Source organism: Hevea brasiliensis, chromosome 8 (assembly GCF_030052815.1).
Source record: "Hevea brasiliensis isolate MT/VB/25A 57/8 chromosome 8, ASM3005281v1, whole genome shotgun sequence".
NCBI classification, from domain to species: domain Eukaryota; kingdom Viridiplantae; phylum Streptophyta; class Magnoliopsida; order Malpighiales; family Euphorbiaceae; genus Hevea; species Hevea brasiliensis.
In genome coordinates, this window is record NC_079500.1 from 62,136,533 (window position 1) to 62,208,621 (window position 72,089).

Consider the following 72,089-nt stretch of genomic DNA (forward strand, 5'->3'; position numbering starts at 1 on the left):
TGGTTATATTGTACACAAAGTTACTATAATGTAAACTAATGAATGGTTATGGTTAGTACCAAATGCAAAATTAGGTTTGGGAAGTGAAGTATGGTTAGTTGAATGTGTGATTGGTTGATGCCTCAAAAATGAGTTAAGGGCAGTATGCAAATAAGCCTATAACCCTAAGTGTGTCACTCCAATTTGTATGAGGCTAATTGGAGGTGAAACTAGGCACAAAATATGCCAACTTTCATGAAGAAAGCCTACCTAAATTCTGTCCAAAAAATGACATGAGAATTGACCAAATCCGGATTAATGACTTTGCAAACCTGAAAATTGACCATTTGAACAGTTGTCAGTATTTTGGCCATAACTCACTCAAAACAGGTCCAAATGACCTGAAATTTATACCACAGAAAGCTTAAACATAGAGATACAACTCTTATGAAGACGCTAAAGCCAAGAAATGACCATAAACAAGTCAAAATGCTTGCATAAGTTCAGGTATAAAAACTGCCAGAATTGGAAATGACCTAAAAATGACCTAAGTTTGCCATTTTAGTGCAATCTGTCTAGCAATAGTAAAATGACCATAACTTGGTCTAGTAAACTCCAAATGACCTAAAATTTGTGGCAAAAGCTCACTAAGACATAGACCTACAAGTTTGTAATTTGGACCAAAACCCGAAAACTGAGAGAACTAGGTCATCCGGCTAGGTCAAAACAGCATACCAAAATCCGATAAATTGCAATAAAATGCAATACACTTGAAAATAAATTTGGTAACATATACCAACACTAAAGGACTATAAAATGTGACATATTGGTAACATTAAAATTTATTTCCCTAGAGTGCATCAAAGGTCAAAGGTCAACATTATAGGTTGACTAATGAAAGCAATAGTATTAAATAAATCAATTATTGAACGTTATTATTAGAGACAATTTAAATGAGTACTGAAACACTTTAAATTGTGTATTTCAGTTATCAAAGACTTAGGGAAGGGGAAGGAAACACTGAGTTAAGGCCAAGAGGCTACTAATCAGAGGTTTGAAACTGGGAAGTAGATTAGTGACAGAATATGAAAGGGAATTTTCCCGCCTGAGCCACTATGCAAGAAGTCTCCTTTCTACCAGCATGGAAAGATGTAAGAGGTTTGAAACCAGCTTGAAGCCCAGTCTCAGATTACATGTGGTCAGATTCAAATATACTAACTTCTCTGAGCTTATTTCCCAAGCACTAGAATTAGAAAGAATTGAGTCAGAAGCGGCCCCAGAAAAAAAGAAATCAGGGAAGATAGAAAAAGAGAAAGAGGGAAAGTCAGTAGATCAGAGTTCTAGTGGTCCTCCTGGAAAGAGAAAGAACTTCGGGGGACAAAGCAGGGGTGGTAAAAAGTTTGGTAGGAAAAGATTTTCAGGACAGAGACCACCTCCATTTGGTCAGCAGACTACCAGAAGTTCCTACCCTCCCCGATAATGTGAAACTTGTGGAAGAAATCATGGTGGGGTATGCTATATGGCCACAGGAGCCTGTTACAACTGCGGAGGCATAGGACACTTTGCTAAAGACTGCACCAGTGCCCGTAGAATTGGGCCACCTCCTACTACTACATAAGCGTCAGTTCATAATCCTACCACCAGAGGTTCATAACCACCTAGCAGAGGTAGAGGCAGGGGTAGAGGTAGTCCAGCAGGCAGCCAAGGCACAGTGAATCAGTTAGAGCAAGGCAGTGCTTCAGTAAGAGTTTACGCAATGAGACAGAGAGAAGAGGCTGAGACATCTGATATTATGGCTGATACCTTCTCAACTTTTAATCAAGATGTGTTTGTATTATTTGATCCGGGTTCTACCCACTCATATGTGAGTGCTAGCATCATTGATTGCATTGTTGTTCCCTGTACAAAAATGAACATTTAAGTGCTAATAACAAGTTCGCTAGGACAAGAGGTTAGGGTCAATAGAATGTATAGGGATTGTCCTGTCACACCCTACCCCTCTGTAAGGCATAACATGATCCCGTAGTATACCTAATGAATTACCAACGTCGTCTACTGGTAACCCATTAAATAGACTGCAAGGGATTTTAAAACTTTTCTTACTTCTTTTTATAGTGGTGAGCACTATTTACAGGTGGTAAAAACTTTTTTGAACTGAAGTGAAACAGCTAACACATTTGAATTATTAGTAATTTCTGTAAAAATTTTGACAGAGTGCCATCTGTATTTTGAATAAAAAAGTTTTTCAAGAACCTATAAAAAGCACTTCAAATATATTTCTCAATCTCAACTCCAATATTTGATCAACTCAATATGTTTCTCAACTCAAATCCACATTAATTTTTCAGTATTTTCAAAGCTGAGATAAAAGAAATATAGTACAAATTTTACAAGCCAAAATAACTCACAATTTATTTTACAACTTCAAGGTACAATCTTAATTTACAACTGCTCAAAACCAAGAACACTATATACATACAGTGATCATACATTATAATACAAAATGCAAAATATGGTATACTCAATATACCCGATGATCTCTCACTGAAGCACTAGCAACCTAATTTGCTACCCTATCAGTTTGTCTACCTGCGACAGCAATGAAAAGCTATCGCTGAGTAAAATTTACTAAGTGGTGCACAATAACAATTTGAAATGCGATACATAAATCTTTTACTCACAATTCACAAATCAAATAGTTCACAATTCCATTTTATAATTTACAAAGTTCATATAACACAAATTTGATCAAATAACTGAATAATACAGTTTTACCAATCAATAATACCATTTGATCAAATAACTGAATAATACCGCTTTGCAAATCAATAACACAATTTAAATGCTGCACAATTACATTTCACAAATTATTAAAGCTCATTATAGAAAAATTTTGGGTCAAATAATTTAATAAACACAGTGTTGCCAATTCATACACAACTTAAGCCATGACACAAAATTTCTTATCAATGCCGTGTTGTACACCACGACAAAGCAATCTACAACCCCACTAATCGAAATCAATGAGGGAGGTGGCTAGCTAGTTAATGAGTACTCATCCGATCTACAACCTCAACTGGTAAACTAGAGAGGGAGGAAAATAATCACACTCGCCCCAAACTGATTAGTCAAAGAGGGAGGAATATAATCACACTCACCCCATAAATGGAGGAGGAACATAGTAACAGTGTCATGCCAAGTGTGAATCAAAATAATTCGAAATCACAATATTTAAATATTTCATACAAACCACAAATCATATTTATCTCAAAATTTCCATTTGCAAAGTAGGCAACACAATAATTTCCAAATAAGATTCTCAAAGCCAAAATAATAAAAAAATATTCATAACTCATTTCTCAAAATAAATTTTCTAGTAAAAGCAGTGAATATAAAAAGTATTATGCACAGACACAATTTAAAACTATAATGTTCAAATAAATTTTTAAGTAGAAAATAAGAAATCAAAATTATTGTGCACAAACACAATTTAAAACAATAACATTCAAATAATCATAATTTATTTCAATTGAAAAATTCAAAAGAAATAACTATTGTGCACAAACCTCTGATAACTATCTCTTGCCTTTGACTCAGTGTTTCCTTCCCTTTCCCTGAGTCTTTGCTAACTGAAACACACAATTTGAAGTGTTTCAGTACTTATTTAAACCGTATCTAACAATAAGGCTTAATACTCAATTTATTGAATTCTATCATTTCCTTAGTCAACCTAAGATGTTGACCCTCGATGCAGTCTAGGTGAATTAGGTTTCAATGTTTCCAATATGTCACATTTGTAGCCTTTTAGGGTTGGTACATGTTACCCAATTCATTTCCATGTATATTGCATTTTATTGCAATTTGTCGGATTCCGGTATACTAATTTTACCTAATCGGATGACCTTGTTCCCTCGGTTTTCGGGTTTCGGTAAAACTACAAACTTGTAGATCTATGTCTTATTGCACGCGGGGCAAAATTTCATGTCATTCTGAGTTTTGCTAGACCAAGTTATGGCCATTTTACTATTGCTGGTCAAAGTGCGTCAAAATTGGTCACTTTAGGTCATTTTAGGTCATTTAAGGTTCGGCTAGTTTTTGGACCCGAATTTGTGCAAGCTATTTGACTTGCTTATGGTTATTTCTGGGCCTTGGTGTCGTCATAAGACTTGTAGATATGTGTCTCAACTATTCATGGTAAAAATTTCAGGTCAATTGGACATGTTTTGAGTGAGTTATGGCCAAAATACTAACTGCTGCCTAAATAGTCAATTTTAAGGCGTTAATTGCACTAATCCGGATTTGGTCATTTTTCAAGTTATCTTACAAGCAGAATTTTGGTAAGCTTCCTTCATGAAAGTTGGCACATTTTGTGCCTAGTTTCTCCTCCAATTGGTTTCATACCAATTGGAGTCACACACTTAAAGTTCTAGGCCAAAATGCACACTGCCCTATTGCACATTGTCCATCACTCATCAAGGATACATTTAACACCTACCAAATTACACATTCATGCCATTTCTGTTTTGTACCATAACCTAAACACATTTCACAACATATTTTTGGTCACTTTGGTAGCTTATAACCACACTCAATATGCACCTTATAGTACAAAAATTTTCAAGTTCAAATTACAAATAATTCAATCACCTAACCTAGCTCATTTACATGTCCAACCTCACACCATCATACATATACACAAGCTGCCATAGCAAGTACTACAATTCAACATTAATATTCCATAAACCAATCCATGAAATAACATTTTAATGGTTCACCATTCAAGCTGGCTATTCATACATCACTCTCCATTAATTTCCAAGCTTCCAAATTCAAGTACACATTCACATATACTTAGTATACATCACCCAAAATTAATTCCTACACACATAAACACTTGATTAACCCTTTAATCTACCATTTACAAGTAAGAATAAACTGCCCTTAAGGAGTTTCCATGGCTGCCAAAAATACACATCTCCCTTTAAACATCAAACCTCAAAAATCTCCCCACAATTGAAGTACCCATAACATCCACACAATCTTTAATGAAGCAAGCATCAAAAACACCTACTTACCACTTTGGAAACTCTTCAAAACCTCACCAAAACTTGATCTTCTTGCTGCCTATCTACTGCCCATGGTGTGAGGATTAACTTTAATGAAGACAACTTGTGAAGATCATGGCTTGAAGGTGGTGCTTTTGCCCTTGCATGGTGGACGCCATGGATGTTTCCATGGAAGAAAGATTTCGGCTAGAATTTTGAGAGGTGAGGAAGAAGATGATCTGCTGTCCAAATGAAGAGGTAGTGGTCCACTAACGTGAGTGAGTGGAGCACTAAGTGAGGTTTAACATTTGTTTAATCTTAATTTCCAAATTCTCACATTTAACTCCCTATTTTTGCTATTTACATTAGGTACCACCACTTTAATTTTTCATGACATTTTCCAAGTGTAATATCAATTCGTTTTAATGGAAATTTAGGTCAAAAGACAACTCAGGGTGTCAAATGACCACAATGCTCCTGTTCGGGTTACATTCCTGATTTTTCGGTAACATCGGGTTTTGTCTGTTTTTCGATTTCTCACTTTTCTTTGTACTAATTAATTAATTTTTCTTTGATATTTCTAATGGTATTTATACTTCAATAGACATTTATTTAAGTCCTAAAAGTATTTTTAAGGGTTCCCTGTGGTCCAGTGCTAGTCAACGGTCCACGACATGACTTCTCGGTGCGGTCACCCATCGCTAGAGTTCTCGGCTCATTTAACTTGGTTTCATTTCATTGCTATTATTTTTCTTTTGTTTTTCTTGTATTTTCTTTTCTTGTATTTCATTATTTTATGTCTCCTCACTCATATCTAAGTGTAGTTCTAGGCATCCTAGCTGTCCGGATAACACTGGTCACAGAAACAGCAGAACGCACTACTGAACATAGGGGTGTTACAATTCTCCCCCCCTTAAAATAAATCTCGTCCGTGAAATTTTACCCAATAGCCATCTTACAATAGTCATACGTTTATTTTCTCCTTTCTATATGATCATATAATCTTCTTTCCTTTGAATTTGTATAAGACTTTTAATAATCTAATATAACATTTAATTTGTTTGTATAACACTAATCTTCTCTTACTATTATGCTGCCTAATATTTTGATTCATGTTCCTTCTTGAATGACCCTTGAGGTCATGTTAGAATGATTTATCTAGTCATTGGTCCTCTGACTATTCTAGTCAATAGTCTTTCTCATATTCGTAACATTTCTTTGTTATATCTGAACCAACTGTTCAAATTTTTACTTCCATAACTCCTTTATCTATAACCTTTCGATACTCTAACTTTTGAGTTTTAGATCCCTAAGTAGGATTTTCAAACTTATTTCTAACAATTAAATTCAATCTGGCATAACTATACCAAAACAGATGTCGTTGGCAACTATTCTCATTTAGGTGTACTATCGAGTAGTACGTAGCTCTACACAATAATCTCAAGTTAGTACTGTAATTTGCAGCTTACAGTATAAACATCAAGAACATTGCATAGTTACTATGATACATCCCAATAGATTAAATTTTCTGATATTTTATCCTTTTCGAATTTACTGATATTCGATTCTTATTCTGATTACGATATCCATTAACAATTACTAACAGTAACATCCTTGCCCTCATCTAAAGCAATTCTATTATTATAACTTACTTTTACGTCCTCTTGCCTTACATTAAGTAGGCTCGCCAATTAGCTTTATAATTTATGATGTGTTAGAAAATACTTTTCGCCGATAAACTCTTTCAAAACCTATTTCACTTATTATCACAATCCTTATCTTAAAGGACTAATCACTAATGCATCAAAATTTATTCCTTTGTAAAGGAATAACAACAAAACATATAGTTCTAACACTAACATAAAAGTATGCAGACGCCAGGTCAAATAATACATAAACGAAGAGTGCCATCCTTCTTTTTAACAAACAATACTGGCGCTCCCCATGGTGACATACTAGGGTAGATGAAGCCATTTTCAAGTAGTTCTTGCAACTATACCTTCAACTCCTTCAACTCTGCCGGTGCCATTCTGTATGGTGTTATGGAGATTGGATCCACACCAGGCATAACATTAATTTCAAATTGCACCTCTCTTTCCGGAGGTAATCCTAGCAATTCATCAGGAAACACATCTGGAAAGTCATATACTATAGGGATGTCCCTCAATGCTGGACTCCCCACTTGGGTGTCTACCACATGTGCCAAGTATGCTTCACACTCCTTTCTGATCATTTTTCTGGCTAGTGCAGCCGAAATGATGTTTAATGGCAATAGTTGCCTCTCGCCGTATATTACCACTTCACTGTACTGAGGGAGACCAAAAGTCACTGTCTTCAGTTTACAGTCAATCATGGCGTGATGCCTGGCTAACCAATCCATGCCCAAGATGATATCATAATCTCTGAAGGGCATTTCAATGAGATCAGACAAAAAAGTATGTCATTGGATCACCAAAGGATAATCCCTATACATTCTATTAACCCTGACCTCTTGTCCTAACGGACTTGTTACTAATACTTCAAAGTCCATTTTTGTACATGGAACAGTAATGCAATCAATTATGCTAGCACTCACATAAGAATGGGTAGAACCCGAATCAAATAACATAAACACATCTTGATTAAAAGTTGAGAAGGTACCAGCCACAACATCAGATGTCTCGACTTCTTCTCTTTGTCTCTTTGTGTAGACTCTGACTGGAGCACTGTCTTGCTCTGATTGTTTCACTGTGCCTTGGCTGCCTACTGGGTTACCTCTACCACTGCCTCTACCTCTGCTGGGTGGTTGTGAACCTCTGTTGACAGGGTTCTGAACTAACCCTTCAGCAGTAGTAGAAGGTGTTCTAACTCTACGGGCACTAGTGCAGTCCTTAGCAAAGTGTCCTATGCCTCTACAGTTATAACAGGCTCCTATGGCCTTGTAGCATACCCCACCATGATTTCTACCACAAGTTTCACATTGGCAGGGAGGGTAGGAACTTCTAGTCGTTCGACGACTGGACCTTGGTGGTCTTTGCCTTGATGATCCACCTCTGTTATATCCCTGAGCTCAGGGCTCCTCAAATTCTTTTCTCTTCTTCAAATTACTGCTTGAGCTCTGACCCATAGGTTTCTCCCTCTTTTTTATTTCATGTTGCCCTTGTGGGGGTTGGGTCTGTACTTAGGCTTGGGCTGACAGATTATCAGCCATTTTATGAAAGAAAGTGGCCATTTGCTGGGTCATTTGTGTAGTAATTTGTACTGGTAAAACTGGTACAGTCGGGCCTTCGACACTTTGTGGAGCTGGGGCTTCAACTTGTACCTCAGCCTCTATCGATTGATTGACTGAACGATCACCCTCTTCCATAGTCAATTCGAGGATCTTAGACCTCCTGAACAATTAACACGAGGACATTTCCTCCCGTTAGTGCATATTTATAATGTAATGTACTGTATGTATCAAACAACTACATTGAGCAGTTGTACTATGAAGAAAGAATATTCAAATTATAGGTGAAAACAGAATTTAAAACTAGCTCTGATACCACTAAAACATGTCATACCCTACCCCTCTATAAGGCATAACATGATCCCGTAGTATACTTAATGAATAATCAACTTCGTCTACTGGTAACCCATTCAATACACTACAAGCGATTTTAAAACTTTTCTTACTTCTTTTTACAGTGGTGAGCACTATTTACAGGTGTTAAAAACTTGTTTGAACTTAAGTGAAACAGCTAGTACATTTGAATTATTAGTAATTTCTGTAAAAATTTGGGCAGAGTGCCATCTGTATTTTGAATAAAATAGTTCTTCAAAAACCTGTAAAAAGCACTTCAAATATATTTCTCAATCTTAACTCCAATATTTGATCAACTCAATATGTTTCTCAACTCAAATCCACAGTAATTTTTCAGTATTTTCAAAGCTGAGATAAAAGAAATATAGTATAAATTTTACAAGCCAAAATAACTCACAACTTATTTTACAACTTCAAGGTACAATTTTAATTTATAACTGCTCAAAACCAAGAACACTATATACATACAGTGATCATACATTATAATACAAAATACAAAATATGGTATACTCAATATACTCGATGATCTCTCACTGAAGCACTAGCAGCCTAGTCTGCTGCCCTGTTAGTCTGTCTACCTGCGACAGCAATGAAAAACTATCGCTAAGTAAAATTTAATCAGTGATGCACAATAACAATTTGAAATGCGATGCATAAATCTTTTACGGACAATTCACAAATCAAATAGTTCACAATTCCATTTTACAATTTACAAAGTTCATATAACACAAATTTGATCAAATAACTGAATAATACAGTTTTGCCAATCAATAATATCATTTGATCAAATAACTGAATAATACCGTTTTGCAAATCAATAACACAATTTAAATTGTAACGATTGGGATCTAACCACTAGAGGAATTATCTGCTTTGGTCATAAGCCTCACGGTTTTGTCCCATAGGTGGAATGGAGAACTTCCCAGGAGGTCACCCATCCTAGGATTTCTCTCAAGCGAGCACGCTTAACCCTGGAGTTCTTCCAACTCTCCAGGCCATTCCACCAAAAGGTGCCTCTAGTGATTATTTCCCCCATCTTATATATCATTACTATTTGAGCCCAAGACCATCTCCGTGCTTTGCCAATGTGGGATTTGCCTAAGGGACCTTTCTCCCCCCCTTTCGGGACTCAGTGTCCTCACTGAGGTTTGCCCCACCATCGCCCAAGAGGACACGCGAGCGGCTCTGATACAAATTATAATGATCGGGATCTAACCACTAGAGGAATTGTCCACTTTGGTCATAAGCCTCACGGTTTTGTCCCATAGGTGAAATAGAGAACATCCCAGGAGGTCACCCATCTCCTAGGATTTCTCTCAAGCGAGCACGCTTAACCCTGGAGTTCTTCCAACTCTCCAGGCCATTCCACCAAAAGGCGCCTCTAGTGATTATTTTCCCCATCTTATATATCATTACTATTTGAGTCCAAGACCATCTCCGTGCTTTGCCAATGTGGGATTTGCCTAAGAGAACTTTTAAAAGATGGGAATTCTAACTTTAGCCTCTGGCTATTGAGATTCTATTTGTTTCGAATGGCATGATCTAACTGTGGGTTTTATGAAATGTGATTTGATACTGCAAAATGAAAGTGTTGGGATTAAAATCTCATGACGCATGAATTGTATTTAATTTTCATGTTCAGTCAAATTTTTGAATAAATGTGATTTAAGTTTTGCATAAAGATTATTTTAGTATGTTGTGCACCACTGAGTCCTAGTACTCAGCGATGGCTTTTATTGCTATCGCAGATATAGAGACTAGAGGAGCAGCAGACTGAGTTGCTGAGGATTGAGGATTTATCAGCTTGGGAGTTATTAAGTACAATTTATACCCTAATTATAAATATTTCTTTTGATGTATGTATTGCATATAAATGTATGGACATGTAAATGGGTCTTGAGCAGCTTGTACAAAATTTGTATGAAGTTTGTAATAAAGTTTAGTTTGCATTTGTAAGGATGTATATAAATTGTTTTGTCTCTAATGAAATATGAGTGGAACTATTTATTTAATTTGAATGAAATATATTGCTAGTATTTTGAGGATTATTGAATTGTGAACTTGAGAAATTGATTGAGCTGATTGTGAAATTGAAGTAGTTGTTGAGAAAAATTTTTAGAAGTGTTTTTTACAGGTATTTGAAGAACTGGTTTCTCAAAACACAGACAGAAATCTGTAAAAAATTTTATAAAATTTGCGGAAAAATAAAATGGACAAAAAATATTAACTAGATTTACTTTTAATCATATGTTTTAAATACCTATTAGAAAATGCTCACCACTTGTCAAAAGTAAGAAAATTGTTTTAAAATCCCTTGTTGGGAACTTAATGAGTTATCGGTAGGTGAAGTTCGGTAGTTCATTAAGTATTCTACGGGAACATGTTATGCCTTACAGAGGGGTAAGGTGTGACATGTTTTAGTTCGGGGACATCCGATAAAATTGGAACGATACAGAGAAGATTAGCATGGCCTCTGTGCAAGGATGACACGCACAAATCGAGAAATGGTCCAAATTTTTATTGTGACGATTAGGATCTAACCACTAGAGGAATTATCCGCTTTGGTCATAAGCCTCACGGTTTTGTCCCATAGGTGGAATGGAGAACTTCCCAGGAGGTCACCCATCCTAGGATTTCTCTCAAGCGAGCACACTTAACCCTGGAGTTCTTCCAACTCTCCAGGCCATTCCACTAAAAGGCGCCTCTAGTGATTATTTCCCCCATCTTATATATCATTACTATTTGAGCCCAAGACCATCTCCGTGCTTTGCCGATGTGGGATTTGCCTAAGGGACCTTTTTCCCCCCCTTTCGGGACTCAGCGTCCTCGCTGAGGTTTGCCCTACCATCACCCAAGAGGACACGCGAGCGGCTCTGATACCAATTGTAACGATTGAGATCTAACCACTAGAGGAATTGTCCGCTTTGGTCATAAGCCTCACGGTTTTGTCCCATAGGTGGAATGGAGAACTTCCTAGGAGATGGTCTTGGGCTCAAATAGTAATGATATATAAGATGGGGGAAATAATCACTAGAGGCGCCTTTTGGTGGAATGGCCTGGAGAGTTGGAAGAACTTTAGGGTTAAGCGTGCTCGCTTAAGAGAAATCCTAGGATGGGTGATCTCCTGGGAAGTTCTCCATTCCACCTATGGGACAAAACCGTGAGGCTTATGACCAAAGCGAATAATTCCTCTAGTGGTTGGAGTCTGATCGTTACATAAATGCCGCACAATTACATTTCACAAATTATCAAAGCTCATTATAGAAAAATTTTGGATCAAATAATTTAATAAACACAGTGTTGCCAATTCATACACAACTTAAGCCATGACATAAAATTTTCGATCAATGCCGTGTTGTACACTACGACAAAGCAATCTACAACCCCACTAATCGAAATCAAGGAGGGAGGTAGCTAGCTAGCTAATGAGTACTCATCCGATCTACAACCTCTACTGGTAAACCAGAGAGGGAGGAAAATAATCACACTCACCCCAGACAGATAAGTCAAAGAGGGAGGAATATAATCACACTCACCCCGTAAATGGAAGAGGAACATAGTAACAGTGTCATGCCAAGTGTGAATCAAAACAATTCCAAATCACAATATTTAAATATTTCATACAAACCACAAATCATATTTATCTCAAAATTTCCATTTGCAAAGTAGGTGACACAATAATTTCCAAATAAGATTCTCAAAGCCAAAACAATAAAAAATTATTCATAACTCATTTCTCCAAATAAATTTTCTAGTAAAAGCAGTAAATATAAAAAGTATTGTGCACAGACACAATTTAAAACTATATGTTCAAATAAATTTTTAAGTAGAAAATAAGAAATCAAAATTATTATGCACAAACACAATTTAAAACAATAACATACAAATAATCATAATTTATTTCAATTGAAAATTTCAAAAGAAATAACTATTGTACACAAACACAATTTAAAACAATAACATACAAATAATCATAATTTATTTCAATTGAAAAATTCAAAAGAAATAACTATTATGCACAAACCTCTGATAACTGTCTCTTGCCTCTGACTCAGTATTTCCTTCCCTTTCCCTGAGTCTTTGCTAACTGAAACACACAATTTTAAGTGTTTCAGTACTAATTTAAACCGTCTCTAACAATAAGGCTTAATACTCAATTTATTGAATTCTATCATTTGCTTAGTCAACCTAAGATGTCGACCCTCGATGTAGTCTAGGTAAATTAGGTTTCAATGTTGCCAATATGTCACATTTGTAGCCTTTTAGGGTTGGTACATGTTACCCAATTCATTTCTATGTATATTGCGTTTTACTGCAATTTGTCAGAATTTGGTATACTAATTTGACCTAACCGGATGACCTATTTCCCTCGGTTTTCGAGTTTCGGTAAAACTACAAACTTGTAGATCTATGTCTTATTGCACGCGGGGTAAAATTTCAGGTCATTCTGAGTTTACTAGACCAAGTTATGGTGATTTTACTATTGCCGGTCAAAGTGCGTCAAAATTGGTCACTTTATGTCATTTTAGGTTCGGCAAGTTTTTGGACCCGAAATTGTGCAAGCTATTTGACTTGCTTATGGTATTTTCTGGGCTTTGGTGTCTTCATAAGACTTGTAGATATATGTCTTAACTATTCATGGTAAAAAGTTCAGGTCAATTGGACCTGTTTTGAGTGAGTTATGGCCAAAACACTAACTGCTGCCCAAATGGTCAATTTTCAGGCCTTAATTGCACTAATTCAGATTTGGTCATTTTTCATGTTACCTTACAAGTAGAATTTTGGTAAGCTTCCTTCATGAAAGTTGGCACATTGTGTGCCTAGTTTCACCTCCAATTGGTTTTATACCAATTGGAGCTACACACTTAAAGTTCTAGGCCAAAATGCACACTGCCCTATTGCACATTGTCCATCACTCATCAAGGATACATTTAACACCTACCAAATTACACATTCATCCCATTTCTGTTTTGTACCATAACCTAAACACATTTCACAACATATTTGTGGTCACATTGGCAGCTTATAACCACACTCAATATGCACCTTATAGTACAAAATTTTTCAAGTTCAAATTACAAATAATTCAATCACCTAACCTAACTCATTTACATGTCCAATCTCACACCATCATACATATGCACAAGCTACCATAGCAAGTACTACAATTCAACATTAATATTCCATAAACCAAACCATGAAATAACATTTTTATGGTTCACCATTCAAGCTGCCAATTCATACATCACTCTCCATTAATTTCCAAGCTTCCAAATTCAAGTACACATTCACATATACTTAGTATACATCGCCCAAATTAATTCCTACACACATAAACACTTAATCAACCATTTAATCTACCATTTACAAGCAAGAATAAACTGCCCTTAAGGAGTTTCCATAGCTTCCAAAAATACACATCTCCCTTTAAACATCAAACCTCAAAAATCTCTCCACAATTAAAGTACCCATAACATCCACACAATCTTTAATGAAGCAAGCATCAAAAACACCTACTTACCACTTTGGAAACTCTTCAAAACCTCACCAAAACTTGATCTTCTTGCTGCCTATCTACTGCCCATGGTGTGAGAATTAACTTTAATGAAGACAACTTGTGAAGATCATGGCTTGAAGGTGGTGCTTTTGCCCTTGCATGGTGGATGCCATGGGTGTTTCCATGGAAGAAAGATTTCGGCTGGAATTTTGAGAGGTGAGGAAGAAGATGATCTGCTGTCCAAATGAAGAGGTAGTGGTCCACTTAGGTGGGTGAGTGGAGCACTAAGTGAGGTTTAACATTTGTTTAATCTTAATTTCCAAATTCCCACATTTAACTCCCTATTTTTGCTATTTACATTAAGTACCACCAATTTAATTTTTCATGACATTTTCCAAGTGTAATATCATTTGTTTTTAATGGAAATTCAGGTCAAAAGACAACTCGGAGTGTCAAATGACCACAATTCCCCTGTTCGGGTTACATTCCTGATTTTTCGGTAACACCGGGTTTTGTCCATTTTTCGATTTCTCACTTCTTTTTGTACTAATTGATTAATTTTTCTTTGATATTTCCATTGGTATTTATACTTCAATAAACATTTATTTAAGTCCTAAAAATATTTTTCAGGGTTCCCCGCGGTCTAGGGCTAGTCAACGGTCCACGCCACGACTTCCCGGTGTGGTCACCCATCGCTAGGGTTCTCTGCTCGTTTAACTTGGTTACATTTCATTGCTATTATTTTTCCTTTATTTTTCTTATATTTTCTTTTCTAGTATTTCATTATTTTATGTCTCCTCACTCATATCTAAGTGTAGTTCTAGGCATCCTAGCTGTTCGGACAACACTGGTCATAGGAACAGTAAAACGCACTATCGAGCATAGGGGTGTTACATGTCCTTTGGTGATCCAAGGAGATACTTTTCTGTCTGATTTCATTGAAATGCCCTTCAGAGATTATGATATCATCTTGGGCATGGATTGGTTAGCCAGGCATCACGCTATGATTGACTGTAGACTAAAGACAGTCACTTTTGGTCTCCTTCAGTACAGTGATGTGGTAATACATGGGGAAAGGCAGCTATTGCCATCAAACATCAATTCGGCTGCACTAGCCAGAAAAATGATCAGAAAGAGGTGTGAAGCATACTTGGCACATGTGGTAGACACCCTAGTGGGGAGCCCAGCATTGAATTGCTGATGAATTGCCAAGATTACCTCCGGAAAGAGAGGTGCAGTTTGAGATTATTGTTATGCCTAGTGTGGATCCAATCTCCATAACACCATACAGAATGGCACCAGTAGAATTGAAGGAGTTGAAGGTACAGTTGTAAGAACTATTTGAAAAGGGCTTCATCCGCTCTAGTGTGTCACCTTGGAAAGTGCCAGTATTGTTTGTTAAGAAGAAAGATGGCACTCTCCGCTTATGTATTGACTACCGGTAGTTGAATAAGGTGACAATAAAGAACAGATATCCATTGCCTCGCATTAATGATCTATTTGATCAATTGAAGGGTGCAGCTGTATTCTCCAAAATTAATTTGCGATCTAGTTATTATCAGTTGAAAGTGCAAGAGCAGAGTATTCCAAAAACTGCTTTCAGAACTAGATATGGCCACTATGAGTTTCTGTTAATGCCATTCGAGTTAACTAATGATTCAGCTGCTTTTATGGATCTGATGAATACCATCTTCAGACCATATCTCGATCAGTTTGTGATGGTGTTTATTGATGATATTTTGATATATTCGAGGAATGCAGAGGAGCATGATAGACATCTGCGGATTGTGCTACAGACTTTGAGGAAGAAAGAACTATACGCCAAATTATCAAAATATGAATTTTGGCTGAAAGAAATCTCTTTTTTGGGACATATTGTGTCAGCTGAAGGGATTAAGGTAGATTCTACCAAGGTAGAAGCTATCCTTATTTGGAAGCCACCCAAGAATATCACAGAAATTTGTAGTTTTCTTGGTTTAGCTGGATACTACCACCGATTTGTGAAAGGGTTTTCTATGTTCGCTTCTCCACTGACCAAGCTGCTCCGAAAAGATGTAAAATTTTAGTGGACAGGTAAATGCCAGTAGAGTTTTGATGAGTTGAAGAGGTGTTTGATTGAAGCTCCAGTCCTTACTTTACCTACCCCGGGTAAAGAATACACAGTTTATAGTGATGCTTCTCACAATGGGTTAGGCTGTGTACTGATGCAAGATTGAAATGCCATTGCTTATGCATCATGCCAGCTGAAACTACATGAGAGGAACTATCCGACAGATGACTTAGAGCTAGTAGCTATTGTTTTTTCTCTGAAGATCTGGAGACACTACTTGTGTGGGAAGAAATGCTACATTTACACAGTTCACAAGAGCTTAAAGTATTTGGGCACCCAGAAAGATTTGAATTTGAGGCAGAGGAGATAGTTAGAACTGATTAAAGACTATGATTGCTTAATAGACTATCAGCCAGGGAAAGCAAATGTGGTGGCTGACACCTTAAGTCATAAGACTATGGTAAGTCTCAGAGTTTCTCCTTTGTCCATGATACATGAGTTGAAAGCACAGCATGCCAGTTTAGAGATTGATGATGAGGGATAGACAGTAGTTGCATGGCATGTATAGCCAGTGTTGATTGATCAAATCAGAATGGCTGCTCAGAATGATGAAAAATATTAGAAGCTGCTGAAAAAAGTCCAGCAGGGCAAGAAACCTGAATTTTCTGTGAGAGATGATGGTTTACTACTACATCAGGGCAGAATGTGCGTTCTTAATGATGTGGAATTGAGATAGATCATTATGAAGGAAGCACATGAGTCTCCTTTTGCTATGTACCCTGGTGGAACTAAAATGTACAGAGGGCTGAAAGCGCATTACTGGTGGATGGATATGAAAAGGGATGTAGCTGATTTTGTTTCTAAATGCCTAACTTGTCAGCAAGTGAAGGCAAAACATCAAGTACCAGCTGGTTTTTTATATCCACTGCCAGTACCAGAGTGGAAATGGGAATGGATAACTATGGATTTTGTGATGGGACTTCCGAGGACATAGAATAGTCATGAAACAGTATGGGTTATAGTTGACAGACTGATCAAGTCTGCTCATTTTCTGCCGGTCCGGATGGACTATAACTTGGAAAGATTGGCCAGATTGTACATAGATGAAATTGTAAGATTGCATGGAGTGCCAGTATCAATTGTATCTGACAGAGATCCTAGGTTCACTTTTAGGTTTTGGGGTAGTCTTCAGAGAGCCCTGGGAACTAGATTGAACTTCAGTACGGCTTTCACCCGCTGACAGATGGCCAGTCTGAGAGGGTAATTTAGATCTTAGAGGATATGCTACGAGCTTGTGTGATTGAGTTTGAAAGTAGTTGGGATACACACTTGCCTTTGATTGAGTTTGCTTATAATAATAGCTACCAATCAAGCATTGGGATGCCTCCATATGAAGCTTTGTATGGCAGAAAGTGTAGAACTCCCCTATGTTGGGATGAAGTAGGCGAAAGAAAAATGATTGGCCCAGAAATTATTCAGTAGACAGAGGAAAAGATCAGATTGATCAGAGATTGACTCAAGGCTGCATCAGACCGTCAGAAGTCTTATATTGATCTGAAGAGAAGAGATATTGAATATACAGTGGGTGATAAGGTATTCCTCAAAGTTTCTCCTTGGAAGAGAATTATGAGATTTAGCAGAAAGGGGAAATTGAGTCCTCATTTTATCGGACCATATGAGGTACTAGAAAGAGTGGGTCCTTTGGCATATCGGTTGGCATTACCTCCAGAGCTAGAAAGGATACACAGTGTCTTCCATGTGTCCATGTTAAGGAGGTACAAATCTGACCCATCTCATGTTCTATCAGTTGAAGAGATTAAAGTAAATCCAGACCTTTCATATGAGGAACAACCCATAGAAAAATGGCATATGAGGTGAAGCAGCTAAGGAACAAACAGATACCCCTGGTTAAAGTGCTGTGGAACCATCATTCAGGCCAGGAAGCTACTTGGGAACGTGAAGAGGACATGAGGAGACAGCACCCACAGCTGTTCAGAGAGTGATGTCAGGTAAAATTTTGAGATGAAATTTATTTTAAGGGGGGAGAATTGTAACACCCCTATATTCGGTAGTGCGTTCTACTGTTCCGATGACCAGTGTCTGTTTGGACAGTTAGAATGCCTAGAACTACACTTAAATGTTAGTGAGGAGACATAAAATAATAAAATACAATAGAGGAAAATACAAGAAAAACAAAGGAAAAATAAGAGCAATGAAATGTAACTAAGTTAAACAAGCAAAAAACTGTAGCGATGGGTGACCGCACCGGGAAGTTGCGGCGTGGACCATTGACTAGCCCTGGACCACGGGGAACCCTGGGAAATATTTTTAAGACTTAAATAAACATATATTGAAGTATAGATAACATTAGAAATATCAAAAAAAATTAATAAATTAGAAAAAAGAAAAACAAAAAAATCAAGAAACCGATAAAAAATCGGTGTTACCGAAAAATTAGGAGTACAACCCGAATAGGGGCATTTTGGTCAATTGACACCCCAAGTTGCCTTTTGATCTAAATTTTCACTAAAAATAAGTGATATTAAAGTTGGAAAACTTCATGAAAAATGAAATTGTGAATGAAATATATAAATAAGGAAAATTAGGGGGTAAGAATTTGAATAATTGAAAGTTGAATTAAATTAATGTTATTCCTACATTAGTGGACCACTAAGCACTTTTTAAATCAATTAAAAATCTGTCATCTTCCACTAACTTCTGCAAAACCATCTTCTTCCTCAAACTCTCTCTTGGCCGAAACCAAGTTCTTCCCAAAACCTCCATGGCCAAACCTCATTCTACCTCCATGCACTCCACATTTAGCCCTCTTTTCCACTAAGTTTCTTCATTAAACCATGCATACTTAGCTTGGGGAAGACATTGGCAGTAAGAAGAAGAAGTTTGGGTAAGGTTTTAGCAAGCTCTAAGAAGAGGTAAGTGCTTATTTTCTTTCCTTCCTTAATTAAAACTTGTGTTTAGGTTATAGGTAGTATTTTGGGTGAAGAAATTTTAAGAAATGGTTGAGTTATGGACTGTCCATTTTTAGCAGCCATGGGAGGTGAGTTGCTTGATTTTTTCTTACATTAAATTGGTGGTAATTGATGGGAATTAGTGTTGGTTGAGTCCATTTGAAGTGCTAGCAATTTAATCCTATTGTATGTGTGAATTATAAATGTAAAGTGAGATTATGTATTAAAATTGGGAAGCTTGATGTATATGAGCAATTGCGCAGCCTTGTGATGCATGGTAGAGTGTTTAAATTCATGAAATAATTTACTAAATTATGGTACTAAGGATGGCAGCATGTGTATGTAATTATTGGTGGGAAATTAGATGTGTTAATGAGAGGTATTCATGTGCATGTATTGTTGAAATTGGATATTGTGAAATGGAAGTGTAAATGGTGCATTGCCAATTGGTTATATTCTGTGCAAAGTTACTATAATGTAAACTAATGAATGGTTATGGTTAGTATCAAATGCAGAATTAGGTTTGGGAAGTGAAGTATGGTTAGTTGAATGTGTGATTGGTTGATGCCTCAAAAATGAGTTAAGGGCAGTATGCAAATAAGTCTATAACCCTAAGTGTGTGACTCCAATTGCTATGAGGCTAATTTGAGGTGAAACTAGGCACAAAATGTGCCAACTTTCATGAAGAAAGCCTACCCAAATTCTTTCCAGAAAATGACATGAGAATTGACCAAGTCCGGATTAGTGACTTTGCAAACCTGAAAATTGACCATTTGAACAATATTCAGTATTTTGGCCATAACTCACTCAAAACATGTCCAAATGACCTAAAATTTATACCATGGAAAGCTTACACATAGAGCTACAACTCTTAGGAAGACACCAAAGCCCAGAAATGACCATAAGTAAGTCAAAATGCTTGCACAACTTCGGGTATAAAAACTGCCAGAATAGGAAATGACCTAAAAATGACCTAAGTTTGCCATTTTAGTGCAATCTGTCCAGCAATAGCAAAAATGACCATAACTTAGTCTAGTAAACTCCAAATGACCTAAAATTTGTGGCAAAAGTTCACTAAGACATAGACCTATAAGTTTGTAATTTGGACCAGAACCCGAAAACCGAGGGAACTAAGTTATCCAGCTAGGTCAAAATAGCATACCAAAATCTGATAAATTGCAATAAAATGCAATACACTTGAAAATGAATTTGGTAACATATACTAATACTAAAATACTATAAAATGTGACATATTGGTAACATTAAAATTTATTCCTTTAGAGTGCATCAAAAGTCAATATTATAGGTTAACTAATGAAAGCAATAGTATTAAATAAATTAATTATTGAACCTTATTGTTAGAGACAATTTAAATGAGTACTGAAACACTTTAAATTGTGTGTTTCAGTTAGCAAAGACTCAGGGAAGGGGAAGGAAACGCTGAGTTAAGGCTAAGAGGCTACTCATCAGAGGTTTGTGCACAACAGTTATTTCTTTTAAATTTTCACTTGAAATAAATTATGAGAAATTGTATGTTATTGCTTAAATTATGTAAAATTTGTTTGAATGAAATTTGATGGATACTTATGGCTTGAAAAATATTGCAAATGGTTTGAAACCATGGCTATCATGTATATTTGATTAAATTCCTCGCTAGCTTGTCTAGTGGGACGAATTGGCTTTGAATTCCCTCTCTGGCTGAAGTGTTGAGGTGTGTGCCAGTTGAGGACGAATAGGATGAGTACTCATATAATTGCTAGCTAGCTATGTTATTCCTCATTTGCCATCGGCTTTTGGGATGAATTGGACTATGGAATCATGATTAAGCTATGTGTGTCATTTATTGATATTCATTGAGACATTGTGAAATGGAGTTTAATTCTTTATGACATTTTCTATCTTTTGAATTTAACTATAATTTTAAGTATCCACAGTTTATATGATTTATGGTTTATGGTTTTAAATTGCATTTTCTTAATGTTGTGCACCACTGAGACATTGGCTCAGCGATAGCTTTTTCATTGCTGTCGCAGGTAGATAAACAGACAGAGCAGTAAAGTAGGCTGCTTGTGCTACATTTTGGGATTCTGCCAGGTATATTGAGTATACCATATTTTTATAATTTGTGTTGTAATGTATGTGAACTGTATGTATATATTGTACTTGGTCTTGAGCAGTTGTAAATTAAAGTTGTAATATATTTATTTCTTATCTCAGCTTTTGAACTACTCAGTCATTTTGTAGTTTATCTTTGGAAATATTAAAAATTGATGTTGAATTGAGTTTGAAAAATATTGAGAAAATTGATTTGTGTTGAGCCATACTGGAGTTTGGGATTGAACAAAAATATTAGAAGTGCTTTTTACAGGTTTTTGAAGAACTGTTTTATTTAAAATACAGATGGCACTCTACCAAAATTTTTACAGAAATTATTGATACTTCAAATATGTTATTTGGTTTCACTTCAGTTAAAAAAATATTAAAACCAATCAAAAGTGCTCACCACTGTAAAAAGAAATAACAAAAGGTTTAAAATCTCTTGTAGTGTATTAATGGGTTATCAGTAGATGAAGTTTGGCAATTCATTAGGTATACTACGGGATCATGTTATGCCTTACGGAGGGGTAAGGTGTGGCACATTATGTCAAACAAGTTGAACTCCACTTATTCTTCTCCTACTTTGAGAGTTAGTCGCCCATTTTTTACATCTATGATAGCTCCGGCAGTTGCCAAAAATGGTCTTCCCAAGATGATAGGAATTTTAACATCTTCTTCCATCTCAAGGACAACAAAGTGCACTGGAATGAAGAATTTGCCTACTTTGATAGGAATGTTTGCCAGTATTCCTACAGGATATTTAACAGATCAATCAGCCAACTGCAATGAGATTGTTATGGGTTTCAGTTCCCCGATCTCCAGCTTTTTGCATATTGATAAAGGCATTAGATTGACGCTTGCCCCAAGATCATAGAGAGCCTTGTCTATTTTCTTGTCACCAATAAGTCAAGGTATGGAGAAGCTTCCTGGATCTTTCGACTTTAGAGGCAGTTTGTTTTATAGTATGGCACTGCATTTCTCTATTAGAGCTACTGTTCCATAGTCTTCTAGCTTCCTTTTCTTTGACAGAATTTCCTTTAGAAATTTGGCATAGGATGGCATCTGAGAAAGTGCTTTAGTGAAGGGGATGTTGATGTAAAGTTTCTATAAAACTTCTAAAAACTTCCCAAACTGCTTATCCAATTTGGCTTTTTGAAATCTTAGAGGAAAAGGTAGGGGAGGCTGGTATGGCTCTGGTAATTTCTTTGTCTTCCTCACTTCCTCTTCCTGATCTTTCATAGCTTCTTCCTCCTTTTTATTTGCTTGGTCCTTAGATTTTTCTATGGTTTCCTCTGTTGGTTTTACCTCTAGTTGTGCTAGAGTTCTCCCACTCCTCAATGTAACTGCCTTACAATGTCCCTTGGGTTCATTTCTAGTTGGCTTGGCAGTTTGCCAACAGCCTTACTTGAAGAGCTTGTTTGCTGAGCGATATGATTCTTTAGCATCTTGTTGTGATTAGCAAGTTAGTCCACTTTGGAAGTCAAATGTTTAATCAATTTAGTTTGTTGTTGTTGAGCTGCTAGAAACCCTTCCATCATGGTCTCCATAGCCATTTGCAGTTCAGGTTGTTGGTGCTGGAGAGGTAGTGGTGGCTGTGCAAAGTTTTGACCTCTGTTCTGAAATCCAGGGGGTGCTGGTGGTTTGTACCCTTGTTGCTTATTTATTGGCTGGTTCTACTGATTAGACCATGAGAAATTTGGGTGTTTCCTCCATCCAGGGTTGTAAGTATTTGAATATGGATTGTTTGACTGCCTCTGGTTGAAGTTTCCTCAATTATTCACATAGTTCATCTGTTCTGAGGAGGGTTCATTGAAATTGCTGTATTCTGAACTCATGTATCCTCCTCCATAGCTGTCTTCAGGTTGACTGTTTGTACCTACTGCATTAGCTTGCATCTTTTCGACTTTCCTTGTGAGCTAATCAAATTGAGCATTTATCATGCTTAGGGCCTCTACTTCTAGTACCCCTATAGTTTTCCTTGCATTTCCTCTTTCATTTAACCACTCATAGTTATTGTATGCCACCCTTTCTAGAAGTTCAAGTGCTTGTGGCACTATTTTCTCCATTAGATCACCTTTTGCAGCTGAATCAACTATGCTCCTTGTAGAGGGTAGTAACCCATTATAGAAGTTTTGCACTAATAGCCAATCTTCTATACCATGGTGTGGACATTCTCTTTGTAGGTCTTTATATCTTTCCCATGCATCATAGAGTGATTCTCCTTCCTTTTGTCTAAAGGTGTTGAGCTCAAGCCATAGTTTTGCAATCTTTACAGGTGGAAAATACCTTACTAGAAAAGCTTGAGAGAGATTCTCCCAAGTAGTGAATGTTCCAGATGGTTGAGAAAGTAACCACTTCCTTGCTCTATCCTGGAGGGAGAATGGGAATCCTCTGAGTCTTATTACCTGATAAGTGTAACACCCCTCACCCGACTACAGTGTAGCCGAGCAAGGCATGCTACAATCGGTGCCGGAGCACCCTAACTTATCTTACTTTATTTTTTTCTAAATAATTTTGAATTTATTTAATTTAATATCAATTATTTTCGACGGAGAAACCAGCGGAGTTTCCCCTATTTTATTATCGTTTGGCGTATTTTAATATTCACCTATTTGAAATTCAATTCAGCAATATTTCTAAAATAAAATCTTATCCATGCTAATCATAATTATTATCACACCCTACCCCTCTGTAAGGCATAACATGATCCCGTAGTATACCTAATGAATTACCAACTCCGTCTACTGATAATCCATTAAATACACTACAAGGGATTTTAAAAAACTTTTCTTACTTCTTTTACAGTGGTGAGCACTATTTACAAGTGTTAAAAACTTTTGTGAACTGAAGTGAAACAGCTAACTCATTTGGATTATTTGGAATTTCTGTAAAAATTTTGGCAGAGTGCCATCTGTATTTTGGATGAAGCAGTTATTCAGAAAACCTGTAAAAAAGCACTTCAATATATTTCCAAATCTCAACTCCAACATTTTCTCAACTCAAATCCATAGTAATTTTTCAAAGACTGAGATAAAAGAAATATAATACAAATTTTACAAGTCAAAATAACTCATAATTCACTTTACAACTTCAATGTACAATTTTAATTTACAACTGCTCAAAACCAAAAACAATATACACATACAGTGAACATACATTACATTACAAAATACAAAATACTGGTATACTCATTATACCCGGTAGTCTCTCGCTGGAGGTACTAGCAAATTAGTCACAGACTGTCTGTCTGTCTACTGCGACAATAAAGAAAGCTATCACTGAGACGATGTCTCAGTGGTGCACAACATTAACCAAATACAATTTAAATCACAATTCATAAATCATATAAATAGTGGATACTTAAAACCATAGTTAATTTCAGGACAATAATTGTCAACCAGAATTTAAACTCCATTTCTCAATATCACAATAAATTTTAATAAGTCAGATCATGGTTGAATTCAAAAGACATTATATGTCAACAAGAGTTTAAATTCATTTCACAATCTCACAGTACATATCAATAAATCACACACAGCTTAATCATATTCCCAAGTTCAATTCATCCAAAAAGCCGATGGCAAATGAGGTATTCAATTCATCCCAAAAGTCAATGAGTAATGAGGAATAACATAGCTAGCTAGCAAAAATATGAGTACTCATTCTATTCGTCCTCAACAGGCACACACCTCAACACTTCAGCCAGAGAGGGAATTCAATTCATCCCACTAGACAAGCTAGCGAGGAATACAATCAATGTACATGATAGCTATGGTTTCAAACCAATTACAGTGCTTTTCAATCAATAAGTATCCATCAAATATCATTCAAACCATTTTTCACAATTTCACAACTTAAAACAATAATATGCAAATAGTCATAATTTATTTTAATTAAAAATAATTCAAAAGAAATAGTTGTTGTGCACAAACACAATTTAAAACAATAACATACAATTAATCATAGGAAATATTATTCAGAGCAAAATCAGTTGAAAACTAGTTGTGCACAAACACAATTTAAAACAATAACATACAATTAATCATAGGAAATATTATTCAGAGCAAAATCAGTTGAAAACTAGTTGTGCACAAACCTCTGATAACTGTCTCCTGTCCGACTCGTGATTTCCTTCCCTTTTCCTGAGTCTTTGGTAACTGAGAAACACAATTTGAAGTGTTTCAGTACTAAATTAAACTGTCTCTAACGATAATATTCGATAAGTAATTCACTGAACTCAATTATTCACTGAATACCTTTATTTGCTTAATCACCTAATATACCGACCCTCGATGCGTTTTAGGTAAATTAGGGTGTAGTGTCATTAATATGTCACATTCGATAATGTTTTAGGATTGGTACGTGTTACCAAACTCAATTCTATGTATATTGCGTTTTCTTGCATTTCATTGCAAATTGCTGGATTTCGGGATACTACTTTGACCTAACCGGACGACCTAGTTCCCTCGGTTTTCGGGTTTCGGTCAAAACTACAAACTTGTAGATCTATGTCTTATTGCATGCGGGGCAAAATTTTAGGTCAATCCGAGTCAAGTAGACCAAGTTATGGTCCTTATACTATTGCTGGTCAATCGGTATCAAATTAGGTCAATTTTAGGTCAATTTGGTCAACTTTGGTTCGGCCAGTTTTTGGACCCGAAATTGTGCAAGCTTTTTGACTTGCTTATGGTCATTTCTGGGCTTTGGTGTCTTCATAAGACTTGTAGGTATGGGTCTTATCTATTCATGGTTAAAATTTCAGGTCAATTGGACCTGTTTTGAGTGAGTTATGGCCTAAAAACTAACTGCTGCCCAAATGGTCAGTTTTTAGGTCTCAATTGCATCTAATCCGAATTGGTCATTTTTTTATGTCACCTTGCAAGCAGAATTTTGGTATGCTTTCTCAATGAAAGTTGGCACATTTTGTGCCTAGTTTCACCTCCAATTGGTCTCATACCAATTGAGGTTACACATCTAAAGTTATTGACTAAAATGCATACTGCCCTTAACTACCATGCTTAAACACACATCAATTACACATGTACCTTACTATATGTTCACTTCCCTTACCATTTCTGCTTTGGTTCATTACCAAAACCATATCCCACTTTACATTAACATCACTTTGGGCAGATTACAAACATCCTTAATACACCAATTAAAGCTCACATTTACAAAGTCTAAATACAATCACATACACACCTAAACATCACTAATTCTTACATACACTTTACACAATCAATCTTTACACATATCCATCAATTCTCAAGGTCAATATTCTGCCAATACCTTCATGAACATATACATTTATCCAAGAATCTCAAGGTTGCCGAAAATTTCCTCAACACCAAAGTATCCCACAATTCATCAATTTCCATCCAAGTGCAAAAATCACTATATACATATGAAGTAATTTATTAGGATATTAAATCACCATAACCAACAACATTTCTCATCAAATATATGCACAATTATTTCATCAATTACATGACTCCATGGCTGTCCAAAATGAACATCTCAATAACTCTTCAAACTTAAAAATTTTCTTCACAAATTCAACACCCATAACATGCACACAAAGTTTAACAAAGCTATCTTCAAAAATGCTAACTTACCTTATAGTTGGAACTTGTTAAACCTTGATTAAACTTCTCATATTTGGTATCAAACTCTTCCTTGTGATGTGTAGACAATTTTTCATGAAGGAACCTAAGTGATTGGAGTTGAAATGGAGGAGTTAGGAGAGCTTGATGAAAACGGCCATAGAGGTTTTCTCCTTTCTTCAATTCGGCTGGTTTGGTGTTTTAGAGATGATGAACTTTTTCTGATGGTGTAATGGAAGTACACCTGCCCCACTATGTGTGTATTTTGTTCATTAGTGGCCCACTCACACCATTTAATTACATAATAAGCTTAAATGTGTTATTTACACATTTTTCACTCCATTTTTGGCTATTTGTATTAGGTACCACTAAACTAATTTTTTATTTCATTTTCTAAGTGTAATATTATTTATTTTTAATGGAAATTTAGGTCAAAAGACAATTCGGGATGTCAAATGACCATAATGCCCCTGTTCGGGTTGCATTCCCGATTTTTCGGTAACACCGGGTTTTGTCTGTTTTTTGATTTCTCACTTTTCCTTGTACTAATTATTTAATTTTTCTTTGATCTTACTAATGATATTTATTCTTCAATAAGGGTCTATTTAAGTCCTAAAAATGTTTTCCAGGGTTCCGCATGATCCGTAGCTAGTCAACGGTCCACGCCGTGACTTCCCTGATCACCCATCGCTAGGGTTCTCGGCTCGCTTAACTTGGTTACATTTCTTTGCTATTATTTTTCCTTTGTTTTTCTTGTATTTTCTTTTCTTGTATTTCATTATTTTATGTCTCCTCACTCATATTGAAGTGTAGTTCTAGGCATCCTAGCTGTCTGGACAACACTGGTCACCGGAGCAGCAGAACGCACTATCGAACTTAGGGGTGTTACAATTATCTCATCAATCATTCTCATAATTTTCTCATACTTCAAATCTCATCCATACATTTCAATTTCATAATCATTTCCATACATTTCCGTTCATACTCAATTCATATGTAAACATTCTCAAATTACATAAGCAAAATTTTCAAATTTCCTTAATTTACATAATTTATAAAATAATTACAAAATTTCATAATTTACATAATATATAAATTAATTACATATGAAAAAGCTAATTAATTAATTTACATCGCATTCCTATTAATTACCTGTTCATAATCTACATTATAATACAATATCTGGCATTTTATACAAAATACAAAATATGATCTATACGGGCCCTATCTACATGCATTGCTGAGGAGGTGACAAGCTTTGACACTATGCAGATCAAAACTCCCAAAATTCCTAGTCAAACGTCCATTGGGTTCTAGCTTCAGTACCTGCGCGAAGGAAACAATTCCATCGCGCTAAGCATTGCTGCTTAGTTGTGCAATAATATAACAAGGAAATAATATAAAAATAAATATAGAAATAAAACATAATTCAAATAATTAAGATTTATTTATACTTCACATGCAGTTTCTAAAATTTAATATGTTTTATCCTAATTTAGTCTTCTTTGAAAGTGTTTATTTCACCAATGTACAGTAATAATGTACAAAGAAAAATGATCTGAAAATAATAAATTTATGCTTATATTATTATATAAGTCACATTTGCAATATTTATTTATGTTATAATTTTCTTTGCTAATCTTTTAGCATTTTCTCTATACTTGCTAGGTTGTCTCAGATTATTTCATAATAAGTAAATTTTGATATTGGTCCAATTCATTTCGATTCTTTCTAATAAATAACTATTCTAATTTATTTTAGGTCATCTTACTCATTTATTTAATTTCTAATATTTTTAATTGCTAATATTCTTAACTTATCTCAATAAATTTCACTGCCCAAGTAACCTATTACAGGCTGACTAAACTGGATAACGGGTCGTTAGCACTGGACACCGCGGTGCCTCGGGCCGTCATACCATGGGATGCAGAACGTCAACCACGTATGCAGTCAGTATGGCTAAAAAGCCATGATAACACATAATGGGGCATAAAAGCCATGAATGTTGGCATAAAGCCATGAATACGGGCATAAAGCCATGAATACAGGCATAAAGCCTTTTGCAGTACTGCTAAAAACAATACCCTATTGGCATGCCAAACTATCCAATCTGACACACATGTTTAGGCAATACAAGGGCACATAATATCATTAAGTATTAATATATTGTGTTTTATGAGTTTATTATTTCATGATAAATTTCATAATTTATACATTCATCATAATATTCATACATTCCTTACATCATTCATATTGATCACAATTCATAACAATGGTGTTCATATACCATTGTACTCAAAACGTTCTTCCTTTCTCTTATAAAGAAAACTAATGTTCCATTCATATTTTTAGGTGATTCATTTATTCATTACAATATTTATATGGATTCATAACTCGTATAAGGTGTTATTATCTTATTTGTAATGGAAACATAAATCCTAATGTAAACCTCATCCCATTTATACTAAACAACCCATCTAGGTTAATTTCATTTCATATTCAAGTGGTATCACTCATGTTTTATTAGACCTACTAGTAATGGGAATACAATTCTTAACTATATACTCACATAACTTAAATATTCATTAAGTCATCTAGGTGAATTACTATTTCTATTCTAAGTAATCCATGAATGTTTTATGGATTCCAAATTTCATACCTTAATTTTCTTCACCAATTTAGTTATTATACTTTGTGTCTTTGTACTACTATTGTAACACCCCTATGTTCGGTAGTGCGTTCTACTGTTCCGGTGACCAGTGTTGTCCGGACAGCTAGGATGCCTCGAACTACATTTTTATATGAGGGAGGAGACATAAAATAATGAAATACAAGAAGAGAAAACACAAGAAAAACAAAGAAAAAATAATAGCAAAGAAATGTAACCAAGTTAAGCGAGCCGAGAACCCTAGCGATGGGTGACCGCACCGGAAAGTCACGGCGTGGACCATTGACTAGCCCTGGACAGCCGAGAACCCTGAAAAATATTTTTAGGACTTAAAGAAACATCAATTGAAGTGTAAATATCATTAGAAATATCAAAGAAAAATTAAATTATTGGTACAAGGAAAAGTGAGAAATCGAAAAACAGACAAAACCCGGTGTTACCAAAAAATCGGGAATGCAACCCGAACAGGGGCATTATGGTCATTTGACATTCCGAATTGTCTTTTGACCTAAATTTCCATTAAAAATAAATAATATTACTCTTGGAAAATATAATGAAAAATTAAATTGGTGGTACCTAAAGTAAATAATAAAAATTAAGGGTTTAATGTGGAATAAATGGGAGTTAAACATATAATATGATTTATTTGTGTAAGTGGACCACTAAAGAATAAATTAAAAGCTAAATGGGGTAGGTGTAAGTCCATTACACAATCTGCACTTCATCTTCTCCAAATCCTCTCATCCATGCCGAATTGAGAAGATTGGAAAACTCCATTGCTGTTTTGCCTTCAAGCTCCATTAACCCCCTCATTTCACTTCCAAACACCTAAGTGTCTTCATTAAGTTTTATCTCCACATCATAAGGAAGAGTTTGATACCAAAATCAAGAAGTTTAGTGAAGGCTTAACAAGTCCCAACCATAGGTAAGTTTGTATTTTTGAATATTGCTTTGTTAAACTTTGTATACATGTTATGGGTGTTTGATTTGTGAAGAAAATTTTCAAGTTTGAGGAGTTATTGATATATCCATTTTGGACAGCCATGGAGTTGTATGTTTAATGAAATATTCATACATATATTTGATGAGAATTTATATTGAGTTGGGTGATTTAATGTCCTAGTAAGTTAATTCCATGTATATGTGGTGATTGTGCGTTTGAAATTGAAGTGGAGGAAGTTATGTGAAACTTTGGCAAGGTGGAGTATTTCGGCAGCTTTGGGACTCCTTAATGAATGTTTGAATTCATGGAGATATTGGATAAATTGTGATATTGAGGATTGATGAATATGTATGTAAATTGGTTGTGTAAAGTGTATGTAAGAATTAGAAATGTTTATGTGTATATGTGGTTGTATTTGGACTTTGTGAATTAGAGTTTCATTTGGTGTGTTGAGGACATTTGTATTCTGCCCAAAATGACTTTAAGGTAAGGTGGTATATGGTTTTGGTAATGTACCAAAACAGAATGGGGTTGAGAGGTGGATTTGTAGCAAGGTAAATGAGTAATGAATATATGTTTAAGCAATGTAATTAAGGGCAGTGTGCATTTTAGCCTATAACTTTAAATGTGTAACTCCAATTGGTATGAGACCAATTGGAGGTGAAACTGGGCACAAAATGTGCCAACTTTCATGAAGGAAACATACCAAAATTCTGCTTGCAAGGTAACTTGAAAAATGACCAAATCCGGATTAAGTACAATTGAGACCTGAAAATTGACCAATTGGGCATCAGTTAGTGTTTAGGCCATAACTCACTCAAAACCGGTCCAATTGACCTGAAATTTTAACCATGAATAGTTAAGACCCATACCTACAAGTCTTATGAAGACACCAAAGCCCAGAAATGATCATAAGCAAGTCAAACAACTTGCACAAGTTCGGGTCCAGAAACTGGCCGAACCAAAGTTGATCAAATTTGACCTAAAATGACCAAATTTGATGCCATTTGACCAGCAATAGTAGAATGACCATAACTTGGTCTACATAACTCAGAATGACCTAAAATATTTCCCCACATTCCATAAGATATAAATCTACAAGTTTGTAGTTTTGACCGAAACCCGAAAACCGAGGGAACTAGGTCGTCCGGCTAGGTCAAACTAGTATCCCGGAATCCAGCAAGTTGCAATAAAATGCACTAAACAAGGAAATGAAATTGGTAATATGTACCAACCCTAAAAGACTATCGAATGTGACATATTAGTGACACTAAAACCTAATTTACCTAGAACGCATCGAGGGTCGATATATTAGGTGATTAAGAAAATAATAGCTTTCAGTGAATTACTTATCAAGCATTATCGATAGAGACAGTTTAATTTAGTACTGAAACACTTCAAATTGTGTTTCTCAGTTAGTAAAGACTCAGGGAAAGGGAAGCAAACACTGAGTCCAGACCAAGAGACAGTTATCAGAGGTTTGTGCACAACAACTATTTCTTTTGAATTTTTCAATTGAAATGAATTATGACTATTTGTACATTATTGTTTTAAATTGTGGAAAGGTGTTTGAATGGATATTTATTGCTTGAAAAGCATTGTAAATGATTTGAAAACTGTGAGAAATTATTTGAATGATATTGATGGATACTTATTGATTGAAAAGTATTGGAAATGGTTTGAAACCACAGCTATCATGTATATTGATTGTATTCCTCGCTAGCTTGTCTAGTGGGACGAATTGAATTCCCTCTCTGGCTGAAGAGTTGAGGTGTGTGCTTGTTGAGGACGAATTGGATGAGTACTCATATTTTTGCTAGCTAGCTATGTTATTCCTCATTATTCATTGACTTTTGGGACGAATTGAATACCTCATTAGCCATCGGCTTTTGGGATGAATTGGACTTTGGAACATGATTAAGCTGTGTGTGATTTATTGATTTGTATTATGAGATTGTGAAATGGAGTTATATCCTTATTGACATTTACTGTCTTTTGAAGTTAACTATGTTTTGATCTCTGAGATTTATTGTGATATTGTGTTAAATTCCTTCTGACACTCTTTGTCTTGAATTTAACTATGATTTTACATATCCATCATTTAAATGATTTATAAATTGTGATTTAAGTTGTATTTGGTTAATGTTGTGCACCACTGAGACATTGTCTCAGCGATAGCTTTTTATTACTGTCGCAGGTAGACAGACAGATAGGGCAGCAGACTAGGCTGCTAGTACCTCCAGCGAAAGATTTTCGGGTATAACGAGTATACCACATTTTGCATTTTGTACTGTAATGTATGTTCACTGTATATACATATTGTTTTTGATTTTGAGCAGTTGTAAATTCAAATTGTACCTTGAAGTTGTAAAGTAATTATGAGTTATTTTGGCTTGTAAAAATTGTATTATATTTCTTGTATTGCAGTCTTTGAAAAATCACTGTGGATTTGAGTTGAAAACATGTTGTGTTGAGAAATATGTTGGAGTTGAGATTTGGAAAAATATTGAAGTGCTTTTTACAGGTTTTCTGAAGAACTGTTTTATCCAAAATACAGATGGCACTCTGCCAAAATTTTTACAGAAATTCCAAATAATTCAAATGTGTTAGTTCTATCACTTCAGTTCAAAAAGGTTTTTAACACCTGTAAATAGTGCTCACCACTGTAAAAGAAGTAAGAAAAGTTTTTAAAATCCCTTGTAGTGTATTTAATTGGTTATCAGTAAACGGAGTTGGTAATTCATTAGGTATACTACGGGATCATGTTATGCCTTACAGAGGGGTAGGGTGTGACATGTTTTAGTGGTATCAGAGCAAAGTTTTTAAATTTTGTTTCACATGTTACTTGAATATTCTTTCTTCATAGTACAACTGCTCAATATCATTGTTTGATACATACAGTACATTACATTATAAATATGCCCTAACAGGAGGAAATCTCCTTGTGTTATTGGTTCAGGAGATCTAAAATCCTCGCATTGACTATGGAAGACAGTGATCATTCAGTCGATCAATCTATTGAGGCTGAGGTGCAAGGGGATGCCCCAGGCCTACACAATGTTAGTGGTTCAAGAAAGACCACCCCGCAGCACCACGCTTTCCTCGCTTCGCTCAGATGGCTGCAATGTTCCAACAAATGGCTGGTAACATGCCTACTCAAGTCCCAATACAGACACCAGTGGTACAACCACAGTCTCCTACTAGACAGTATGACAAATTGATGAAGTATGGGGCTACAGAGTTCAAGGGGACAGTAGATACTCTAGAGGCTGAACAGTGGTTAGAAAGGATGGATAGGGTATTCAAGAACTGCATTGTACGGAGGAGCTCAGATTTGAATACTCTGTATCTTTGCTATAGGGGGATGCTTATGACTGGTGAAAAACCATTCCCCACAGTCTGGTAGAACCTGCAGTGCTAACATGGAATGACTTTCTCAGGGAATTCAGACAGAAATATGTCCCTGATGCTTATGTAGACCAGAAGTTACAAAAATTCCTAAGTCTGAAACAGGGAAACAGATCAGTGGCTGAGTATGAAAGAGAGTTTTCCTGCCTGAGCCATTATGCAGTGAGTTTACTTTCTACCAGCAGGGAGAGATGCAAGAGGTTTGAAACTGGCTTGAAGCCCAGTATCAGATTACAAGTAGTCGGCTTCAAACACACTAACTTCTCTGAACTTATTTCTCAAGCTCTAGAGTTAGAAAGAATTGAGTCTGAAGTTGCTCCTGAGAAAAAGAAATCAGAGAAGACAGAGAAAGAGGGAAAATCTGTAGAACAGAGTTCTAGTGGTCCTACTGGAAAGAGGAAGAACTATGGGGGACACAGCAGAGGTGGCAAAAAATCTAGTAGGGGAAGATATTCAGGACAGAAGCCTCCCCTATCTGGTCAGCAGAGTACCAGAGGTTCCTACCCTCCCCGCCAATGTGAGACATGTGGAAGAAATAATGGTGGGATCTGCTACAAGGCTATTAGAGCCTGTTATAACTGTGGAGGCACAGGACACTTTGCCAAGGACTGCACCAGTAGTCGCAGAGTTGGACCACCTCCTACTACTGCAGAAGGGTCGATTGAGCCCTCACACCGAAGTTCACAACCACCCAGAGAGGTAGAGGCAGGGGTAGAGGTAGCCCAAAGAAGCGGCCAAGGCACGATGAAACAATCGAGCAAGACAAAGGCTCCAATCAGAATGTATGCAATGAGACAGAGGGAAGAGGCAGAGACATCTGATGTTGTGGCTGGTACCTTCTCAACTTTTAACGAAGATGTGTTTGTGTTATTTGATCCGGGTTCTACCCATTCTTATGTGAGTGCTAGCATCATTGATTGCATTGCTGTTCCATGTACAAAAATGGACTTTGAGGTGCTAGTAACAAGTCCGTTAGGACAGGAAGTCAGGGTTAATAGAATGTATAGAGATTGTCCTTTGGTGATCCAAGGACACACTTTCCTGTCTGATTTCATTGAAATGCCCTTCAGAGATTATGATATCATCTTGGGCATGGATTGGTTAGCTAGGCATCATGCCATGATTGACTGTAGCTGAAGACGATCACTTTTGGCCTTCCTCGATCTGATGATGTGGTAATACATGGGGAAAGGCAGTTATTGCCATCAAACATCATTTCGGCTGCACTAGCCAGAAAGATTATCAGAAAGGGGTGTGAAGCCTACTTGGCACATGTGGTAGACACCCAAGTGGGAAGTCCAGCATTGAAGGACATCCCTACAATACATGACTTTCCAGATGTGTTTCCTGATGAATTGCGTGATTACCTCAGGAAGAGAAGTGCGATTTGAAATTAATATTATGCCTGGTGTGGATCCAATCTCCATAACGCCATACAGAATGGCACCAGCAGAGTTGAAGGAGTTGAAGATACAATTGCAAGAACTACTTTAAAAGGGCTTCATCCACCCTAGTGTGTCACCTTGGGGAGCACCAGTGTTGTTTGTTAAGAAGAAGGATGGTACTCTCCGCTTATGTATAGATTATCGGCAGTTGAATAAGCTGACAATAAAGAACAGATATCCATTGCCTCGCATTGATGATCTGTTTGATCAGTTGAAGGGTGCAGCTGTATTCTCCAAAATTGATTTGCGATCTGGTTATTATCAGTTGAAGGTGCAAGAGCAGAGTATTCCAAAAACTGCTTTCAGAACTCGGTATGGCCACTATGAGTTTCTAGTAATGCCATTCGGGTTAACAAATGCTCCAGCTGCTTTTATGGATCTGATGAACACTATCTTCAGACCATATCTTGATCAATTTGTGGTGGTGTTTATTGATGACATTTTGATATATTCAAGGAATGCAAAGGAGCATGACAGACATCTGCGGATTGTACTGCAGACTTTAAGGGAGAAACAACTATACGCCAAATTGTCGAAATGTGAATTTTGGCTGAAAGAAATCTCCTTTTTGGGACATGTTGTGTCAGCTGAAGGGATCAAGGTAGATTCCAGCAAGGTAGAAGTTATCCTTAATTGGAAGCTGCCCAGGAACATCACAGAAATTCGTAGTTTTCTAGGTCTAGCTGGATATTACCATCGGTTTGTGAAGGGGTTTTCTATGTTATCTTCTCCACTGACCAAACTGCTTCGGAAAGATGTAAAATTTCAGTGGACTGATAAATGCCAGCAAAGTTTTGATGAGTTGAAGAGGTTTTTGACTGAAGCTCCAGTTCTCACTTTACCTCCTCCGGGTAAAGAATACACAGTTTATAGTGATGCTTCTCACAATGGGCTAGGCTGTGTACTGATGCAAGATCGGAATGTCATTGCTTATGCATCACGCCAGCTGAAATCGCATGAGAGGAAGTATCCAACACATGATCTGGAGCTAGCAGCTATTACTTTTGCTCTGAAGATCTGGAGACACTATTTGTATGGAGAGAAATGCTACATTTACACAGATCACAAGAGCTTGAAGTACTTAGGCACCCAGAAGGAATTAAATTTGAGGCAGAGGAGATGGTTAGAACTCATCAAAGATTATGATTGCTTAATAGACTATCAGCCAGGGAAAGCAAATGTGGTGGCTGACGCCTTAAGTCGCAAGACTATGGCAAGTCTCAGAGTTTCTCCTTTGTCCATGGTATATGAATTGAAAGCACAGCATGCTAGTTTAGAGATTGATGATGAGGGACAGACAGTAGTTGCATGGCATGTACAGCCAGTGTTGATTGATCAGATCAGAATAGCTGCTCAGAGTGATGAAAAATATCAGAAGCTACTGAAATAAGTCCAGCAGGGCAAGAAACCTGAATTCTCTGTGAGAGATGATGGTTTATTACTACATCAGGGTAGAGTGTGTGTTCCTAGTGATGAGGAATTGAGACAGATCATTATGAAGGAAGCACATGAGTCTCTATTTTCTATGCACCCTGGTGGAACTAAAATGTACAGCGGGCTGAAAGAGCATTACTGGTGGATGGGTATGAAGAGAGATATAGCTGAATTTGTTTCCAAATGCCTAACTTGTCAGCAAGTAAAGGCAGAACATCAAGTTCCAGCTGGTTTGTTACATCCTTTATCAGTACCAGAGTGGAAATGGGAACGAATAACTATGGATTTTGTTATAGGACTTCCAAGGACACAGAGTAGTCATGATGCAGTATGGGTTATAGTTGATAGATTGACCAAGTCTGCTCACTTTTTGCCAGTTCGGATGGACTATTGCCTGGAAAGATTGGCCAGATTGTACATATATGAGATTGTAAAATTGCATGGAGTGCCAGTATCAATTGTGTCTGACAGAGATCCTAGGTTCACTTCTAGATTCTGGGGTAGTCTTCAGAGAGCCCTAGGAACTAGATTGAACTTCAGCACAGCATTCCACCCATAGACAGATGGCCAGTCTGAGAGGGTTATTCAGATACTAGAGGATATGCTACGGGCTTGTGTGATTGAATTTGAAGGTAGTTGGGATACACACTTACCTTTGATTGAGTTTGCTTATAACAACAGGTACCAATCAAGCATTGGGATGCCTCCATATGAAGCATTGTATGGCAGGAAGTGAAGAACTCCCTTATGTTGGGATGAAGTAGGTGAAAGGAAGATGATTGGGCCAGAAATTGTTCAGTAGACAGAGGAAAAGATCAGATTGATTAGAGATAGACTCAAGGCTGCATCAGACCGTCAGAAGTCCTATGTTGATTTGAAAAGAAGAGATATCGAATATGCAGTGGGTGATAAGGTATTTCTCAAAGTTTCTCCTTGGAAGAGGATTATGAGATTTGGAAAAAAGGGGAAACTGAGTCCTCGTTTCATCGGACCATATGAGGTTCTGGAAAGAGTGGGTCCTTTGGCATATCTGTTGGCATTACCTCCAGAGCTAGCAAGGATACACAGTGTCTTCCATGTATCCATGTTAAGGAGGTACAGATCTGACCCATCTCATATACTATCAGTTGAAGAGATTGAGGTAAATCCAGACCTCTCATATGAGGAAGAACCCATAAAAATTCTGGCTTATGAGGTGAAGCAGCTGAGGAACAAACAGATACACCTGGTTAAAGTGCTGTGGAACCATCATTCAGGCCAGGAAGCTGCTTGGGAACGTGAAGAGGATATGAGGAGATAGCACCCACAGCTGTTCAGAGACTATTACCAGGTAAAATTTCGAGACGAAATTTATTTGAGGGGGGGAGAATTGTAACAACCCTATGTTCGGTAGTGCGTTCTACTGTTCCGGTGACCAGTGTTGTCCGGACAGCTACGATGCCTCGAACTACATTTTTATATGAGGGAGGAGACATAAAATAATGAAATACAAGAAGAGAAAACACAAGAAAAACAAAGGAAAAATAATAGCAAAGAAATGTAACCAAGTTAAGCGAGCCGAGAACCCTAGCGATGGGTGACCTCACCGGGAAGTCACGGCGTGGACCGTTGACTAGCCCTGGATCACGGAGAACCCTGGAAAATATTTTTAGGACTTAAAGAGACATCAATTGAAGTATAAATATCATTAGAAATATCAAAGAAAAATTAAATTATTGGTACAAGGAAAAGTGAGAAATCGAAAAACAGACAAAACCCAATGTTACCGAAAAATCGAGAATGCAACCCGAACAGGGGCATTATGGTCATTTGACATCCCGAATTGTCTTTTGACCTAAATGTCCATTAAAAATAAATAATATTACACTTGGAAAATATAATGAAAAATTAAATTGGTGGTACCTAAAGTAAATAACAAAAATTAAGTGTTTAATGTGGAATAAATGGGAGTTAAACATATAATATGATTTATTTGTGTAAGTGGACCACTAAAGAATAAATTAAAAGCTAAATGGGGCAGGTGTAAGTCCATTACACAATCTGCACTTCATCTTCTCCAAATCCTCTCATCCATGCCGAATTGAGAAGATTGGAAAACTTCATTGCCGTTTTGCCTTCAAGCTCCATTAACCCCCTCATTTCACTTCCAAACACCTAAGTGGCTTCATTAAGTTTTATCTCCACATCATAAGGAAGAGTTTGATACCAAAATCAAGAAGTTTAGTGAAGGGTTAACAAGTCCCAACCATAGGTAAGTTTGTATTTTTGAATATTGCTTTGTTAAACTTTGTATACATGTTATGGGTGTTTGATTTGTGAAGAAAAATTTCAAGTTTGAGGAATTATTGATATATCCATTTTGGACAGCCATGGAGTTGTATGTTTAATGAAATATTCATACATATATTTGATGAGAATTTATATTGAGTAGGGTGATTTAATGTCCTAGTAAGTTAATTCCATGTATATGTGGTGATTGTGCGTTTGAAATTGAAGTGGAGGAAGTTATGTGAAACTTTGGCAAGGTGGAGCATTTCGGCAGCTTTGGGACTCCTTAATGAATGTTTGAATTCATGGAGATATTGGATAAATTGTGATATTGAGGATTGATGAATATGTATGTAAATTGGTTGTGTAAAGTGTATGTAAGAATTAGAAATGTTTATGTGTATATGTGGTTGTATTTGGACTTTGTGAATTAGAGTTTCATTTGGTGTGTTGAGGACATTTGTATTCTGCCCAAAATGACTTTAAGGTAAGGTGGTATATGGTTTTGGTAATGTACGAAAACAGAATGGGGTTGAGAGGTGGATTTGTAGCAAGGTAAATGTGTAATGAATAGATGTTTAAGCAATGTAATTAAGGGCAGTGTGCATTTTAGCCTATAACTTTAAATGTGAACTCCAATTGGTATAAGACCAACTGGAGGTGAAACTGGGCACAAAATGTGCCAACTTTCATGAAGGAAACATACCAAAATTCTGCTTGCAAGGTAACTTGAAAAATGACAAAATCCGGATTAAGTACAATTGAGACCTGAAAATTGACCAATTGGGCAGCAGTTAGTTCTTAGGCCATAACTCACTAAAAACAGGTCCAATTGACCTGAAATTTTAACCATGAATAGCTAAGACCCATACCTACAAGTCTTATGAAGACACCAATGCCCAGAAATGAACATAAGCAAGTCAAACAACTTGCACAAGTTCGGGTCCAAAAACTAGCCGAACCAAAGTTGACCAAATTTGACCTAAAATAACCAAATTTGATGCCATTTGACCAGCAATAGTAAAATGACCATAACTTGGTCTACATAACTCAGAATGACCTAAACTTTTGCCCCGCGTTCCGTAAGACATAGATCTACAAGTTTGTAGTTTTGACCAAAACTCGAAAACCGAGGGAACTAGGTCGTCCGGCTAGGTCAAACTAGTATCCCGAAATCCAGCAAGTTGCAATAAAATGCACAAAAAAAGGAAATGGAATTGGTAATATGTACCAACCCTAAAAGACTATCGAATGTGACATATTAGAAACACTAAAACCTAATTTACCTAGAACGCATCGAGGGTTGATATATTAGGTGATTAAGCAAATAATAGCTTTCAGTAAATTACTTATTAAGCATTATCAATAGAGACAGTTTAATTTAGTACTGAAACACTTCAAATTGTGTTTCTCAGTTAGTAAAGACTCAGGGAAAGGGAAGGAAACACTGGGTCCAGACCAAGAGACAGTTATCAGAGGTTTGTGCACAACAACTATTTCTTTTGAATTTTTCAATTGAAATGAATTATGACTATTTGTACATTATTGTTTTAAATTGTAAAAATGTGTTTGAATGGATATTTATTGCTTGAAAAGCATTGTAAATGATTTGAAAACTGTGAGAAATTATTTGAATGATATTGATGGATACTTATTGATTGAAAAGTATTGGAAATGGTTTGAAACCACAGCTATCATGTATATTGATTGTATTCCTCGCTAGCTTGTCTAGTGGGACGAATTGAATTCCCTCTCTGGCTGAAGTGTTGAGGTGTGTGCCTGTTGAGGACGAATTGGATGAGTACTCATATTTTTGCTAGCTACCTATGTTATTCCTCATTAGTTATTGACTTTTGGGACGAATTGAATACCTCATTAGCCATCGGCTTTTGGGACAAATTGAACTTTGGAACATGATTAAGCTGTGTGTGATTTATTGATTTGTATTATGAGATTGTGAAATGGAGTTAAATCCTTATTGACATTTACTGTCTTTTGAAGTTAACTATGTTTTGATCTCTGAGATTTATTGTGATATTGTGTTAAATTCCTTCTAACACTCATTATCTTGAATTTAATTGTGATTTTACATATCCATCATTTAAATGATTTATGAATTGTGATTTAAGTTGTATTTGGTTAATGTTGTGCACCACTGAGACATTGTCTCCGCGATAGCTTTTTATTGCTGTCGTAGGTAGACAGACAGACAGGGCAGCAGACTAGGCTGCTAGTACCTCCAGCGAAAGATTTTCGGGTATAACGAGTATACCACATTTTGCATTTTGTACTGTAATGTATGTTCACTGTATATACATATTGTTTTTGATTTTGAGCAGTTGTAAATTCAAATTGTACCTTGAAGTTGTAAAGTAATTATGAGTTATTTTGGCTTGTAAAAATTGTATTATATTTCTTGTATTGCAGTCTTTGAAAAATCACTATGGATTTGAGTTGAAAACATGTTGTGTTGAGAAATATGTTGGAGTTGATATTTGGAAAAATATTGAAGTGCATTTTACAGGTTTTCTGAAGAACTGTTTTATCCAAAATACAGATGGCACTCTGCCAAAATTTTTACAGAAATTCCAAATAATTCAAATGTGTTAGTTCTATCACTTCAGTTCAAAAAGGTTTTTAACACCTGTAAATAGTGCTCACCACTGTAAAAGAAGTAAAAAAAGTTTTTAAAATCTCTTGTAGTGTATTTAATTGGTTATCAATAGACGGAGTTGGTAATTCATTAGGTATACTACGGGATCATGTTATGCCTTACAGAGGGGTAGGGTGTGACAACTATCCACATTACTATTCACTCAAATTGTTGAATTTTTAATACATAATAAATTTATTGAACCTAAGTTCTCCATGATACCACATTTTGCATTCAAGATTTGTTGGTATTGGTTACCAATACCATTTCCAAGCTTAATGTTAACTGGGCAGAATTTTCAGTTTTCATGCTTTGTATTTACTGTTCCATTTATCACTTTTGCAGTGGGAATTTGGAAAAATGTTCAACATGAAAGTTGTTCCTTATTTTGTCTAGTTGAATTTCCTTTTTTGAATCACTCCATTTGGAGTTTTGTAGCTCAAGTTATGGCCTAAAAACCATGACTGGCCGATTGGGCAGAACCCAAAATTCTGGGTAAAATTGTTTCTGCCAGATTTGGTAACTCAAGTTTGGTTGGCAATTTGACTAGGTTATGGTCATAATTTGTGTCAGGTTTCTTCATGAAAGTTGTTGGTCTATATCTCAAATTGTTTCTGGTAAAATTTCAGGTAAATTGGACCTTGCTACATTGAGTTATGGCCAAATGACCAAATACTATTCATTTGGTCATTTTGCCCAGGTACATTGCAGGTCACCCGGATTAGGGCAAACTTTTGGTCAAGTTGATTTGGTTTTCTGGGCATGGTTTCTTCACCAAAGTTGTGCCATTATGTGTCTAGTTTGACCTCCAATTAGACTCATACCAATTGGAGTCACACAACCTCAGTTATAGGTCAAACAATACCCTGGACTCATAGGTCCAAATTTCTTGCATAAGAGAAGCACTCCCAATTTTCAATTTCACTCAACTTCAAAACTTCAATTCACATTTATAACCCTTCTAATAGTCAATAATCAACCTCAATATCATCAAATTCAAGTCACAACACAAAATTCCATATTTGAGCAAACCCTAAATCAACTTGCAAAAATTTTAAATTCCAAGAGAATTTCTAGCACTAACCTTATTCCTTAGCTTCACTCAACTTCAATTCAACCTTCTAATAAATCAAAAACTTTAAGCTCCTTCTTAGTCCACCTTGGCTGAAATTCCTCTTGCCCTAAACTCAATTTTTTTTTTTTGGTTTTCTTGATTGCTTTCTACTAATTAGGCTTTAGTTTAGGGTGGGCTATAATTTTTCCAAGAAAAAATTTGGTTGAGACTTAGGGTTTTAAGGTTTGGATTTTGGGTTTTAATGGAGAATTTTAAAGAAGAAGGGAAGAAGTGGATGGGAAGAAGAAGGGAAAAAATGCTGATTTTTGTTCAATAATTAACCTATATAATAATTAAATATTTAATGGCAGTATGGTAAATAAGTAGAATGGCAAATTTAAAATTATTTTGAAGTTTATAATCATTATAATTTGACTTTTCAATAATTATTTTTAATTTTCATAATTTCAATTAATTAAATTAATTTAGCTTCATTGAATTAATAATCATCATTTTTTATCAATATTGGACCCTCAAATTTAATTGACCAAATTTTGCTCTTACCGAGTTGTCGGTTTATCTTTCTTTTTTCTTTCTTTTACTCATTTTTAATTTAATTTTTAGCAATATTTATTTACATTTTGTGTCATAATAAATATTTACTTAACTGGACAAGTCGGCCAAAAATTACCTCTGAAGGCGAAATGACCAAAATGCCCACCGTTTGGCTTAACAGACTAAAATTGTCTGTATCGATTGAAAAAAATTTCTAAACCTTTTTTTGGCATTTTAATGCCATAAAACCCTCAATGACTTTTCTCTGGAGTCCCAAATATTATTTTATGAATTTTCTCGCCGGTCTAGGGCTCCTAGTTGCGAGAACCGCAACTTCCCACTGGGTTACCCATCGCTGGGGCACCAGCTCATTTAACTTGGTTGTATTTTATTTCTAAAATTTTTTCTAAATTTTTCTTATTAATATTTGAGTTATTTATGACTCCTCACTCTAGTCTAATTATTTTTCCAGACGTTCTAGCTATCCGGACCGACACCGGTCACCGGAATAATAGAGTGTACGTAATTGCTATAGTGAGGGTGTTACAATAAGACACTCCATTCATCTTGAATGTATCACATAGGGCAAGAAAGCACTGGAGGTGATAGTGTGGGTCTTCTATAGGTGAACCTGCAAACTGGGTTTGTTGAATCATTTGGAGCCATGCTAGTTTTAATTCAAAGTTGTTGGCTTCCATTGTGGGTCTTGTAACACTGGGCTGAAATCCTTCGACAGATGGAGCTTCGTAATCTCTCAAGAGTCTTAGTCTGTCATTATTATAGACCATGGCTGGAAATTCAGGATCTCCTTGACCGTGCTCTTGATGTTTCCTTTCCCTCCTGATGGCTTTTAGAGTTCTGTCTATCTCTAGATCGCAGTCCAATATTTCTTCTTCTGGCCTTGTTCTGGTCATATACCAGATTGAGAAACTGAGAGAAAAGAAGAAAAATATAACCAGTAAAATAAAATTATATACTATATATAATTTCCTAAATCAGCTAAATTATCTATCGCTTGATATTACTAATACCAAAGAGTCCCCAGCAACGGCGCCAAAAACTTGTTGCTTGGTTTTACAACCCCGCAAGTGCACAGATTGCTAACAAGTAATAAAGTGATAAGTAGAGTATCATTCCCATGAGGACCTTTGTTTAGCAAGTACCAATCTACACAGTAATTTTGACTGTCTAGGCTATCGAATTTTCAAGAAATGAAGTTCGTGAACTTTAAACACTAGAAAAGCAAACTTAAAATGAAGTAATATATTTTTGGAAATATCCTGGAGTTAGGATTTCACACTTGAATCTTATTAGGGATGTTATCTCATTTATTTAATGAATTGAGGTTCATTTTCTTTGATGGAAATTCGCCTTAAGTTATCCTAAAACCTTTCTCAAGGCATCTAGAGTGTATTTTAATTAATGCAAACTCTACTTTCGTGATGATCAAATTAATTAAAATCCTTTAAGACCTTTGACCAATTTTTAGGTTCCACAAAGGTATCAGCCTATGTCTAGGTCAGAATTCCTAGGTTCAAGATCTTGATTTTCTATTGTTAATCTTCACATTTCAGTCTTTCAATCAACATCTATAATCATGTATAAGTGGGTACCATCACATAGCAAGCATTAGGATCACAAGAAATTAAATCAAGAAATAAATCTCAAATCCAATAAATAAAACTTAATGTTCATCCATAATAATAATTACAAGCATTACTCTCCTAAATCTAGAATAAGGAAACTACTCACTCATGGTGAGTTCAGCAAACATCATGATAAGAAATAAAGACAATAAAAAGAAAACCATGTAAAGAAATAAAACAATAGAAATCTATTTGGGGAGATGAAACGAAGAAATTGCAGATAGTTTGCAGCTTTGATCTTATGGAACTTCAAATTGGAGAACTTCATGGTATCGATGCAGAGCGCGACAAAGAAGACCTTCAAAGAAGACTCAGACGAGTCATCCCTTTTTTTTTTTTTCCTTTTTTTCCACCCTTCTTTTGACATTTTCTTTTCTATTTATATTGGTTGCTCTAGGGTTAGGTTGCTCTGAGTCCAAAGGGCCTTAGGAGTCTCATTTTTATCCAAAAATAGGAGGGAAATTCGAGTTATAAAATTGGCTGTAGCATAATACACGGCTTGTGTGTCACTATACGGGTCCCGCAAAGTAGGGCCGTGTAACTTGCTGGAGGATAATCGTGTGGTCTTGTTTTGACATAGAAAGTTACACGGGTCTATGCCAACTGCACGAGCTTGATTACACGGGCTGTGTACTGTTGTTCCCATAAGTTTCTTCAAGCTTGCGTTCGGTAGAGACTTACACGGGTCCCTGCAGATTACACGGGTCTCATTACACGACCTGTGTACTTATGTTTCTCATCGATTCTCTTGGCTTTCTTCTGGCAGAGATTTACATGGGTCTGGGGCTTGGTTTACACGGCCTGTGTAATTTTTATCAGTACCAATTCTCTGTCTCTTGACTCCTCCAAGCTTTTCTTGTACTCCTATACTTCTGTAGCTTCACCCAAACACTTGAAATGATGCATAAAAAATGGAATTAAGGGCTTTACAATAGAAATTATGAAAACAAATGAAATCCACTATTATGCATGAAAATACTTGGCTAAATGCTATGAAATAGAATGCAAATGTGCTTAAAAACATCTATACAATTCAAGTGTATCAATATATTAGCATTTAGTCATATAATCTGCAATGTCCTTCTTCATACTACGCCACCAATAATGAGTTTTCAAATCCTGATACATCTTTGTGCTCCCTGGATGCATGGTAAAAAAAACTACCGTGTGCTTCCTTAAGAATGCTCTTCCTAATTCTCTCATCATCAAATACACATATTCTTCCTTTATAATACAAATAAGTATCTCCCTTGATCTCATATTCATTCTCCTTCCCCTCTTGAATTTGCCTTATGATGGTTGCTAGCTTTTCATCCTATTTCTAGGCCTCTTGCACTTGCTGTAGCAAACTAGGCTTCACTTGCAACTCAGCTATAATAACTCCATCTTGTGCTAAAGTCAAGCAGGCATTCAAAGATCTTAAAGCTGTTATGGACTTTCTGCTTAAAGCATCTGCTACTATATTCACCTTCTTGGGGTGGAAATCAATAATACAATCATAGCCTTCAAAAACTCTATCCACCTCCTCTGTCTCAGATTCAACTCCTTCTGAGTTGATAAGTATTTAAGACTCTTATGATCTGTATAGATATAACACTTCTCACCATATAAGTAATGACTCCATATCTTCAATGCAGACACAATCACTGCTAGTTCCAAATCATGTGTGGGGTAGTTCTTTTCATGTGGCTTAAGTTACCTAGAAGCATAAGCAACTACCTTCCCTTCCTGCATTAATACACATCCTAATCCATTCTGAGAGCCATTACTATAGATCATAAAGTCTCTCCCTGACAATGGTTGTGTAAGGATAGGTTCCTCTATAAGTATCGATTTCAGCTTTTTAAAGCTTGCGTGACATTTATCATCCCACTCAAATTTAACATTTTTGTGCAACAATTTAGTTAATGGCGATGCTATGAGACAGAATCCCTTCACAAATCTCCTACAATAGCCACCTAACCCCAAGAAACTTCTAATTTCTATCACATTCTTTATTGGTTTCCAATCTATAATAAATTGTATCTTTTTGGGATCCACCCTAATCCCATCAACTGACACAATGTGGCCCAGAAAGCTAATCTCATGCAGCCAAAACTCACATTTAGACAACTTAGCATATAGATGTTTCTCCCTCAAAGTCTGTAATACAATCCTTAAATGTTCTTTATGCTCTTCCCAATCTCTAGAATACACCAGTACATTGTTAATAAAGACCACCACAAACCGATCTAAATAAGGATGGAAGATATGGTTCATCAAGTCCGTGAATGTTGCTGATGCATTGCTTAGCCCAAATGGCATAACCAAAAACTTATAATGTCCATATCGGGTTCCAAATGCTGTCTTAGGCACATCAGACTCCTTCACTCTCAGCTGATGATACCCTGATCTGAGGTCAATCTTGGAGAAAACACCTGTTCCCTTTAGCTTATCAAACAAGTCATCAATCCTAGGTAAAGGATATCTATTCTTCACAATCACCTTATTCAACAGTCTGTAATCCACACACAGTCTAAGTGTCCCATCCTTCTTCTTTACAAATAATACTAATGCTCCCCATTGTGACACACTAGGGCATACATGTTAGCTTTGGGAAGCATGTTTAGAGCCTTAGAGGATGTATTTCAAAAATTTTCTCTAGGGTTTCATGCATACATACAAGTGTATTATGATCCTAGTCGATCTCTAATACCCTAAAGCATGTCAAAACACTCTTCTAACATGCATTTGGGATTCATTTGCCATCAAGGATTAAGGTTTAACATTTAAACCTACCAAACCCTTACTAAAAGGGATTGAATAAGACTAATCTCAAAGGCGTAAAATCACACTTCTTGCTTCCTTTGGAAGTATCCAGAGCTCCACTTGTAGCTCCTCTAGCTTGTTCGCCACAAGCTTTCATCAAGATCACCTTAGGTAGCCCCAAATCCTCTCTTTGATGCTTGCCAACCACTAACAATTAGGATATGTGTCTTTAGGTGATGTTCTATTGGATGTTTTAGGCTAGAAACCCTTTCTAGTGATTTTGATTCACAGGAAAACAAGTTTTTCCTTATGAATCTATGGAAGAAAAATAACAGAGAGAGGGACACTCTTGTTGCCATCCAGGATGAAGAAGAAGGAGAGAGTTTTTTCATCCTTTTTCTTCCTTCTTATCTTGTATTTATATACAAGAGACAAAAACCATTAAATGGTTGCCACACGTCTAGCTCTAATTTAATCTAGCTTTTAATGTGTCTTAATCTCATTATGACACTTATCAAGGCTAGATTAAATCATCAACAATTGATCTTCCACCAATGAAAGACAAGTAGCACACATCTATAGGTGCCACATGTCACCATCTCATAGTGTCACGTGTCCCCATGTGAAATTACCAAAATGCCCTTGTATGCATTTTTGAGTTCTCAACCCAAAATTGTAATTTCTCCCTCAAATTAATTTATATCACGTATAAATTAATTAATTAATTAATCTCCATTAATTAACTTCACAACAACATTTTTATTTAAACTCTTTAAATATAAATCCAATTTATATCATACATCTAATATCTAAGATTTGGTTTCAAGTCATGCTAGAGACTTTGCAATCTTATTTCAAATCAATTCTATTTAATTAATTAATTAAACTCTTTAATTAATCAATTAAATCATAATTAACTTGGTAGTTAACTTGTGTAAGTATATGACTTACTAGGCTCATTACTAATTGACAATGAGAAATGATATTAACTCTTAATATCATTGGAACTCTTCCTCACCTTAAATGATTTCTCCAAATCATTTTAGGCATCTCATAGACCATACCCTAGAGCATATCATTTAGTATGTATTTTCTACATGTTTTTATTAATAAAAAGCATTTTCACTTTTCCGTTTACATAATATATTTATATGTAATAGAAAAGGTCCATTGATATTTTGTTAGAAATTCTATTCTTAAGTTGTTAAGAATATAAGTGACAGTATTTCTAGCACAAAGTATCATAAATTGGTTCACAATTGAGGATACTTCACAATAAGGACATGACTTATCCAGAAAGATTGTAATCATGTTTGTTCCCAAGTTATTTATATGAGATGTAAATAAGATGGAATGGTGAGTCTCATGCCATATGACAAACATGATAGGCACTTATACATGATAAGTAGGCCGAACCAGTGACATTTATGACAAGCACATGGAGTTTACTCTTGTCAATGTATTGTCATAAATCATATCAGTGCATATAATCTTTAAACATGAGATAGCACAGTTATTTTGTATATAGGTGGTTTGTGTTTGATACTGCTTTCATACTTGTACTATGTATGGGTATATGGGCATGTGTTGGCTCCTATTAGTTATATATGGAGGTAAGTGTTGATCAAGATGGAATCTGTTCCTCTAAGTAAATAGAGATAAAATCTTATGTTCATTTAATTATTCTTGATGTTTCAAGTTCATGGCCAGGACAGATAGATTTAATTAGAAAAGTGTTTCTGATGAGAAAATCTTTTTAATTAAGAACTGAAATTAAAAGACAATATAATATTCATAGCAAATGGGTTTTGACATAAACCATGACTCCAGCTCGAATTGGGATTTTGTAACAGAGAAATTCTAGTGCATGGTAACATATGATTATTGGTTCATTTAAGGTAAACCTTATTACCAATTGTGTGGCCATGGCATGCTATGCTAGGTGTTAACCATGGTCTATGAGGTGCATAAAATGATTTAGAGAAATCATTTATAGTAAGAAGGAGTTCTGATGATATTAAGGGTTGATATCATGTCTCATCGCCAATTAGTGATGAGCCTAGTAAGTCACACATATACATAAGTAATCACCAAATTAAATATGACTTAATTAATTAATTAAAGAGTTTAGTTGATTAAATAAATAGGTTTAGTTTGCAATTAGATTGCAAAGTCCCTAGCATGGCTTGAAACTAAATCTAGGTTGTTGGATGTACAGTATAAGTTAAATTTATATTTAAAGTGTTTAAATATGAATTTAATTAATGAGAAATTAATTAATAGAGATTAATTAATTAATTTATATTTGATATAAATTGATTAGAAGAAGTGAAATAATTATTTTTGGGTTGAGAACTCAAAATTAAGACATAGGGGTATTTTGATCATTTCACAAGGTGACATGTGGCACCATGAGATGGTGACACATGGCACTAGACATAAGCTTCCCATATGTCTTTTAATCATGTAAGATGATCAAAGTAAAGATTAAATATAGGTTTGACACTTGGCATAATGTGATTGGGTCAATTAAACCTAGAGTTAATCAAAAGGTGACATGTAGCATGGGTTTTAAGTGGTGACCTAGCCATATAATATATTGTTATAACAAGAAAAAATAACAAGCTGCTCATTCTCTTTGGTGCCACCACCCTTGGCTACCTCTCCCTTCTCTTCTTCTTCATCTCTCATCAATTTAAAGAGATTAGCAAACAATCTCTTGAATTAAAAGTACTAGAAATTGTTGCTAGTGTTCTGTTTACATCTGTAATCTCTCAAAAGGCAAAACTTGATTTTCTAATTCATAGAAAAAGCTTTAGAAGCTATTCAAGGGCTGCCATTGGTGATCTTGGTGTGGACAAGCTAGAGGGATAACATTTGGTGTCCTAGACGCATCCCAAAGGTGCCAAACACATTGCAGTGCATCAAAAGGTTAGTGCACTTGTTTTTTTATCTAATCTAGGGTTTTAATGAATTAATCTGTTAATTCTAAAATCTTAAATGGCAAATGTAAATCCAAAAATATATTAAAAGAGTTTTAATATGCTGTTTATCATTGAAATCAAATAGATAAAAATAAATTTTGCATGATGCATGTGACCCTAGATGAAAAAATTTTGAATTTCAATAATCTAAACTTATGTTTTTCATGCTTCCGCTCCTTCAATTGGTATTAAAGCCACTATATTTGCCATTTAGATTGTTGCTTATATGATTTAATTGTGTGATTTGATCATGAGATGATTAGATGATTGCTGGTTGCAATGAATAAAGGTGGCGACCTGCTTGGAAGCACCATGGTGCGTATGGTTTGTGCACCACCATGGTGCACAAGGTAAGTGATGGGTATTATGTGTGCAAGTGTTGTATGAAGAAACAGAAGCGTGAAAAACAGAAGTTTATACCATTGAATTCAAAAATTTTCACCCAGGGTCACATGCATCATGCAAGATTTATTTTTATCTATTTGATTTCAACGATAAACAATATATTAAAACTCTTTTAATATGTTTTTTAGATCTGTATTTGCCATTTAAGATTTTAAAATTAATTAGATTAATTTTAGAACCCTAGATTAAATCAAGAACGATTACACTAACCTCTTGATGCACTGCAGCGTATTTGTGCCTTTGAGATTCGTCTTCAGGATACCAAATGTTGTCCCTCTAGCTTGTCCACACCAAGAACACCTATGGCAACCCTTGAACAGCTTCTAAAGCCTTTTCTTTTATTTAGAAAATTAAGTTCTGCCTTTTAAGAGATTAAAGTTATAAACAGGACGCTAGAAACAATTTCTAGTATTTTTAATTCAAGAGATTGATGGCTAATCTCTTTGAATTGCTGAGAGATGAAAAGGAAGAGAGGTAGAGCTTCAAAATGGTGTGAAAAAGGAGTGTGGCTGCTAGTTGTCATATTTTTAATTCACAACAACACTTATATAGCTAGGTCAACACATTAAACCCTTGCCACATGTCACCCTCTGATTGGTCTAGGTTTAATTGACCCAATCACATTGTGCCAAGTGTCAAACCTATATTTAATCTTAATTTTAATCATCTTACATGATTAAAAGACATTTGGCAAGCTTATGTGTAATGCCAAGTGTCACCATCTCATGGTGCCACGTGTCACACTGCGAAATGACCAAAATGCCCCTGTGTCTTAATTTTGAGTTCTTAACCCAAAATAATTATTTATCTTCTTCTAATCAATTTATACCAAAAATAAATTAATTAATTAATCTCTATTAATTAATTTCTCATTAATTAAATTCATATTTAAACACTTTAAATATAAATTTAACTTATACTATACATCCAATAATCTAGATTTGGTTTCAAGTCATGCTAGGGACTTTACAATCTAATTGCAAACCAAACCTATTTAATTAATTAATTAAACTTTTTAATTAATTAATTAAATCATATTTAATTAGGTGATAACTTGTGTATGTGTGTGACTTACTAGGCTCATCACTAATTGGCAATGAGACATGATATCAACTCTTAATATCATCAGAACTCTTTCTTACCATAAATGATTTCTCTAAATTATTTTATGTACCTCATAGACCATGGTTAACACCTAGCATAGCATGCCATGGTTACCCAATTAGTAATAAGGTTTACCTTAAATGAACCTATAATCATATGTGTCACACCCTACCCCTCTGTAAGGCATAACATGATCCCGTAGTATACCTAATGAATTACCAACTTCGTCTACTGATAACCCATTAAATACACTACAAGGGATTTTAAAACTTTTCTTACATCTTTTTACAGTGGTGAGCACTATTTACAAGTGTTAAAAATTTTTTTGAACTTAAATGAAAGAGAAAACACATTTGAATTATTAGGAATTTCTGTAAAAATTTTTGCGGAGTGCCTTCTGTATTTTGAATAAAACAGTTCTTCAAAAAACCTGTAAAAGCACTTCAATATAATTCTCAATCTCCACTTCAACAGTTAAACAACACAATATCTTTTTCAACTCAAAACCACAATAATTTTTCAAAGACTAAGATAAAAGAAATATAATACAATTTTTACAAGTCAAAATACTCATAATTTACTTTACAACTTCAATGTACAATTTTAATTTACAACTGCTCAAAATCAAGAACACTATGTACATACAGTGGTCATGCATTACAGTACAAAATGCAAAATGTGGTATACTAATTATACCCGATAATCTCTCATTGGATGTACTAGCAGCCTAGTCTGCTGCCCTGTCTGTCTGCACACTGAAAGAATGAAAGCTATCGCTGAGACAATATCTCAGTAGTGCACAACATTAACCAAATACAACTTTAAATCACAGTTCATAAATCATATAAATGATAGATACGTAAAACCATAGTTAAATTCAAGACAATGAATGTCATAAGGAATTTAAAACAATATCACAATAAATCTCAGTAATCAAAACGTAGTTAAATTCAAAAGACAGTGAATGTCAATACGAATTTAAACTCCATTCCACAAATTATCAAAGCTCATAATAACAGAATTTAGTCAAATAATTTACAAACACAGTGTTGCCAATTCATACACAACTTAAGCCATGACACAAAATTTCCGATCAATGCCTCGTTGTACACCACGACAAAGCAATCACAACCCCACTAATCGAAATCAATGAGGAAGGGAGCTAGCTATATAATGAGTACTCATCCGATCACCTCAACTGATAAACCAGAGAGGGAGAAAAATAAACGATCACGACTCCATAAATGGAGAAGGAAAATAAACGATCACAACCCCATAAATGGAGAAGGAATGATACGATACTGTCATGCTAAGTGTGAACACAAAATCAATTCCAAACATTTTATTCAAATGGTTCGTGAGAATCCAATAAATTTCCAAAGTCATAATTTCATTCACAAAATGGCAACACAATTCATAATTAACTTCAATTTTCACAAATCACACTAAATCAATTTTTCCACAGTTTGAAACCATTTACAATGCTTTTCAAGCAATAAGTATCCATCAATATCATTCAAATAATTTCTCACAATTTCAAACCATTTACAATGCTTTTCAAGCGATAAATATCCATTCAAACACATTTCCACAATTTAAAACAATAATGTACAAATAGTCATAATTCATTTCAATTGAAAAATTCAAAAGAAATAGTTGTTGTTCACAAACCTCTGATAACTGTCTCCTGGCCTTGACTCAGTGTTTCCTTCCCTTTCCCTGAGTCTTTGCTAACTGAGAAACACAATTTGAAGTGTTTCAGTATTCATTTAAACTGTCTCTAACGATAATGCTTGATAATTAATTCACAGAATTCTAATATTTGCTTAGTCAACCTAAGATGTCGACCCTCGATATATTCTAGGTAATTTAGGTTTTAATGTTCCTAACATGTCACATTCGATAGTCTTTTAGGGTTGGTACATGTTACCAAATTCATTTCTATGTATCTTGCATTTTCTTGCAATTTGCTGGATTTCGGGATACTAGTTTGACCTAGCCGAACGACCTAGTTCCCTCCATTTTCGGGCTTCGAGTAAAACTACAAACTTGTAGATCTATGTCTTATGAAATGCGGGGCAAAATTTCAGATCATTCCGAGTTATGTAGACTAAGTTATGGTCATTTTACTATTACTGGTCAAATTGCACCAAAATTGGTCATTTTAGGTCATTTTAGGTTCGGCCAGTTTTTGGACCCGGACTTGTGCAAGCTGTTTGACTTGCTTATGGTCATTTTTGGGCTTTAGTGTCTTCATAAGACTTGTATATATGGGTATTAACTATTCATGGTCAAAATTTCAGGTCAATTGGACCTGTTTTGAGTGAGATATGGACTAAACACTAACTGCTGCCCAAATGGTCAATTTTCAGGCCTCAATTGCACTTAATCCGGATTTGGTCATTTTTCAAGCTACCTTGCAAGCAGAATTTTGGCAAGCTTCCTTCATAAAAGTTGGCACAATGTGTGCCTAGTTTCACCTCCAATTGGTCTCATACCAATTTGTCCAACTCAATTTACAGCAATTCAATCACCAATTCATGCTCATTAACATGTCCAACTTCACACCATCATACATGCACTCAAACTGCCATAACCACTATCACAATTCAACACCATTATTTCATAAACCAAGCATGAATTCCAGCATTCCTCAAGAGTTAACAAACTGCCACAATGGTACATTTACATTCCATTAATTTCCAAGCTTTAAATTTAATTTCACATTTACATATACTAAGTATACATCACCCAAACAATTTCCTACACAATATACATTTAATCAATCATTTAATTCACCATTTACAAGCACAAATAAACTTCCTTCAAGGTGTTTCCATGGCTGCCAAAAGTACACATCCCCATTCAACATCAAACCTCAAAAATTTCTCCATAAATCAAACACCCATAACATCCTTACAAACTTTAATGAAGCAATAACCCAAAAATACAAACTTACCACTTTGGAAATTCTTCAAAACCTCTCCAAAACTTAAATTTCTTGCTGCCAATCTACTGCCCAAGTGGTGTAGACTAACTTTGATGAAGGAACTTAGGAAGAAATTGGCTTACTTCAAGCATGCATGGAGCTTGGCCATGGATGGCCATGGAGGTTCTTCAATGGAGGCTCACGGCTGAATTTTTGAGGTTGAAGAAGAAAATGAATCTGCTGTGCAAATGCAGATTAAGTGGTCCACTTTAGGTGTGAGGGGAGCACTAAGTGATATTTAATGATTGTTTATTCATAACTTTCCTTATTCCCACATTAAGCTCCCAATTTTTGCTATTTAAACTATGTACCACCCATTTAATTTTTCATGACATTTTCCAAGTGTAATATCATTTATTTTTAATGAAAATTTAGGTCAAAAGACAACTCGGGGTGTCAAATGACCACAATGTCCTGCTCGTGTTGCATTCCGATTTTTCAAGAACACCGGTTTTGTTCGTTTTTCGATTTCTCACTTTTCTTTGTACTAATTAATTAATTTTTCTTTGATATTTCTAATGATATTTATACTTCAATTGATGTCTCTTTAAGTCCTAAAAATATTTTTCAGGGTTCCCCGCGGTCCAGGGCTTGTCAACGGTCCACGCCGTGACTTCCCAGTGCGGTCACCCATCGGTAGGGTTCTCGGCTCGCTTAACTTGGTTACATTTCTTTGCTATTATTTTTCCTTTTTTTTTTCTTGTATTTTCTTTTCTTATATTTCATTATTTTATGTCTCCTCAATCATAACGAAGTGTAGTTCTAGGCATCCTAGCTGTCCGGACAACACTAGTCACCGGAACAGTAGAACGCACTACCGAACTTAGGGGTGTTACAATTCTCCCCCCCTTAAAATAAATTTCGTCTGCGAAATTTTACCCAATAGCCATCTTACAATAGTCATACGTTTATTTTCTCCTTTCTATATGATTGTATAATCTTTGTTTCCTCAAATTTGTATAAGATTTTTAACAATCTAGTACAACATTTTTTTTGTTTGTATAACACCAATCTTCTCTTACTATTGTGCTGTCTAATATTTCGGTTCATGTTCCTTCTTGAATGACCCTTGAGGTCATGTTAGAATCACTTATCTAATCATTGGTCCTCTGATCATTCTAATCATAGTCTTCCTCACATTCATAACATTTCTTTGTTATATCTGAACCAACTATTCGAATTTTTACGTACATAACTCTTTTTGTCTTTCAATATTCCATAACTTACTTCCTTTTGTACTGAACTATAACCTTTCGATAATCTAACTTTTGAGTTTTAGATCCCTAAGTAGGATTTTCAAACTTATTTCTAACAATTAAATTCTGTCCTGGCATAACTATACCAAAACAGATGCCATTGGCAACTATTCTCATCTAGGTGTACTATCGGGTAGTACATAGCTCTACACAATAATCTCAAGTTAGTATTGTAATCTGCAGCTTACAGTATAAACATCAAGAACATTGCATAGTTACTACGATACATTCCAATATATCAGACTTTTCTATCTTTTATCATTTTCGAATTCACTGATATCCAAACTTATTCTGATTACAATATCCATTAGCAATTACTAACAGTAATATCCTTGCCCTCATCTAGAGCAATTCCATTACTTCATCTTACTTTTACGTCCTCTTGCCTTACATTAAGTAGGCTCGCCAATTAGCTTTATAATTTATGGTGTGTCAGAAAATACTTTTCACCGATAAACTCTTCCAAAACTAATTTCACTTATTATCACAATCCTTATCTTAAAGGACTAATCACTAATGCATCGAAATTTATTCCCCTGTAAAGGAATAACAATAGAACATATAATTCTAACACTAACATAAAAGTATTCAGACTCCAGGTCAAACAATACATAAACAAAGAGTGCCATTCTATATGGTGTTATGGAGATTGGATCCACACCAGGCATAACATTAATTTCAAACTACACCTCTCTTTTCGGAGGTAATCCTGGCAATTCATCAGGAAACATGTCTGGAAAGTCATATACTGTAAGGATGTCCTTCAATGCTGGACTCCCCACTTGGGTGTCTACCACATGTGCCAAGTATGCTTCACACCCCTTTCTGATCATTTTTCTAGCTAGTGCAGCCGAAATGACGTTTGATGGCAATAGTTGCCTCTCCCCATGTATTACCACATCATTGTACTGAGGGAGACCAAAAATGACTGTCTTCAGCCTACAGTCAATCATGGCACGATACCTAGCTAACCAATCCATGCCCAAGATGATATCATAATCTCTGAAGGGCATTTCAATGAAATTAGATAGAAAAGTGTGTCCTTGGATCACCAAAGGCCAATCCCTATACATTCTATTAACCCTAACCTCCTGTCCTAACAGACTTGTTACTAGCACCTCTGGGTCCATTTTTGTACATGGAACAGCAATGCAATCAATGATGCTAGCACACACATAAGAATGGGTAAAACCTGGATCAAATAACACAACACATCTTGATTAAAAGTTGAGAAGGTACCAGCCACAACATCAGATGTCTCGGCCTTTTCTCTCTGCCTCATTGCATAGACTCTGACCGAGCAATCGTCTTGCTCAATGTTTCATCGTGCTTTGGCCGTCTTTGGCTACCTCTACCCCTGCCTCTACCTCTGCTGGGTGGTTGTGAACTTCTGGTGACAGGGCTCTGAACTGACCTTTCTGCAGTAGTAGGAGGTGGTCCAACTCTGCGACTACTGGTGCAGACCTTGGCAAAGTGTCCTATGCCTCCACAGTTATAACAGGCTCCAATAGCCTTATAGCATATCCCACCATGATATCTTCCACAATTTTCACATTGGCGGGAATGGTAGGAACCTCTGCACTCTCTGTGACCAGATAGAGGAGGTTTCTGTCCTGAATGTCTTCCCTTACCAGACTTCTTGCCACCTCCGCTGTGTCCCCCATAATTCTTCCTCTTTCCAGTAGGACCACTGGAACTCTGTTCTACTGATTTTTCCTCTTTCTTTGTCTTCTATGATTTCTTTTTCTCAGGAGCAGCTTCAGACTCAATTCTTTCCAACTCTAGGGCTTGAGAAACAAGTTCAGAGAAGTTAGTGTGTTTGAATCCGACCACTTATAATCTGATACTGGGTTTCAAGCCGGTTTCAAACCTCTTGCATCTATCCTTGCTGGTAGAAAGTAGATTTACTGCATAATGGCTTAGGCGGGAAAATTCTCTTTCATACTCAACCACTGACCGCTTCCTGTTTGGACTTAGGAACTCTTGTAGTTTCGGTCTACATAAGCATCGGGGACATATTTCGTCTCAATTCTCGAGAAAGTCATTCCATGTTAGCATCGCAGTTCTACTGCATCGTGGGGAATGGTTTTCCACCACCATAGGCATCCCCAGAGCAAAGATATCGAGTATTCAAATCGAGCTCCTGCATGCAAGATGCCTTTGAATACCCTATCCATCCTTTCTAACCACTGCTCACCTCTAGAGGATCTACTGTCCCCTTGAACTCAGAGCCCCATATTTCATCAATTTGTCATCTCGCCTTGCGTAAGATCGTGGTTGTACCACCGTGTCCGCATTGGGACTTGAGTAGGCACATTACACCATTTGTTGGAACATTGCAGCCATCTCACGAGCGAATCGAGCAGAAATCGCAGATCATGGGCTGGTGTTGCTGAACCACTGACATTATGTAGGGCTGGGGCATCCCCTTGCACCTCAGCCTCAATAGATTGATCGACTGAATGATCACCCTCTTCTATAGTCAATGCGAGGATCTTAGATCTTCTGAACAAATAACATAAGAAGATTTTCTCCCGTTAATGCATATTTATAATGTAATGTACTGTATGTATCAAACAATGATATTGAGCAGTTGTACTTTGAAGAAAGAATATTCAAATTACAGGTGAAAACAGAATTTAAAAACTTTACTCTGATACCACTAAAACATGTCACACCCTACCCTTCTGTAAGGCATAACATGATCCCGTAGTATACCTAATGAATTACCAAGTTCGTCTACTTATAACCCATTAAATACACTACAAGGGATTTTAAAACTTTTCTTACTTCTTTTTACAGTGGTGAGCATTATTTACAGGTGTTAAAAAAAATTTTTGAACTTAAATGAAAGAGAAAACACATTTGAATTATTAGGAATTTCTGCAAAAATTTTGGCGGAGTGCCTTCTGTATTTTGAATAAAACAGTTCTTCAGAAAACCTGTAAAAGCACTTCAATATAATTCTCAATCTCCACTTCAACAGTTAAACAACACAATATCTTTTTCAACTCAAATCCACAATAATTTTTCAAAGACTAAGATAAAAGAAATATAATACAATTTTTACAAGCCAAAATACTCATAATTTACTTTATAACTTTAATGTACAATTTTAATTTACAGCTGCTCAGAATCAAGAACACTATGTACATACAGTGGTCATACATTACAGTACAAAATGCAAAATGTGGTATACTAATTATACCCGATAATCTCTCGCTGGATGTACTAGCAGCCTAGTCTCACGCCTGTCTGTCTACCTCACTGCGACAAAGAATGAAAGCTATCGCTGAGACAATGTCTCAGTGGTGCACAACATTAACCAAATACAACTTTAAATCACAGTTCATAAATCATATAAATGATATATACGTAAAACCATAGTTAAATTCAAGATAATGAATGTCATAAGGAATTTAACACAATATCACAATAAATCTCAGTAATCAAAACGTAGTTAAATTCAAAAGACAGTGAATGTCAATAAGAATTTAAACTCCATTTCACAAATTATCAAAGCTCATAATAACAGAATTTTGTCAAATAATTTACAAACACAGTGTTGCCAATTCATACACAACTTAAGCCATGACACAAAATTTCCGATCAATGCCGCGTTGTACACCATGATAAAGCAATCACAACCCCACTAATCGAAATCAATGAGGAAGGGAGCTAACTATATAATGAGTACTCATCCGATCACCTCAACTGGTAAACCAGAGAGGGAGAAAAATAAACGATCACGACTCCATAAATGGAGAAGGAAAATAAATGATCACAACCCCCATAAATGGAGAAGGAATGATACGATACTGTCATACTAAGTGTGAACACAAAATCAATTCCAAACATTTTATTCAAATGGTTCGTGAGAATCCAATAAATTTCCAAAGTCATAATATCATTCACAAAATGGCAACACAATTCATAATTAACTTCAATTTTCACAAATCACACTAAGTCAATTTTTCCACAGTTTCAAACCATTTACAATGCTTTTCGAGCAATAAGTATCCATCAATATCATTCAAACAATTTCCCATAATTTCAAACCATTTACAGTGCTTTTCAAGCGATAAATATCAATTCAAACACATTTCCACAATTTAAAACAATAATGTACAAATAGTCATAATTCATTTCAATTGAAAAATTCAAAAGAAATAGTTGTTGTGCACAAACCTCTGATAACTGTCTCCTGGCCTTGACTCAGTGTTTTCTTCCCTTTCCCTGAGTCTTTGCTAACTGAGAAACACAATTTGAAGTGTTTCAGTACTCATATAAACTGTCTCTAACGATAATGCTTGATAATTAATTCACTGAATTCTAATATTTGCTTAGTCAATCTAAGATGTCGACCCTCAATGCATTCTAGGTAATTTAGGTTTTAATGTTCCTAACATTTCACATTCGATAGTCTTTTAGGGTTGATACATGTTACCAAATTCATTTCCATGTATCTTGCATTTTCTTGCAACTTATTGGATTTCGGGATACTAGTTTGACCTAGCCGTACGACCTAGATCCCTCAGTTTTCGGGTTTCGGTCAAAACTACAAACTTGTAGATCTATGTCTTGTGGAACGTGGGGCAAAATTTCAGGTCATTCTGAGTTATGTAGACCAAGTTATGGTCATTTTACTATTGCGGGTCAAATTGCTCCAAAATTGGTCATTTTAGGTCATTTTAGGTTCGGCCAGTTTTTGGACCCGAACTTGTGCAAGCTATTTGACTTGCTTATGGTCATTTCTGGGCTTTGGTGTCTTCATAAGACTTGTAGATATGGGTCTTAACTATTCATGGTCAAACTTTCAGGTCAATTGGACCTGTTTTGAGTGAGTTATGGCCTAAACACTAACTGCTGCCCAAATGGTCAATTTTCAGGCCTCAATTGCACTTAATCCGGATTTGGTCATTTTTCAAGCTACCTTGCAAGTAGAATTTTGGCAAGCTTTATTCATGAAAGTTGGCACATTGTGTGCCTAGTTTCACCTCCAATTGGTCTCATACCAATTAGAGCCAAACACTTAAAGTTATAGGCCTAAAATTCAAACTGCCTTATTGCATTTCTTCCATACATATCAAAGATCACTCCTAACACTTACCAAACTCAACATTCAAGTCAATTCTGGTTGTACCATAACCTAAACATAATTTACAACATATTATAGGTCATTTTGGAAGCTTACAATTACATTCAATGTGCACCAATAAGTGTAGAATTTGTCCAACTCAATTTACAACAATTCAATCACCAATTCATGCTCATTTACATGTCCAACTTCACACCATCATACATGCACTCAAACTGCCATAACCACTATCACAATTCAACACCATTATTTCATAAACAAAGCATGAATTCTAGCATTCCTCAAGAGTTAACAAGCTACCACAATGGTACATTTACATTCCATTAATTTCCAAGCTTTAAATTTCATTTCACATTTACATATACTAAGTATACATCACCAAAATAATTTCCTATACAATATACATTTAATCAATCATTTAATTCACCATTTACAAGCACAAATAAACTACCTTCAAGGTGTTTCCATGGCTGCCAAAAGTACACATCCCCATTCAACATCAAACCTCAAAAATTTCTCAATAAATCAAACACCCATAACATCCTTACAAACTTTAATGAAGCAATAACCCAAAAATAAAAACTTACCACTTTGGAAATTCTTCAAAACCTCTCCAAAACTTAAATTTCTTGCTGTCAATCTTCTGCCCAAGTGGTGCAGACTAACTTTGATGAAGGAACTTAGGAAGAAATTGGCTTACTTCAAGCATGCATGGAGCTTGGCCATGGATGGCCATGGAGTTTCTTCAATGGAGGCTCACGGCTGAATTTTTGAGGCTGAAGAAGAAAATGAATCTGATGTCCAAATGCAGATTAAGTGGTCCACTTTAGGTGTGAGTGGATCACTAGGTGATATTTAATGATTGTTTATTCATAACTTTCCTTATTCCCACATTAAGCTCCCAATTTTTGCTATTTAAACTATGTACCACCCATTTAATTTTTCATGACATTTTCCAAGTGTAATATCATTTATTTTTAATGGAAATTTAGGTCAAAAGATAACTCGGGGTGTCAAATGACCACAATGCTCCTGTTCGGGTTACATTCCTGATTTTTCGGTAACACCGGGTTTTATCCGTTTTTCGATTTCTCACTTTTCTTTGTACTAATTAATTAATTTTTCTTTGATATTTATAATGATATTTATGCTTCAATTGATGTCTCTTTAAGTCCTAAAAATATTTTTCAGGGTTCCCCGCGGTCCAGGGCTAGTCAACGGTCCACGCCGTGACTTCCCGGTGCGGTCACCCATCGCTAGGGTTCTCTGTTCGCTTAACTTGGTTACATTTCTTTGCTATTATTTTTCCTTTGTTTTTCTTGTATTTTCTTTTCTTGTATTTCATTATTTTATGTCTCCTCAATCATAACGAAGTGTAGTTCTAGGCATCCTAGCTGTCCGGACAACACTGGTCACCGGAACAGTAGAACGCACTACCGAACTTAGGAGTGTTACAATTCTCCCCCCCTTAAAATAAATTTCGTCCGCGAAATTTTACCCAATAGCCATCTTACAATAGTCATACATTTATTTTCTCATTTCTATATGATTGTATAATCTTCGTTTCCTCAAATTTGTATAAGATTTTTAACAATCTAGTACAACATTTTTTTTGTTTGTACAACACCAATCTTGTCTTACTATTGTGCTGTCTAATATTTCGGTTCATGTTCCTTCTTGAATGACCCTTGAGGTCATGTTAGAATCATTTATCTAGTCATTGGTCCTCTGATCATTCTAGTCATAGTCTTCCTCACAGTCATAACATTTCTTTGTTATATCTGAACCAACTGTTCGAATTTTTATGTCCATAACTCTTTTTGTCTTTCAATATTCTATAACTTACTTGCTTTTGTACTGAACTATAACCTTTCGATAATCTAACTTTTGAGTTTTAGATCCCTAAGTAGGATTTTCAAACTTATTTCTAACAATTAAATTTTGTCCTGGCATAACTATACCAAAATAGATGCCATTGGCAACTATTCTCATCTAGGTGTACTATCGGGTAGTACGTAGCTCTACAAAATAATCTCAAGTTAGTATTGTAATCTGCAGCTTACAGTATAAACATCAAGAACACTGCATAGTTACTACGATACATTCCAATATATCAGACTTTCCTATCTTTTATCATTTTCGAATTCACTGATATCCAAACTTATTCTGATTACAATATCCATTAGCTATTACTAACAGTAACATCCTTGCCCTCATCTAGAGCAATTCCATTACTGCATCTTACTTTTACGTCCTCTTGCCTTACATTAAGTAGGCTCGCCAATTAGCTTTATAATTTATGGTGTGTCAGAAAATACTTTTCACCGATAAACTCTTCCAAAACTAATTTCACTTATTATCACAATCCTTATCTTAAAGGACTAATCACTAATGCATCGAAATTTATTCCCCTGTAAAGGAATAACAACAGAACATATAATTCTAACACTAACATAAAAGTATTCAGACTCCAGGTCAAACAATACATAAACAAAGAGTGCCATTCTATATGGTGTTATGGAGATTGGATCCACACCAGGCATAACATTAATTTCAAACTACACCTCTCTTTTCGGAGGTAATCCTGGCAATTCATCAGGAAACATGTCTGGAAAGTCATATACTGTAGGGATGTCCTTCAATGCTGGACTCCCCACTTGGGTGTCTACCACATGTGCCAAGTATGTTTCACACCCCTTTCCGATCATTTTTCTAGCTAGTGCAGCCGAAATGACGTTTGATGGCAATAGCTGCCTCTCCCCATGTATTACCACATCATTGTGTTGAGGGTGACCAAAAATGACTGCCTTCAGCCTACAGTCAATCATGGCACGATACGTAGCTAACCAATCCATGCCCAAGATGATATCATAATCTCTGAAGGGCATTTCAATGAAATCAGATAGAAAAGTGTGTCCTTGGATCACCAAAGGCCATTCCCTATACATTCTATTAACCCTGACCTCCTGTCCTATCAGACTTGTTACTAGCACCTCTGGGTCCATTTTTGTACATGGAACAGCAATGCAATCAATGATGCTAGCACACACATAAGAATGGATAAAACCTGGATCAAATAACACAACACATCTTGATTAAAAGTTGAGAAGGTACCAGCCACAACATCAGATGTCTCGGCCTTTTCTCTCTGCCTCATTGCATAGACTCTGACCGGAGCACTGTCTTGCTCCGAATGTTTCACTGTGCCTTGGCTGCCTGCTGGGCTACCTCTACCCCTGCCTCTACCTCTGCTGGGTGGTTGTGAACTTCTGGTGACAGGGCTCTGAACTGACCTTTCTACAGTAGTAGGAGGTGGTCTAACTCTGCGACTACTGGTGCAGTCCTTGGCAAAGTGTCCTATGCCTCCACAGTTATAACAGGCTCCAATAGCCTTATAGCATATCCCACCATGATATCTTCCACAATTTTCACATTGGCGGGAATGGTAGGAACCTCTGGTACTCTGCTGACCAGATAGAGGAGGTTTCTGTCCTGAATGTCTTCCCTTACCAGACTTCTTGCCACCTCCGCTGTGTCGCCCATAGTTCTTCCTCTTTCCAGTAGGACCACTGGAACTCTGTTCTACTGATTTTCCCTCTTTCTTTGTCTTCTATGATTTCTTTTTCTCAGGAGCAGCTTCAGACTCAATTCTTTCCAACTCTAGGGCTTGAGAAACAAGTTCAGAGAAGTTAGTGTGTTTGAATCCGACCACTTATAATCTGATACTGGGTTTCAAGCCGGTTTCAAACCTCTTGCATCTATCCTTGCTAGTAGAAAGTAGATTTACTGCATAATGGCTTAGGCGGGAAAATTCTCTTTCATACTCAGCCACTGATCTGCTTCCCTATTTAAGACTTAGGAACTCTTGTAGTTTCTGGTCTACATAAGCATCGGGGACATATTTCTGTCTGAATTCCCTGAGAAAGTCATTCCATGTTAGCACTGCAGGTTCTACCTGTAACACCCCTAAGTTCGGTAGTGCGTTCTACTGCTCCGGTGACCAGTGCTGTCCGGATAGCTAGGATGTCTAGAACCGTACTTCAATATGAGTGAGGAGGCATAAAATAATAAAATACAAGAAAAGAAAATACAAGAAAAACCAAGGAAAAATCATAGCAAAGAAATGTAACCGAGTAAGTGAGCCGGGAAACCTAGCGATGGGTGACCGCACCGGGAAGTCACGGCGTGGACCGTTGACTAGCCCTGCGGGAACCCAGGAAACATTTTTAGGACTTAAATAGACCATTGTTGAAGAGTAAATATCATTAGAAAGATCAAAGAAAAATTAAATAATTAGTACAAAGAAAAGTGAGAAATCGAAAAACAGACAAAATACGGTGTTACCGAAAAATCGGGAAAACCACCCGAACAGGGGCATTATGGTCATTCGACATCCCGAAGTGTCTTTTGACCTAAATGTCCATTAAAAATAAATAGTATTACACTTAGAAAATGAAATGAAAAATTAATTTGGTGGTACCTAAAATAAATAGTGGAAATAATGGGTTAAATGTGGATTATGGGAAAGTTAAGTTTATAATATGATTAAATTTACTTAGTGGAGCACTAAGGGACTAATTTATCATTGAATTATGGCTGATATGGTCCACTCACCATCTGAAATCCATCTTCCTCATATTCTCTCAAAAATGGCCGAATTGAAGAACACAAAGAACTCCATGGGCGTTTGCATGCAAGCTTAATCCACCCTCCATTTTCAACTCCATTCACTTAGCTTCTTTCATGAAAAATGGTCTACACACCACAAGGAAGATATTGATACCAATTTTGGGAAGTTTAAGCAAGGTTTAACAAGCTCCAAGCATAAGGTAAGTTCATAATTTTGAGAATTTCTTTGTTAAAGTTTATGTGCATGTTATGGGTATTAGTTTGGTGAAGGAAAATTTTGAGTTTGATGGGTTATTGTTGTTGTCATTTTGGACAGCCATGGTCACGTTTTTGATGAGGAAATTGTGCATATAATTGTTGAGAAATAATGTTGTTCATGGTGATTTAGTAACCTAGTGATTTAATGCATGTATATATGGTGAATTATGCACTTTGATGGAAATTAACTTATGGTACGGCAATGTGATGTTGATGAGTGATTTGTGGCAGCTTGTGGACACTTGAGAAAGGGTGTATATTGAAGGAAGTGTGGGCAGCATATTGACCTAGAAGGATTGATGTTAAGTATGTAAATTAAAGTTGTAAAGTGTATGTAATGTTTGTAGTGTTTAGGTGTAATTGTAATGGTACTTAGAATTGTGATTGTGAATGATAATTGGTGTGTTGATGGTGATTGGAATCTGCCCAAAATAATGCTAATGTAATGTAGAAAATGTGTTGGTAATGTGCCAAAACAGTTTGGTAGGGTATGGAAGTGAACCTTGCAAAGGTAAGTGTGTGTTTGAAGTTGGGGTGTGTAATGCATATTAAGGGCAGTGTATATTTTGGCCTATAACCTTGAATGTGTAACCTTAATTAGTATGAGACCAATTTGAGGTGAAACTAGGCACAAAATGTGCCAACTTTCATTGGGAAACCATGCCAAAATTCTGCTTGCAAGGTGACCTAAAAATTTGACCAATTCGGATTAGATGCAATTAGGACCTGAAAAATGACCAATTGGGCAGCAGTGAGTGTTTAGGCCATAACTCACTCAAACCAGGTCCAATTGACCTGAAATTTTGACCAAGAATAGTTAAGACCCATACCTACAAGTCTTATGAAGACACCAAAGCCCAGAAATGACCATAAGCAAGTCAAACAACTTGCACAAGTTCGGGTCCAAAAACTGGCCGAACCAGAATTGACCACTTTGACCTAAAATTGACCTAAAATGGTACCATTTGACCAGCAATAGTGTAATGACCATAACTTGGTCTACTTAACTCGGATTGACCTGAAATTTTGCACCGCGTGCAATAAGACCTAGATCTACAAGTTTTTAGTTTCGACCGAGACCCGAAAACCGAGGGAACTAGATCGTCCGGTTAGGTCAAACCAGTGTTCCGGAATCCAGCAATTTGCATTAAAATTCACTAAGCGAGGAATTGACTTTGGTAAAACATACCAAACCTAAAACCCTATCGATTGTGACATATTAACGACACTAAAACCTAATTTACCTAAAACGCATCGAGTGTCTGTATATTAGGTGATTAAGCGAATAATTGAGTTGATGCATTATTTACCAAACCCCATCGATAGAGATAGTTTAATTTGATCTGAAACACTTCAAATTGTGTTTATCTGTTAACAAGGACACTGCAAAAGTGAAAGAAATCGAGTCAAGACCGGAGACAAATATCGGAGGTTTGTGCACAACAAGCTGTTTCTTTTGAATTATTTTCAATGGAAATAAATATTGATTGTTGTATATCATTGTTTTAAATTGTGGAAATGTGTTTGATGGACACTTATTGATTGAAAAATATTGTGAATGGTTTGAAAGCGTGAAAAACTATTTGAATGACATTGATGGATACTTATTGATTGAAAAGCAACGTAAATGGTTTGAAACCACGGCTATCATGTATATTGATTGTATTCCTCTCTAGCTTGTCTAGTGGGATGAATTGAATTCCCTCTCTGGTGAAGTGTTGAGGTGTGTGCTGTTGAGGACGAATAGAATGAGTACTCATATTTTTGCTAGCTAGCCATGTTATTCCTCATTAGTCATCGACTTTTGGGATGAATTGAATACCTCATTAGCCATCGGCTTTTGGGATGAATTGAATTATGGATCATGATTAAGCTGTGTGTGATTTATTGATGTGTATTGTGAGATTGTGAAATGGATTTAAACTCTCATTGACATATCTTGTCTTTTGAATTCAAACTGATCGACTTATGGAAAATTATTGTGATATTGAGAAATGGAGTTTAAATTCTTGTTGACAATTATTGTCTTGAATTTAATTATGATTTTAAGTATCCACTATTTACATGACTTATGATTTGTGATTTAAATTGGATTTGGTTAATGTTGTGCACCATGAGACATTGTCTCGTGATAGCTTTATTCTTTATCGCAGATAGAGAGATAAACAGGCAGACTAGGCTGCATATACATCCAATGAGGATTACAGTATATTGAGTATACCGCTTTTGCATTTTGTATCTTGTAATGTATGACCTTTGTATGTATATTTTCTTTTGGTTTTGAGCGATTGTAAATTAAATTGTACTTGAAGTTGTAAATTAATTATGAGTGTTTTGGATTGTAAAAGTTGTATTATTTTTCCTTATCTCGGACTTTGAAAAATTTCTATGGAATTGAGTTGATGAATTGTTGTGTTGAGAAATGTTTTGAAGTTGAGATTTGGAAAATTATAGAAGTGCTTTCTGAGTTTTCAAGAACTGTTTTATCCAAAATACGATGGCACCTTGCCAAAATTTTCTGAAATTCCAAATAAATCAAATGAGTTAGTTGTTTCACCTCAGTTCACCAAAGTTTTTAACACTGTAAATAGTGCTCACCACTTTGTAAAAGAAGTAAGAAAAGTTTTAAAATCCCTTGTAGTGTATTTAATGGGTTATCGATGCGGAGTTGGTAATTCATTAGGTATACTACGGGATCATGTTATGCCTTACGGAGGGTAAGGTGTGACATGTTTTAGTGGTATCGAGCAAAGTTTTTAAATTCCGTTTTCACTGTTATTTGAATGTTCTTTTTGCATAGTACAACCGCTCAATATCATTGTTTGATACATACGATTACATTCTGTATAAATATGCACTAACGAGTGAATATCCTTGTGTTATTGTTCAGAAAGCTAAGATCCTCGCATTGAATATGGAAGAGGGTGATCGTTCGATCGTCGATCTATTGAGGTCGAGGTGCAAGGATGCCCAGTGTACAAAATGTCGGTGGTTCAAAGACACCCTGCGATCATGATTTCTGCTCGATTCGCTCAGCAGATGGCTGCAATATTCCAACAAATGGCTGGTAATGCACCTACTCAAGTCCCAATGCAGACACCAGTGGTACAACCACAATCTCCTACGAGGCAATATGACAAATTGATGAAGTATGGGGCTACAGAGTTTAAGGGGACAGTAGATCCTCTAGAAGCTGAACAGTGGTTAGAGAGGATGGATAGGGTGTTCAAGAAACTTCATTGTACAGAGGAGCTCAGATTTGAATACTCAGTATCCTTACTACAGGGGGATGCTTATGACTGGTGGAAAACCATTCCCACGATGCAGTAGAACTGCGATCTTGACACAGAATGACTTCCTCGGGAATTGACGAAATACATCCACGATGCTTATGTAGACCGAAGCTACAAGAATTCTTAAGTTTGAAAGCAGAGGCGGATCGGTGGTGAGTATGAAAGAGAATTTTCCCGCCTTAGCCATTATGCAGTGAGTCTACTCTCTACCTGCAGGGAGAGATGCAAGAGGTTTGAAACTGGCTTGAAGCCAGTATTAGAGTACAAGTAATCGGCTTCAAACACACTAACTTCTCTGAACTTGTTTCTCAAGCCCTAGAGTTGGAAAGAATTGAGTTTGAGACTGCTCCTGAGAAGAAGAGATCAGAGAAGACAGAGAGAAAGAGGGAAAATCGAGATCGAGTTCCGGTGGTCATCTTTGGAAAGAGGAAGAAGTATGGGGACATGGCGAGGCGGCAAGAAATCTGGTAGGGGAAGACATTCGGGACAGAGACCTCCCTATCCGGCGTGAGCACCGAAGTTCCTACCCTCCTCGCCAATGTGAAACTTGTGGAAAGAATCATGGTGGAATCATTTACAAGGCTATTGGAGCTGTTATAGCGTGGAGGCACCGGACACTTTGCTAAGGGGCGCACGATAGTCGCGAGTTGGACCACCTCCTACTCGCAAAGGGTCGATTGAGCCTGTCACGAAGCTCACAACCGCCTAGCAGGTAGAGGCGGGGTAGAGGTAACCCAGACCAAGGCACGATAAAGCAGTCGAGAACAAGATAGTGCTCGATCGAGTCTATGCCATGAGACAGAGGGAAGAGGCAGAGACATCTGATGTAGTGGCTGGTACCTTCTCAACTTTTAACCAGAATGTGTTTGTGTTATTTGATCCTGGTTCTACCCATTCTTATGTGAGTGCTAGCATCATTGATTGCATTGCTGTTCCATGTACAAAAATGGACTTTGAGGTGCTAGTAACAAGTCCTCTAGGACAGGAGGTCAGGGTTAATAGGATGTATAGAGATTGCCCTTTGGTGATCCAAGGACACACTTTCCTGTCTGATCTCATTGAAATGCCCTTCAGAGATTATGATATCATCTTGGGCATGGATTGGTTAGCTAGGCATCATGCCATGATTGACTGTAGACTGAAGACAGTCACTTTTGGTCTCCCTCAGTACAGTGATGTGGTGATACATGGGGAGAGGCAGCTATTGCCATCCAACATCATTTCGGCTGCACTAGACAGAAAAATGATCAGAAAAGGGTGTGAAGCATACTTGGCACATGTGGTAGACACCCAAGTGGGGAGTCCAGCATTGAAGGACATCCCTACAGTACATGACTTTCCAGACATGTTTCCTGATGAATTGCCAGGATTACCTCCGGAAAGAGAAGTGCAGTTTGAAATTAATTTACTGAATGGTGTGGATCAAATCTCCATAACTCAATACAGAATGGCACCAGCAGAGTTGAAGGAGTTGAAGATCTGATTACAAGAATTACTTGAAAAGGGCTTCATCCGCCTAGTGTGTCACCTTGGGAGCACCGGTGTTGTTTGTTAAGAAGAAGGATGGTACTCTCCGCTTATGTATAGACTACGAGCGGTTGAATAGGGTGACAATAAAGCAGATATCCATTGCCTCGCATTGATGATCCATTCGATCGATTGAAGGGTGCGGTATTCTCCAAAATTGATTTGCGATCTGGTTATCATCAGTTGAAGCTGCAAGAGCAGAGTATTCCAAACACTGCTTTCAGAACTCGGTATGGCCACTGTGAGTTTCTAGTAATGCCATTCGGGTTGACAAATGCTCCAGCTGCTTTTATGGATCTGATGAACACTATCTTCAGACCATATCTTGATCAATTTGTGGTGGTGTTTATTGATGACATTTTGATATACTCGAGAGTGCAGAGGAGCATGATAGGCATCCGTGGATTATGCTGCAGACTTTAAGGGAGAAAGCATTTCACGCCAAATTGTCGAAATGTGAATTTTGGTGAAGGAAATCTCCTTTTTGGGACATGTTGTGTCGGTGAAGGGATCAAGGTAGATTCGGCAAGGTAGAAGCTATACTTAATTGGAAACCGCCGGGAACATCACGAAATTCGCGATTTTAGGTTTATTTGGATATTACCGGTTTGTGAAGGGGTTTTCTATGTTATCTTCTCCATTGACCAAGCCGCTTGGAAAGATGTGAAATTTCGTGGGCGGATAAATGTCGTGAGTTTTGATGAGTTGAACAGGTGCTTAAAAGAAGCTCCAGTTCTCACTTTACCTACTCGGGTAAAGAATACACGATTTATAGTGATGCTTCTCACAATGGGTTAGGTGTCTTGATGCAAGATCGGAATGTCATTGCTTATGCATCACGCCATTTGAAACCGCATGAGAGGAACTACCCAACACATGATGCAGAGTTAGCGACTATTGTTTTTGCTCTGAAGATCTGGAG

At 36.3% G+C, this 72,089-nt stretch overlaps 2 non-coding genes across 2 annotated transcripts; both read left to right on the forward strand.

Moving 5' to 3' along the window:
- The first annotated feature begins 11,000 nt into the window (after positions 1-11,000).
- Positions 11,001-11,105, forward strand: LOC131182588 (U6 spliceosomal RNA). The gene has a single exon (XR_009150852.1). It is a non-coding gene; the product is annotated as a U6 spliceosomal RNA (small nuclear RNA).
- A 12,248-nt stretch (positions 11,106-23,353) lies between these two features.
- LOC131182750 (small nucleolar RNA R71) lies at positions 23,354-23,460 on the forward strand. Its single transcript, XR_009151010.1, has one exon. It is a non-coding gene; the product is annotated as a small nucleolar RNA R71 (small nucleolar RNA).
- Positions 23,461-72,089: the final 48,629 nt, after the last annotated feature.